The 72,089-nt window shown below is 41.1% G+C and overlaps 1 protein-coding gene across 2 annotated transcripts; it reads left to right on the top strand.

The window, feature by feature from the left end:
• Positions 1-25,761: 25,761 nt before the first annotated feature.
• On the top strand, positions 25,762-58,320 carry ZBTB10 (zinc finger and BTB domain containing 10). 2 transcript variants are annotated; one of them, XR_012994592.1, is made up of 6 exons: positions 25,762-26,706; positions 33,962-34,859; positions 47,967-48,140; positions 50,220-50,395; positions 53,143-55,121; positions 55,754-58,320. XR_012994592.1 is itself a non-coding variant. In XM_076329503.1 (5 exons), the coding sequence occupies exons 1-5, from the start codon at positions 25,762-25,764 to the stop codon at positions 53,446-53,448; spliced, it is 2,499 nt and encodes an 832-aa protein (XP_076185618.1). In that variant the 3' UTR covers positions 53,449-55,306. The 2 variants fall into 2 exon arrangements, 1 of the variants encoding a protein (XP_076185618.1); XM_076329503.1 differs by lacking the exon at positions 55,754-58,320 and having other exon boundaries at positions 53,143-55,306.
• Positions 58,321-72,089: the final 13,769 nt, after the last annotated feature.

Genomic DNA, 72,089 nt, shown 5'->3' with positions numbered 1-72,089 from the left:
TCACTGGGACAATACATACATAATATTTTAAGCGCAATATTCAATAGCAATGTCTTTTTTAAAAACAATTTTGTCTGGTTTTGCTGCTTTTATTTCATGAGTGGTCAAGCAGGGAACATGGTTGTGTGTACAAATACTGAAGCCCAGGACAGTGGTAAGGCACAGATTTCCACTTCTATTGTATGACAAGTGTTTTGATCAGTACACAGATTCTTTTTCTGTGTTACTTACTAGTGACCAAATCCTACAGTATAGGGACAAAAGATCTCTTTGACCTGTTGTTTGCCATGATTCTTTGTAAGTTATTTAATTAAAGCATTGTGTCACTTTATTAATGCAGGATGTCCAGTGTGCACTGATGCCTTTCAGCATTCAGCCTGTGGTTCCTAGACTCTGAGTATGATGATTTGGCTGTTACTGGAGACAGGGCTGTCGATGACACGTTATTATGTTTTATGTCATATTATTATGTCTTTGTTATTAACTCTTTGTTATACCCTCCCATCAGGTATTTCTCTGCATTGATAAGACACCCCTCACCACAAAAACCTTTGATTCTCACAATTTGTTTGCTTTCTCTCTGTGAGCTTGGTGGTTTCCTAAATGTTGGCCCTAAATCCAGCATGCATTTTTTGCTCCACAGGACTGCCCTTCTCCTTGAAGTTACTTGGATGCATCAGTGCTTGATGGGACAGCAGTACTGCCCTTATAAACACATCGTGGGATCAAATCTCAGGAATGACATGATGAATAAGAATATGCTATTTTAACTAAGTTTCTTTTTCTCCTCACACTGAAGCCCATACGTCTTTTAAATACAGAAAAGGAAACTGCCTTCTCCTTTTGGCAAATCCTGTAAGAAAGGTTCTGTGGGAAGGAAAAAAAACAAGAGGTGGAATATAGATGCCACTTCATCATAATTTTAAGCACTTGGCCCTGGGAAGCAATCCAATCCGTATGACGTATTGCTCAGATGCTCTATACAATCACTGGAGAGTAATCAACTTCAAACACTTCCCCCGCTCCTCTGACAACATACCGCAGGGACTATATGCACCGCAGCAGCAATTCAGTCTGCTCCAGTGTGTTGTTTACCTCCTTCACTAACAACATATGGAACCGGGGGAAAAGTTATTCCCCTTCATCCATTTGGCATCGTGGCCACAGAGCCTCCTTGGAGGATGGGTGCCGGAAAGACCACCACTGGGAGCTTATACAGCAGTCCTTCATGGTTTAAGAGTTAGATGCTGTGTTTTGAAGCATCTGTGTAGTCCACAGACTGAACCCCATGTCAGAAGAGAGCTTTAACTGCCACCCAGGGAGGACACTGGGTGAACACACTCTTGGCTGACCTTTGGAAGCCAGACAGCAATTTAAATCTGCAGGACCAGGTAGAAAGCTGGTAAGAAGGATCCTCACGGTAGCTTGCCAGTTGGGTCGCTTTGCTTATGGCAAGGCAGAATTGATATTCAGATGCTGCTTTCTACATCAGACTACCTACTGTGGGATAAAAGCTTGTTTCTCTTCTGCCACTGACATGATGTCCTATTCTCCAAACCCATCAATCTTTTAAAAACTGAAAGCAGCCTCAAATCCCGACCTCCAGCTGTCACTGCTTTGGCTGTGAAGCTTCCTGGCACTGTACTTGGGAGGCTTCTCTCCCTTTTTCTGATCCCAAGGGCTTTGTAAGTTGCATTGACTCAGTAAAACCCAAGCTATTTAAAAATAATGTTGTTTGGATTGCAAATTCAGGCACTTTTAGAAGTTTGGAAATACTAGATCTGTGCAATTACAGCTTTGTTCTCTTTTTCATTCATTCTGTGCTGTCCTGTCAGTGAGTACATGAGCCACTTCTACTTTAATTACGGTTGACATCAATGTCAGCACCACCCTAAGCATGCATGGAGGGGAAAGAATTATAGTGGTACAAGCAGCCAAATCATTTCCTCTTCTAAGCACTTGCCTTTGTAACCTGAATAACAGTAAACCAGCCTTCCTCCTGCCCTTCCTCTGTCCCACTCCTCCTTTCTCTCCTCCTTCCTTCCTCCCTCTCTTCCTTCCTTCCCAGCCATAGTAGCCTTCCCCATTGAAATATCATCAGCATTTGGAGCTCTGAACCTTGTATATTGTATATTGAACTGAGCTTCAAGTCTAACACCAACGAGCAGGAAGGAAAGCTATATTCTCAAAGCCGTGGAGAGGTTGCAGAGCCCCAGCTCAAGACTGAAGGAGTATTAGTGTAAAGTCTGGCCTGATACTCTTTCTCCCTTGTGCAAGTCAGGGAACTTCTACTGTATGTGTCGCTGCTGACATACACAGTATTTAGGTACTAGGGCCATAGGCCATGTCCATTTGATGATAGTCTATCTGCTTCTTTCTGCTTAGGAGCTGAAGAGTGAGAGAAGGATTGGTGTCTCCAGTATCATGTTATTCCTGGAGAAACCCTAAAATAGGAGCATGTGAGCTGTGTGAAGGAGGTAACCCAAAATATCTCTCTCGACCTTCAGTTTTTTCCCCCTTAAAATACAGCCTGAGTGTCTTTGTTCTACATAAAAAAAAATCAATGCTTTATGCTTGGAGAAGAAGTACATATTCAGTTGACAACATGTGATTTTCATCAGTAAAGAGGCTCCTGAACACTTATTTTCCCGAGTAAATAGGTTAGCTAGTTTGGCTTACAACTAAGTACATACAGTTGGACACTTTAAGCACCTTCCTATCTCAAAATCTGTGGGGGATATTACAGCTTAAAACCTAAGATCTGTGGAAAGCCAGACAGTTTGTAAAAAACTAATTATAATATTATAAAAAAATAGTATAAAAAAATGTGGACCCAACATCCACTGTTCATTACATTCATTATCTCACTTCTTCCCCAACAGGTTCCATTTGTAGTGTAATTACTGAAGTCCTTTATCTTAAGGATTTTTGTTTCTTGATTGGCTGCCTTGTGTAGATAAAATCTTAACATAGTTCATGGTACACATGGTTGCCAGCCACGTGCTCTCTGCCAAGCTCAGCTGTGTGACCCAGCCGTCAGGATCAGAAGTCGCTAGGACGGATCTTGTGCTCAGCTGAATTCACTTCTATCCTCTCCCTGGTAATTTATTTATACTGGACATGCAGGAACATAATTTTATATTGAGACATATACCCTTGTATTGAATGTGGTCGAAGCTGCCAGTAGACTGCCAGAAAGATGTTAGTGGGAGGGACACAGACATAGAGGTGATCACACAATTTTGCTTCCCTAGAAGTGGTGGTGAGTTGCATGTTGCATGCTGGCAGGAAAACAGATGGAAAACACCATCAGAGAGGCTTAGCATTTGATGGCTCCTTTGCTTCCAGGGGTGTCACATACAGCAGTGGGGTGCTAATTCCACTGGGAGGGGTCCTGCTGCCAGCTCAAATGCATCACAGCCATCTGACAAAAGGTGTTGAAGTGGTGCAAAATCTTTCTGCCAGCTCAAGTGTGTTCAAAAGAAGTTTGAAGAAGCAGTATTGTCCCTAAAGACTTTTTTTTTTTTCTGATCAGGTGTAATCTGTCCTCTTCCAGATGGCATGAACATTACTGTTCTGGGTAATTCAACAGAAACACAATGGTGAGTTCACATCAGACCTGCGTTAGGGTGGTTAGTGAGTGGTTATCCACAGTTTTAACGAGAGCAGAGCCATGTCCTGATATACAGTATAGTGTTTGCATGTGCAAAGGACTCCCAAGTCGAGAAATAAACTCTTATTTCAAGCTCTTTCAACAATTGTCGGCTTCACCTTTGGTAGGTCACTGAATCTTTTTGTCTCCCTTTTCTTACCTGCAAAATGGGAATTACTTTCCCATGTAATGAGATAGGGATGACAAATGGGAAGCATTGCTATCGTCCAAATAAGTCTTAGCTCCTCAGTATTAATTCACATGTATTAATCTGTTCAGAAGCACCTTGTTAGTCTCAGGAGTTGCAAAAATTTTTGCTTCTGATCTCATGTACGTGGGAGTAGATCAGGATTAACTGTCCTGAAGTTAATAATAAAGCCAGGCTGAGTAAATTCAGAATCAAACCCTCCCAGTAATGAAACACCCCAGACCACTCTCACAGGAGCTGAACTTTCTCTAGCCATTTTCAGCACCTTTACAATCTCCTGTCACAAAACACACCTCTGTTTCACATTTTCACTCCTCCAGGAACCCGTATAGATCTAACATTTCTAAATCTGACCTGTTTCCCAAGTCAAGAGTTTAATTTTCTCACCTGGAGAGCAGTTAGGTCACCAATCTTGGTGTTTTATTCCCATGCACAGACACTTTGAAACAAGAAGCTTTCACAACCTTTACCAAGGGTGAAGACCACACATTGAATAAATCCAGCCACTTAATCTCTACAGTATCTATTTTACTCAGCTATTACTGAATGATGGTGAGTATTTCAAACGGAGAGTCCGTGGCTGTACAAAGGACAGTGAGCACCAGCTCTAACGTCTTCCCTACCCACATAACCATACTGTCTGGAGTCAAGCAGTCCTGTTGCATGCTGTACCTTCCAGGCTCCTTCTAGGTTTCATGTGTCGCCTTTAGCATACGAAACATGCCTGGCAGAAATCTGTTATGATGCTTTCGGCCTCTCAACATTAGGAAGACATACAACTGCAGATTTAGCTGTAGCTATATTACATTGCTTCAAAGAGCTGAAACGTAAGAAGTAAATCACATATACCTGGTTCCCACTGCTTATGGATCTTGAATAGGTTTTTTTTTTATATGTACTATATACCACCTCACAAAATAAAGAAAATTCTCTCTGTAACATTATTATGTCTTTTGTAGACTTCAGCCCAGCCTGAAGTTCAGTAAAAATGTCACTGCTTGGGTGTAAGGTGGGTTTCTTTTTAAGGCATGCATTATTTTCTGGGAAGCAACCAGGTAGTCTGTAGCTCTGGACTCTCTATATCTCGGAAAGGAGCCCTCAGGACATGCAAGAGGAGGGGTCTGCTCCAGGGCACGGATGCATGCAGAGCAACCGTGCCCCTGCAACACGACAGCAAACTTTTAGGGTAACTGGCACCAAATATATCTGAGAAAAGGCTGTAGCCTCTGGTTGCTGGGACCAATCCAAACCTATCAGTGACAAAAATGGCTCCAACAGTGCCCTATACTGCCCCCCTATATAAGTAGCCACAGCACAGGCTGAGGGCAGAAGACAGCAAGCCAGTCACGTAGGAAGAATTTAACTCCAAATGCAGTGGGGATCCTGGCTTCTCCGCAGCTCGGAGACCACCACCACAGCAACACTGATACCATTTCATTCAGCCTTTAGGGCTGCCGGGAATTTAGGTTGCAAAGTACTTTTCCCTCTTTCTCTCTCAGCTACGATCCAGCCTTGGCACCTTCTGCACGGTGGCCGCCAGGACGCTGGTCTGCAGGAGCCCAAGCTCCCCCTCACCTCGAACGGCCCGACCTTGCTCCAGCATCTATGTGCAGGCTCCTACTATAGTCACCTCACCCAGCCCCCCTACCCTATTTTACCTAGAGCGGGGGAAATGAGTGCGGGGGAGTGTGACATTTCCCCACCCGCCTGCAGCTGCGCAGCAGTGGAGCACGGATCGTCCTCGCTAGCACTGCCGCGGCTGCCTGAGAATTGTTGCCTTATAAAGACCATTTTGTCTCCGGCTCACGCCCATGCCCTGTATACATAAAGAGAAACTGAAATGTTCCAGGCTCCGCTTGTCATCTTATGAGCAAAGATATATACAGCCCCGCGTCTTCTTTTCATCAAGTCAGCTGCTTCGGCTGGGCTCCTCTCCCCGCGTGGGGCTTCAGTGGGACAGTGGGCAAGCCGCCGCGCTGGCCAGGGTGGCACCAGCCTGGTGAGCCAGCTGCCATGAGAAACTCCCTGGGATGACTTTGCTCAGCCTTCACAGTTGGCACTGCTGTTTTTTCCTAAGATGACTGTTGGCCTAGGGTCTTCGTAATAAGAAAACGTCTCACATTCCTGGTACTGTCTTTACAACACATGGACCGATCATACAGCCCTGGTAACAACCACTCATACTTTGTTGGCTACCTGGTAATAAAGCTGTACAATTTGCTGGAGGGAGCTGTAGTGGAAGATCACCTCAACAGCTCAGGCAGGACTGCTCACATCTTTCCACTTAAAAATCTGCAGTAGCGCAGAAGACCAGCGTTTCATCCTCAGCAGCGCATCATATCTTTCATGGCAGGAGAAGGGCAGCACAGCTGGAGGTTGGATATGCCGGCCCTCAGACTACAACTCACTAAAACAGCTCAGAGCAGCAAAAAGGCTGCTGCCACTGATAGAAATGAATCGGGTGTAATTTCTGTTCAAAACTGTGTCACAGTTGAGCCTGTAACGGCGGGGGGACTGGTTCTCGGCCCCTCTCCTCCCTCCTTTTGCAGTGACAGGGGCTTGAAGGGAAAATTGAGGGCTTTATGTAGTGCCTTTTCCAGTGAGAAAGATCAGAAAACTCTTCCTTTATTTACAGAAACACTGGGCAAACACCTGTTTTGGACACAAGAATATTTGGCTACTAGTGGTAAAGAAATCCTTCTGTTACCATTCACTCCAGACAAGAAAACCTTGTGAAGTCTGTGACCTAAACCTCTCTCTCATAAGCAGCGATTTAGGCTAAATATATATTATTCCCCTTAGACATATTGCTTTGCATATGCCAACATATATGCTGCATTCAGTTCTAATTATACGAGTAGTAACCTCTTCTATTTACAGAAGGGGAAGCCAGTCACGCAAGCATTTCTTTTTTTTCCCTTTTTGGCTACATGAGCCCTTCTGACACAAATATGCTAAAAGCTTCTAGACAAGTTGATTTATGTTGAAAGCCCAGCTTTAGCTTCAGGCTTATGCTAACTGATTCCTATTGAAGCCACTCTTGTTAGCCCATAAACGCTGTATTTCCTCGGCAAAGATGTTTCACAAAAAATGCTGCTGTAACATCCTCTGTGATCCTTTCTGTCCCTCCCAGGCAGGGCTCTGCTCTGGGACTGATACCTGCAGTACAAAGAAGTGGGGACCCGAGGCCACCACAGCTTACCACGCTTTGCTGTTTTGCTTTTGCTTTACCAGGCTAGCAGGGGCTTTAAGTGCCTTTCCTCGGTCAGGCTGGAAGTTGGCCATCATCTCCCACCCATTCCCCAGTGTGAGAGGTGGGCAGGCAAGGCCAGAAGGGTCCAGCTTCTCTCGGATGGCAGACGGCAAGGAGAAAGGATAGACCCCACAGGCAGATGTAGGGAGAGGAGATCGTGACATGACACACCCTGTAATATACTGCAGTCCTACAAAGACTGAACTTGGGACAAAAACATTTTTATATATAGATATAACAAAAACATTAATATCTAATATATGTATATAAAATATTTCTATAACATATATATATATAAAAACATACAAGAGTCAAACACTTTCGGGGCACTTATAACAGACTAGCTACTTCTTGGTTCAGTGGCCTCAAAAGATCTATGGCAGCTGTAGCCATAGGAAGGAGAGAATCAAGACAAATAAAAAGCTCCTGACTTAAACTTGGTTTTTTTTTTCCCTCCCCACAAAATAGCCATGTGTGTTCTGCAGCCTGGCAAAAGACCAAGAGCAAATTCTGGAGGACAAAGGAGATAAACAAATGGCGGTTTAAATTAGCAAACCACAGATTGATACACAGCATATACACCTAGAGCAAAAGTGAAAGCTAAGGGAGAGGCTTCAAAAGGCAAGAAGACTGTTTTGCCAGAAGCAGGATAAAGACTTGCCCGCAGCCTGGAAACAAGCTCGGATCAGGAGCACCCAGCTCCACACAGCTGCTATATTTGCAAGACTGAAATAATTTTCTGCAAAAACTTCGGACAGGTTGATGTGGCATGTGCAGTTACGGTCCAGACTTTGCAAAGAAAATCTAGGTGTGCTGAATATAGACTAGTAATACTCACCTTTTATAGTGGGGAAAATACAGTTATTTTGGGAAAAAATAAGTTTTTCAGCTAGTGGGAAGGGTTGAAAAACATGGGCTCAGTAATTGGGACTCAATTCAGTTGCCTAAATAAGTCATTTACTGCCCTCAAGATGCCCTAGAGAGTCCTGTCTGATCCCATCTACTGCTCCAGCAGGGCACGGGTCTCCTGTAGGCCCCGTGCTTTATCCATCAGTGTATGTGGATGTCTCACATGCCAGTCAAGATACTCTGGGGTACCAGCTACCCGTGTCCAGCAAAATTACCCTGATCCCTAGGCATCATTAGCAGAGCACTCATGGTAGTCAGACAGGCCCATGAGGACAAAAGAAAACAACACTAAATAGAAGTATAGAAATTAGGGGGGAAAAAAACCCCAAATTTACAAGAAGTAGATGAATAGCAAATGGATAAAATTTTGCTACTACTAAGTATGATTTGAAAAAGTTAGCACAAAGACCAGAAGCCAATGCTGTACTAATGTACTAAAAAAAAATATTTGCACTGATGGATGCAGATTTGTCCCTTGGTCACAACCTGGGCTCAGAGGGCTGTGATGGGAGGCACAAACCCCATCTGGAGGCCGGCCACTGGGGGTGTACCCCAGGGGTCCTGGGCAACCTGCTCTAGCTGCCCCCGCTTTGAGCAGGGGCTTGGACCACACAATCTGCAGAGGTGCCATCCGTTCTGTGATTGCATGTGGAAAAGAGTTAGATGCTGTCTCTGAGTTATGATTTCTTCTATCCAGAAATATATGACACAGCTGATGAGCATATAATCAATGTCATAGTCAAGGTATTTGCCAGAAATAGCATACTGATAACGGCAGCGGTAGACAATGGACCACAGCTTGATTCTTACAAGTTTAAAAATCAAAGCCTTTGCAAAACATTCAAACATTTTACTTCAAGTGCAGGATATTCACAATATAAATGTATTGCGGATAGTGGTGCTACAACAGCTAATCACCTAAGGACATTATAGCATGCATATTTTAGGGAAGCCAGGTGTTTTGTGAAAAATAACTACAAAGATATAGAAGAGCTCATGTGAATGATAGAAAAGAAAGGAATACTCAAATGCCAGCAGCCTATAAAATAGCCTAAGAAAAATCTGGAGTGAGTTATACCAGAGGAATGTCTGTGAAGGGAGGAAAAGAGAGGGAACATAACCACACAGAGAAAACTTTGCCAGTACAGGACATTCAGAAGGACTAGGCAGAAATGTAAGATGGGATCTACAAAAAAAGAGAAGGTTATCCAGCTAAGAAAAAGGTGGACATAAGCAGCCCATGACAGATGGTAGCAGCGGAAAGATTGAGAAGGATATGAATAAATAAGAAAGGAAATTTATTTAAGGAAGAACTGTAAAAGAGATGCAATCACATCTTCAGCAAAATGTTTTGAAAGGAAGTCTTGCTCAAGGGGATCTCCAAGAGGAAATGGCATGGAAGAAAGATTGAAAACTGTGAAGCCTCTAACCTGAAAAGGAAGGAAGGAAGATGAGGCAATGATTGTTCAGTCTGACAGATTCTTGGAGAATGGAAAAGCTCGTCATCCCACTATGTGAGGAAGATAAAGACAGGGCAGAAAAGATTCAGATGCACATACAAAATAAAGTTTAAATTTTGTAAAGGGCAAGACTGAAAAAAAGGAAAAGTGTAAAAGCATTTGCTGTCCATGGAGAAGAAAAACTGCCACAGGACACATGGCCAGGTTCATCTTCACATTTGAACTGAGCTGGCCACAAAACCGAGAAGGTGTCTGGGAAGTCTCTCAACTGTTTGAGCAGCTGGGACGCAGTAACCCCTTCCTGACAAAGGTCTTTGTGCCAGGATCCCTTGCAAGAGACAGGCTGTTACCAAGATCGTTACGCTGGCTCTGTCTGCTGAAGACTTTATTAGAAGAATTTCTTAGGCAACTGTAGCTGGTTTATGACTACTTTATTCACACAGTAATTTTGGATATGGGGCCAGAACAACCCAGTAAAATATAAAGGACAAATTCTGTGGCATAGGCCATAAACAGGACAAGAGATCAGACAGTGAAGGATGAATAACAGTTAAAAATGCAGCAAAATGCATCTGCACAACAGAAGACTGAAAACAAAAGAAAGACCATGGTAGAAGAAATTCTGCAAAGACAAGTATCACCGTTAGCAAGGCTGGTATCACTGTCTTCATTAGCCAAAAATAAAAGCCAAAACCAAACATGCAAAGATGGATTTGATTTGAAGAATTAGGCACAGGAGAGAAGTCTGGACTTTCTCCAGCTCCATTCAACAGCTAAAGGTGTGAGTGAGATGAAAAGCAGAAAGCAGTCAATGCTAAGGAGTGTCACAGATGCCAGAATGTGAAACGAGAAGAGTGAAGACAAAGCATTAGAGCAGTAAGACACACAAAGTCCACAACCAGCTCAGGGGAAACACTCCCTACCCCAGATCACCACGTTGTTTGCAGGAAATGCTACGACAATGGGGTCGATGGAGTATTTCATAAGGAAGTTTTTCCAGTCCGCGGTGTCACCTGAAAGGAGCTGAACCAAACGTGGTCTGATTCAATAGCCAAAACTCTTCTTGAAGAGATGTGGCATTTTGTTTGTGACCCTGCAGGCCACACGGCCCCAGTGCAGACCATAAGCCAAATGCCACAGATAAAAAATAATTTACCAACTTCACTGAAGACCTTTTACAAAAGCCCACAGTGAAAAAAAGAAAGGGGTGGGGAAGAGATTTTCTTTCCAGCTGAGCTCCTGCCTTCTTCCTACACAGAATTATTCCCTTCCAGACTTCTCTGAAAAAGATGTGACTGAAGGAACCTCCTCTTTGCAGACTTTACCAGGACAGGCTAACAAGCATCTACCCTAACTGAACTGCACAGCAGCTGGTGTCTGTCATAAGTCACAGTATCTACTGGGACTTCTGGAGAAACCATCCATGCTCACTAGCAGTAAGCTAGTGCATGTTAGGTGTTGTGAGAGAGCTCATCTACCCTTGCTGAAACCGGGGCAGAAGGCTCTTAGTCCACCAGTGTTTGCTGCCACGCTCTGCAGGCTCATCACACCTCCCTCTTCTCCCTCCTGCCCCGCATGGATCCAGAATAGGAAGCTGATCTGTTCCTGCATTTAGCTACCCTGTTAACTCGCAAGGATTTAAATCAGACATACAGGACCCTGAAAAGGACATGTCAGCAATGATACATGATCTCTGAAGGCAGGTTTTGATGATGCAGTCATGTGGCTTTGTTGGTGATGTGACAGACTGAAGACATCTGCTGCTGGTTGTGAGATTTTTGTCTGTGATAATTCCCAACTTTGGTGCAGGGTCATAACCTCAGAGAAGTGCAACTCCACTGTCCTGAGACCTTGAAAGAGTTAACAGCATCTCCAGAACTTACAGGTGAACCATGTAACCCAATCATCCAACACTGGAGGAGGCTAGGAGGAACACCCTCCCAACTCAGCAGCATATTGCTGCTGCTGCCTGGAAGCTTGCTAACCTAAACAGCCGCAGCTCAGTGGCTAACCAGCCCAGTGTTGGCAAGGCAGCTGTGGGTACTATGGTGGAACATCATAGTCACTTTTTAAAGACACAGACTTGAAAACATGATGTAAACTATGTAAGCAGCAGCATGCGTGCTTTATCCTATGATACAGACCGGGACATGAGTAACTTTGTGAGTCCACATGCTAAGTGATGAAGGTGCTTCACATTCACTGCAGAGTAAGAAAACCCACACAGGGATCAAAGTGCAGCTGAGGCATTGCCAGTTTATATCTTAGCTTGTTTGCAGTAACGTGAACATCTGCCTATACTTCATGCCATTGAATGTATGATTGGAACAGGACACTCATATTTGCAATTTTATTTCTCCTGAACATGATATGATGGTAGGCCCATAATAATAACATTACTTATTATCATCGTCATCATCAACAACAACAACATCCAGGGGTGTATGTATTTGGAGGGGAAGGGAAGCAGAGAGCAGCTAAAGGGTCTGTAGTCCTCTTCTCCCCATTAGCACTATCTGGTTTAACATGCACTCCAGGCCATATAATACTAGAACGTTCCTGTGCCTGTGCTTCCAGCTCTGACAGCAGCTGCAGTTAGCCTCGGTTCAAAGGACTGAGTCGGCATCTGTGTTTATTGGGTTGCACATACTGGCCAAAAGCCTTCTGGTAATAAGTGCGAAACCACCTTTGCTGGTAGGTGAGGGAGTGGGAGTAGGAAACTTTGTATGATTTTAATTTCCTATATAACTTGACAATATGGGGTTTTTTTAAGATGAGGGTGAAACCAAAATTATACTAGATTTGCAGAAACATTCAGCAATGATTCTTTTCCAGAAGTCCAAAGCAAAATTTGCACTGTGTAAAATCCTGCTAACTATTGAGTGTCATTTACAGATTAGTTATGCCAAATACAATTTTGATCAGATTTTCAGGAGCAGTCATGGGTTACTGTAGTTCAGAGCAGGTAGTTCTCTCCTGAAAACATTGCACAAGCATTAATTAATTAATTCACTCAAAAAAGTAGGAAAATTCATCAAGTGCATTTGTTAATCGATAAATATAACCAAAGAAGGCTAGCGGCCAAGAATTTCAGAAAAGAAGACATGTTTCTGTAACAGCCATTTGAGCAATATGGTAACTCTCAATAATATTCACTAATTTTTTCAGACACACTTCTAGAAATACTAGAAAGTCATACTTCTCGTCACAAATCTTTCAGTCTACTTGCCATCATACCACAGCTTACTTTTTACTTTAACCTTTTACTTTCAAAGTTAACAGTTGTTCAGAAATAAGGTTTAATATATTCAAGATTCAAATAGTTCATGCTAACAGAATTAATCCTTCATTTTGGCTTTCCCACATGAACATTTGTTTGTGACTTCTATGTCTGTTGTAGATTTAAAATATTGGCTTCGATACAAAACATGCATTATTTATGAAAGACTGGACAAGAGGCAAGTTGCTAGTATATTTACTGAGCTATTATACAAAATGTTATGGAAATGTTACTAAAATGCCCTACTTCATACTCAGATCAGCTTCAGAAGCAGCATTTAATACCTGAGAAAAGTTAAGTGATATAGGTTTATGCAAAACTTGTCAATGAAGATCTTGTTTTACATCAAGCTACATTCAGAATCCCCTTCCCTCAGGAAATTAGGAAGTGTCAGTATCCATTTTCATCCTGATTTATCATCCCAAAGAAAGTTGACATTTCAGCGTTCCCTACATGAAACCAGCACTTAGTCATCACCAAGAACCAGACTTCAGCAATAGGCAAGACATGAACTTGTTAAAGCTGGTCCAGAGGAGGGCCACGAAAATGGTCAGAGGGCTGGAACACCTCTCCTGTGAAGAAAGGCTGAGAGAGTTGGGGTTGTTCAGCCTGGAGAAGAGAGGGCTCTGGGGAGACCTTATTGCAGCCTTTCAGTACTTAAAGGGGGCTTATAAGAAAGGTGGAGAGAGACTTTTTACCAGGGCCTGTAAGTGACAGGACAAGGGGCAATGTTTTTAAACTGAAAGAGGGTAGGTTTAGATTGGACATAAGGAAGCCATTTTTTACGATGAGGGTGGTGAGACACTGGAACAGGTTGCCCAGAGAAGTTGTGGATGCCCCATCATTGGAAGTGTTCAAGGTCAGGCTGGATGGGGCTTTGAGCAACCTCATCTAGTGAAAGATGTCCCTGCCCATGGCAGAGGGGGTTGGACTAGATGATCTCTGAAGGTTCCTTCCAACCCAAACCGTTATACGATTCTATGAATCTATGAATAGAGGCAAATTCTGCTGCAGTTTTATTTATTGTTATACTAGTCAACTAATTTGTTTGTATTTTTCACCAACGGTTACTCTCTCACACTCAAAGACATCAATAGCTGCATTTGACTGTTTAAAGGTACTACTTCAAGGTACACCCTGGGGAAGCACAGAACACAAACTCCAAAGCTTTTGATTAGGATACATCATGGTAGAGAATCATGTTGAAACAAGGCTAAAAATCTTTGCTTCAAGTCATCTTAATGTTAAACTTTCATTTCTCATTGTGGTGAAGCTCCATAACTTGAAAGAGCTTGTTGTTTCAGGTAAAGATGCCCCATTCTTTCCCACAGGCATGGCAAGCTGGTCAAACTACATCTTCCATAACATACCAGCCAGGGCGATCAGAGGGAAAGCACTGTGCTACAGTAAGAGATGTAATTTCCCAGGAACATCAGCCAAACGGAGATAGCGTGACAAAATAAAAAATTGCCTATAAAATCCCAATTTTTTTCAGAAAGTACATTTTCCAATGTAAAACACAAGTTTCTAGCCAGCCCTAATAACTTCTAAAACCTAGACTGCTTTCTTGTCATAACCAGGAAAGCGGTGAATGAAGTATGAAGTCAGTCTCTTCCCATTCCTACATGCATCTGGAAACTAGATCCTGGGTGAATGACTTGCTATAAATGAGGTGGGAGCGTGCAGCCTGTCTTTTCTTGTACTTTCCCTTGTGCAAAGGACACGGGGGTGGAAAAAGTCTTGACTCCAGGTTCATCCCAACTCATGCAATGACTAGGAGAATTAGCCAGGCACCAAGGATGAAATAAACTTCACCCTTCAAATTAAACATTAGTGTACCTCCAGGAAGGCTGGGATTCACTGTCCTGTGTATTAATTGTATTTCTGACTCAGAATACTTCTTTGAACCAGTTTTGGAAGCAAGAAATTTACAGGTTGATCTATATTTAGATTTGTGCCAACAAAGCAATCTGGCTTTACTGAAATATGACCCAAGAAAGCCTCTTGAAGCGAGCTCAAGAAATTAGCGTATTTTACAGCCAGACGCAGCTAGAGTCAATGATTTATAGTAATTTACTCACGGTTCCACAGACAGGACAACACCGCGGAAGGAAGAAAACAATAGAAGAATCCTAAACAAGTAGTATCCAATTAAAAAATGAATATATAATGCCTGTTGACCTGAAACGAACATTCAATTCACATTGGTGCAGATATTCAGTCAAGTAGAAACAGTAACAAATACAGTTTTCCATCACACACTAGTCTATTCATGTTCTCACCCCATTGCAGCAGTACCCAATTGCTTTCCAGTAGTGCATTAAGCAACACGTCATTTGTTCTCCCTTCCTCTGCCCCAGGGGAGCGGTTTGTAGAATTATTTGCTTTGATAATTTGGGTGCTTTTCTTTAATGTATATGTTGCAATGTATTTATGTCATAAAAGCAGGTTAAAGAAATCTTGTTTGCATTTAGATTATGATGTTTGTGATACTCTTCAGCTCCTGAGGGAGTTCATTCCATAGTCTTGGACCAGATTTTGAAACTCTTTAACCTCCTGCACAGAGTACATTGAGGCCAAAGAGTAAATATATTTTTCTTGATTTTTGTCTTGTTTTTTTCGCCTTGAGCTTCAGCCCATCTTCTAGATCAGTGGTTTTGAAAGTGGGGTGTGCGCACCCCAGGGGCTGTGCAAGACAATCCATTGGGGTACAGCAAGAAAATATATTTTGCACCATTAATAAATATTTTTTAAGTGCTTATTTCATTGTTAGCTTATCCTTTTTTCATTTCTATTTTTGTGTATGGTTTATAAAGTACATAATATATTAGTGCAATAGTACATGTATATAACTTATAAATAAATAAACAAACATATATTAGGAGTGCATGCTCAAAAATTTTTTAGTGATAGGGGTGCACTACCAAAAAAGTTTGGAGACCACTGTTCTAGATAGCGGCTCCCTGACGATAGCGCACTCTAACACCACAGACAGATCCCGAGTGTCAATCAGTATTCTATCAGTCAGTGCAAAGTAGAAAATAGCTGCCAAGCATACTTAAAAGAACTGCTGCTGTTGCGGAGAGTTGCTACAACCTTCCCATACTGCACAGATTTCCCTGGTGCCAAGAATCTCCTGCAGAAATAGTGTGTAGCTGCTGTGGAAGGAATATGAGAACAGGGCACAGCAGACCTGCTGGAACAGGAGTCTCCGGGCCAAGCAGAGATGATTAAACATTGCCGGCTTCATGAGCTCCTATTTGGGTATCAGCAAGAAACCCAGAATTGCTCCCAAACTGTGGACTGAACGGGCTGTGGGTTTGTGCATTCACACAAAGGAAACTACAGTGGACATGTAAACTCTTCAAAAAAATTTCCATGAGCACCTCTTCTGCCTTGCTGAGATTTCTGACCCAAGAGCTGATACCATTACGTTGTGTCCTTGAAAACTCAATTGAACTGCTGAAACGAGCGTGTTGATGTAGTTGGGTGACTGGCGCTAAGTGCTCTAGCATTAGCACCTGGTTTTGAAAATGTAGCCTCCCTAGATTAAATCAAAATATTACAAAGGTGCCAGCTGTAATTTTAAAAATCCATGTGCATATATGTGTCTGCAGAGCTTTTTTTGTTTAGTCTAACATAATTAACTCAATTATGATATATGCTTAATTTCTAGGAACGCTTACAGAATACACTGACAGAAAGTCAAGTAGCCACTTTGATTTAATGTCAATATCCTATACCTTCACCCATTGTCTCACACACAAAAACAAATAAATGTTTCCCAGTTTACTTACAACTTCCAGAAAAGCCCAAGTAGTTACACTGAGGTAAGCCTGAAGTTTTCCTCACTAAACCAGGCCGTTACAAAGCATTAGAGTTCACATTTTAGCAATCTTATAAAAACGGGGTTTTTTTCCTAGTGAAAAGAGACATGCCTTTCTGAAACACCCATTTGGCAACAACAATGTTCCCCACAGCAACATACGGCTGTTACGATTCAAGAGGACAACAGCCCGTCCATACCGCAAAGAGGAGGAAGAGGAGGAAAATAAAGGATGTTGAGCAAGAATACTTCAGACAGGCACCAGAGGTGCCAATGCTTCTGGGACACACTCCAGGTCCATGCCATGGGGAAGGGACCAGCCACCAGTGTTTAGGCAACACTTTCCCAGACACTAAGCAGGGTATCCAAGATGGCCATGGCTATTATACCACTATTATTATAATTTGGACAGGGGAATGCAATAGGCATAAGGTCATCAACAGTGGATGTGGGAACCCATGCAGCACTCTGTGGAGAGGAGCATGTTGGCAGGCTGAGGGCTTTGATGGTTTGGGGAAATGTACATTAGGGAACGGGGTGGCACGAGGGCAGTGCAAAGGCAGTCAGTGCTGCTGTGGACTCCTTCCCTTGCTTGCACTAGCCTGCTTTGGAAAAGAAAAAAGCAGAGGGAGCATTAGGTCAGGGAATGGCTGGTGAAGTGGGCAGGGGACTTTAGTAAGGACAAAATGGAGTGTCAGGGCCCTGAGCCCACTCCCATCCTCCCGGGGGTTTGGCTGCCTGGGCTCAGGGCCAACTCAGAGATAGTGCAGCTGGTGACCTTGAGGAAAGCTCTTCCAAAAGCAATGCAGGGAGGCCTCGGCCAGGGCTGCCCCTCCTTCCCTTGGGACCTGCTTTGAAGTTGAGTCCCTTCCCCTTGGTCCCTGCCTGAGTTACACTGCAGCTGCACTGCAGCCATGCCTGTGCATTGCCTGCCAAAGACTGACAGAAGAAAAGATTTGCATGACCACGTCTGGCATTGGCAACAGCAGAAACTGCAACATCCTATAATGAGTACATCAGTAATAACGTTTGAGAGTGCCAACCCTGTTCCTTACTGACCTGGCATTAGCGTCTTTGCTGACAGATTTCACTCAGTTTAAGGAATTTTGGTTTAAATTTGATTTTCTGAGTGATTAAAGATATCCTATAAAAATACTTTTAGGAATCACTTGAATTCCCTCCAGCAAATATAATTATGGCTGCTGTATAGAATTGCAGGATTAGCAAAGTGTGCCATAGTAAATCAGTTTGTGTTGTTTCCTTATCTCCTCCCAAGACAGAGTTTCACACACATTGTCCTACAAGGAGGACATTTTAATAAGCAAAATTTTCAAGTTTTACTCCTGTTCAGCACTGCATGGACTAAGTCCACTCAGTTGAGATTCTGCAGTCCATGATATAACTGTAATAACTGCTCGGTAATTAATATGAGGAAGGTTTAATGGAGATGATAGATACTTTCTATGAACTTTGGTAACTTAAGACAAAGAGAGTACCATCAGCCCACTAGCAGACTTAGAAATAAGAAAAATGCATAAGATCATCTAGAAACACAAGAGATGGAAAGTAGGCTAAAAAGAGAGGGCTAAATTGGATTACCTGAAGTCAGCTGTCAGAGCATTAGGAGGAGGCTGTAACCTGACTGAAGAGGCACTGATCAAAGTCACAGGGAAAGTGTAGTTGTTTAAATACCCAGAAGATGAGCTTTATTCCCTTCCTGATTAGCATGTATCTTTCACAGCTCGCTCACTCTCTGATAAAGCACATCTGTCCTAGCTGCAGACTGAAAAATACAGGACTACTATGGAGGACCATCAAAGAAACAAAAGACATGAAATACCAAGAATGTACTATCTTTTCAGTCAGGTAAAGGTTGAAGTCCAGCAGCTTTCGGAGCTGACCTCCATTCAGAGTAGACGCCTAACCCAAAGACAGACAAAAGGATCAGAAAGATGTGAATAAGAAAGACTAACAAATCTTAGGTAGAAACAGGCTACGTTACTTTAAATGAGGGCTGGAACTAAGAGGAAATGCCTTGCATTTGCTAAGGCTAAACTGGCCATAGCTGTAGCCATAAGAATACAGAAAAAACTCCCTCTACCACCTGAGCACTTGGCCCCAAGGAGTGACCAGATTTCCACCTCCTGCAGCAAGCTGCAGATCAGCTCTTCCAGTCCTACTTCAGGAAAAAAAAAAAAATCTCTTTAGCAAAACTCTATGTCCTTTCTTCATGGAAGCACAGGAAAACACACTTATCTAGAGGTAAACACATGCTCCAGTGCTTCGCTGGAAAAAAAAAAATATTTTTCATTCAGGCTGCAGGTGACTGACTAAAACAAACAGCAGTGCTGTCCATGTGTAGAATAAAAAAAAGAAGGAAAAAAAGAAAAAACAGAAAACAACTGTGTGACACTACAACATTAAGAAGGTTGGAATAAGCAGAACTTCTTCCAAAAGAAGCAATATAGTTAGTAGTCATAATAGCAACAGCAGCAGTGGATAAAGCACAATGTGTTGGTAAGGATGTCTAGAAGCCCCAACCTGAAAATATAAGAAAAGACAAGCTAAAGAGATTAGGAAAATACTAAAAAAGAGAAGAAAACAGAAAGCAGGAGATAGATAAACTCTACAATGAACCTGCCACACAGCAACAGTTCACCGAAGACAGCGGGAGGGATCCATGAAAGGAGGGAAGCCACTACACGTCCCCTGGCTCTTCCTGGCTCTACAACAGGAAGGACACACCTGGAAAGATTGGGTGACAGGGACATCTGTTCACGACCAGGCAGATAAAACTCTTCTCAGAGGCCTGTGTGCAACTGGACCCCTCTAGGTTTAAGAGTAATGGGAGTCACGCACACAGTGACTGTGAGAAAATGTGCAAACTGGGAATGAAGGCTGGACCCCACCCCACGATGTGAACTTCCCCCAGTAGTGTATAATCAGTGTGAGACAGCTCCGAAATGGACCGTCCCTCAGCTGAGGGGCAGCAGTGCCACCCCGCATCCAGGGTTCCCCATGCATCTGGCACCCTTTAAAAGAATAGCTGAGGTTCTCGATAAGAACATTATGGATTTAATTCTGCAGGACTAGAGTCATCTATATTCACCTGTTAGACCTTTTCACATTGTTTTGCCGAATAAGGCGGCTTTAACACCTCTGGATGCTTTCAAATTGTTTTGTATTGCCAGAGTACTTAGTATAAAAGAGAACTAGGCCTGGAATGTGTAACAGAAAAGGCATGGACATGTTTGGAAGAGCTGTAATACCCACAGCGCGTGCAGGACTAAGTCATGCGCTGGCACTCAGCTCGCAGACAGGTGTGCCAGTTGGTGACATTACCATTCTTCCAGTTGTTTCTTACCATTCCTCTGCTGAAAGCTTCCACCCCCGCAGCTCTGTTGGCAGAAGGAATTAAGTGAGCACTCCCTCCTGTGCTTCCAACAAGTCAGATGGATTAGTCAACAAAGAGGCTTTAAACCAACCTGCTCGCTTTGCCTGAAGCAAATGAAAGAGCTCTTAAACAAACCCTTTTACCAGCAGCACTATGGCAGCAGTAACCACAGCATCAAAGGGGTAGTGTGTAGGTGCAAACTGGCAAAATCTTCAAATGGCACAGTTAGATCTGGAACACACTGTCTGTCCATAGCTTTACAAGTACGCACAAGCTATAGCATCTTATGTGCACAACACCTGTCCACGTGTATTTTATTCGGCGGCAAATACAAAGTTAATGTAATTACGCTGAAAATTCTTCCATCGTGGGCTAGGTTAAGGCACATCATCTCATACTTGCCGTGTGCTGAGCGCGTGCAGGGGAACAGTTATCAGACGATGGATGGTAAGTTTTAATTCATGATACCTTCCTAACCTCTCTAAGGTCACAAGGTGTGATTGTGCAAAATTAAGTAATTGACCTGAAAAACGTTGTGATTTACCTTTCCAAATATCACTTACAAGGTATTCCAAGAGGAATAACTGCACGAGCTCAATTTGAATTCAGTTTACTACAGGAACAGCTACTGATTGTAGTCCAAACATTCTGCTGACACTTTACAAATGTGTGAGTTTCTATTATTGGGAATTACACTTTCAAAAGTCTTCTCTAACTGTAATCTGGAAGCAAGGATTGCGACATGAACAGATGCGCCTCTGCCAAGTTAGACGGCAATGAAATCTCAGCACACAAGCCGTCCCAAGACACTCAGTGCTTCCTAGGCAGCTGAACCCATGCCACCAAAATCTACTTTGGTATGTCTACTTCAGCGGCACCTGAGCATGCAGCATAAGCATAACCTCAGACTAGGGGTGGCACTGAGGTTTCCGAGTCCTTCCTCATGAGCTTCGATCATTGTATTCTCTTCCTGGTACTTGTTCTGTGGAGCAGCACAGTTCATACTACAAAGTGACAGCTTATACTATTTGTTTTCTGCTATTATCTATTTTTCCACTTTTGGCGTATCAGGACAAATGTGTGCTCATTCCTGCCCCAGTAAGGCTCCGATTCCGACACATTCATTTTGCTGTGTGATCCCCGCAGCAGATCAGCCTATTCTGCAGAGTAATGCTTTTGCTTGAGAGACAAAAGAGCCTCCTCTCCTATCAGTGAACTTCCAGCTTCCAAATTCCCTCAATATGCAGGAGCATTTGAACCGAAACTTTCATATGCCCAGGAATATAGATTTCCAATAACACAAAAACTATGTTAGTGGAACTTGAACTCTCTTTGAAAAAAGTCTTGAATCTTCTTTATTGTATGAACATCCATCGCAGAGACATGCTCTAGGGATCGGACAACGTCCCATCAGTTTCAGAAACTGTCTTGGAAGAGTCAGCCCCATCGTGAAAGTGTTTCTTAGGTCATGGCAGAAATTTTGGGACACAAATCTTTCCAGATATAACGTGCTGTTAGTATCAGTAGTATTTTGCTGAAAATGCTACGATCACTATACAGTGGAATTGCACGACGTCTCTCATGGCATGATCTATTTCTCACTCATTTCTGTAGGAGTTATATCAGACTTCAAATACTCTCCTCAGCTGCAACAAAAGGAGACACTGGATGTGTGTAACAAGCTGACTACCCCTATGGATAACACACTGTCTCTCATCAACAGGATGCTCTACATCAGGCATCATATAAGTATGAGAATTTAATCCTGAGAGTCTTGCACAAGTGGTTTTATCATCTAAAAGCAAAAGATCCTATTCTTTGTGTAGGAGCTTGCAATTTGTTCATTGAAACCCTAATTCAGCAGAATATACAACACAGGTTTAAATGTTTTGGTAGAATGGGCTTCAAGTAGTATTAAATATGGAATTGATTAGCGATGATAGTCACCCACAAAGGAGTTTTATAAACCATTCTCCTCAGATATACATACAGCTGGAGTGATAAACAGGATTTTATGCGATGTTCACTCCCTCTCACAGCATTATGTCCATTTAATTATTTTAAAATATCAGACTTCTAGATCCTGGAAAACCAAAATAAGTGACAACTGACGCCTTCCTAGGGTGTGTCCCCTGCACAAAGTACTACCAGTGACTGGCAACTGCATAGTTTAGATTTGGGTTATTGTAGATTTGAAGCAAAATGCCACACTGCAGCAGTGTATATAATATGATGCATCGATTATTAATTCCACTCTCTCACATGAGGCACTAGGTTTTCATTTGCAGGAAGCTGAATCAGTTTATGATTCTTTCCCAATGAACCGTGGGAGATTTTTCTGCCTTTCTGTAACACAGGAGAAAGAAGCAGAAAGAACCAAAGGACTATCAGAGAAATAAGGAAGCTGCATGTTGCACCTGGAGAATTAGATTTCAGATGGAACAGAACAGCATTTGCTATCTACAGGACTAGGACAGTTAGCCAATAAAGATTTCTTTCCTATACTGTCCCATCAAAGAATGGAAAAGGAAAGAGATTCTAGCCGTCGTCCAAATACTTTGGCGGTAAACACTACTGACTCTCAAGAGACTATGGGTGAAAAAATTATGTTAAAAAATTACCATGAGATGCACATCAATGACTTTTTTTAACTATGAACCTTAGTAGCATGTGGGTTTGACAGGGGAACTGAAAACCAGCTGATGAAGAAACAGCAAATTAATGTTTCTACAAAACAAATGCATTTTTGCTAGAGCATCTCAGGACGCTTTTTGAAATACTTAGTTCCATCATGAATATAATATAAAACTTCCTTTGCAACAAAGCAGTCTGAAAACAAGAATTTCTGCAATGAAGATTAAGTGGTTTGAAAATTTTTGTGAATTACTCAGTGACAAAAAAGTGTTATGCAAAAGTTAAGATTACCTGGGAAGACCTGTGTCCATGAAGACACTGTGTAAAATGGACTCATCAAATAGACTGATACAACCTCAATTCTGATGTGACAGAGCCATTATAGACCGATTAAATTAGGCACAATGATTTGGTTAAGTTCCCTTTGTTGAGTGCACTGCACAGCGGTGGAATCCCTTGTAGCAAGCTGACAAATCAAAAGTGTGGTGAGATGATCTGGGAGGAGCTATTACCAAAGGTCTTCTCAGGAAACAGTCCAGGAGCCTGAGACGTCCCTGAGCAAGAGACTGTAACGTTGAGGTTGGCCCTGCTTTGAACTGAGTGAACTCCGGAGGTTTCCTTCCAATCTAAATTATTTTATGATTCTATATCAATTTGTTAGCACTCTAGATTACCTGCTGCAATCAAATAACGCTTCTTTGCACTCCAAAATAGGGACCCTATAGCTCATTATGCCACCGTTCCTCCTATGTACCTCATCCCAGCTCATTCCTGGATGTCCACTGGGTAGGTTTTACACATACCGGTCCTGGGTGCAGGTTACGTTTCCCGAGATCACAAGAAGTCTGCTCCGTAAATGTGAATGCCAGCAGGGATTCTTCATGTAAATTTTCTGCATACACTCACTGCAATCTGCACTAGTTTAATTTGGTAAGCAATTTGGTAAGAAATAATCTACAACCCCAAACTTTTCCTTTAAAAACAATGGGTAAGAAATTTTAATGTAGGTAAGTGCTGAGGCGCTAGTCAGCTGATGAATGCTGACAGGCAAGGATCAAGTGCCACAAGAATGCAAAAACATCGATCCATCACAAAGCCCAAAACTTTATGAACTACGGGTCTGTTTTGCATTTTACGGAGGCTGTATCTGGGAACCCTTTGCTTCGACGGACCCAGATCTGAATCGCTATCTCCACCCTGTGCCCCAGCGAGGCACAGCAAATTTAAAAATTCTTTATCTCCCATCACTCCTCTGCCTCCTTGCCTAAATTTAGACCATCTTTGCTCCTCTCCTGGAAATCTGATACCGCCTTTTACAGTTTCTCTGTTTCTCCATGACCAACTCTCCTCCCCTCTCCCCCTCAGAATTTTAGAAATATTTTCTTAATCTTTCCAGAAGCAGAAGTTAATTTTCTGCCAAAGGTCTCCTTTTCCCAAGTAACTCTTTGGAAGGAGGAAAGCGTTCTTGCTTACAGCGTTATTTACAGCATTTACAGTATTCTTGCAAACTCTTCCTAAAAGTTTAAGTCAAAGTCGACTCTCCCAGACCCCTGCATATTTCCATGCAGAGGAGTATTTCCAAGACACAGAGGAGTACCTTTTTTTATTACTGAGTACACATCATTACACGACAGCTACAGCACCGTACTTCTTCATCAGAAGAAGACTCCACAGCTCTCCCTCTCTGACATCTTTTGTTACCTATTGCCCCGGGTCTGGCTGGGATGGAGTTAACCGTCTCCACCGCAGGTCGTAGGGGGCTGTGGTTTAGATTTGTGATTGCACAGCATCCCAGCCTTTTCCGTTTCTCACTCTGTCGTCCCCCCCCCAGTGAATAGATTGGGGGTGCGCAAGAGGTTGGGAGGTGACACAACTGGGCAGGTGACCTGAACCGAGGAAAGAGATACTCCACGCTGTGTACCGTTACGCCCCGCAGCAGAGCGGAGAGGAGGGGGTTTAGGGATGTCAACCATGTTTTTCCCAGGAACTGCCTGGGCATCGGTCTGCCTGTGGGAAGCGGAGAGCGATTGCCTCAGCACCACTTGTTCCGTTTTCCTCCTTTCTTCTCCCACTTCTTCACTTATTAAACCACTCTTTATCTCCACCGATGAGTATTTTTGCTTTTCCTCGTCTGTTCCCCCGTGCCGCGGGGGAGAAGCGAGCGAGTGGCGGAGCGCGGCTGGGCGGCCCGGCGGGGCTACCCCACGGCGCCTGTCCAGCATCCCCCACCGCTCTCCTACGTGCTTGGCCGGACGCTCAGCCCGCACCCCCTGGAAGGTAGGGCGCCGCGCCTCGCCGCGCCCTCCCGCCCCCCCCGACGGCGGCCCCCGCGGCGTTACCGCACCGCGCCTCGAGCCTTCGCCTCGCGGAGGGACCCGCCCAGCCGGCACGTGGGGGCAGCGCACACGCCGCACGCGCCGCCCGGCAGCCCGCGCCTGCGCCGCGAGGCGCCTAACGGTACCGCCGCGCCCGGCCCCGCCGGCGCAACGCCCGCCGCCCGCCGGCCCCGCCGCGCAGACCTCCCGCCGGGCGGCCTCCGGAGGCTCGGCCGCGCCGCCGCCCCCGCCCCGCGGCCGCCGCTCACCCCTCGGGACCCGCGGGGCACCCCCCTGCGCACGCGCAGGGGGGCGGAAGGGGGGGGGGACGACGACGCGGCCCCCCGGGGGAGGGAGGGGGTCGCGCACGCGCCCCCCCCCCCACGCCGTGAGGCGGGCGGGGCGGGGCGGGGCGCGCGCGGCGGGGCGGGCGGGCGGCGCAGGGGCGCGTGACGCGCCCCAGCTGTCGCGCCCGCCCCGCCGGCCCCCCGCCTGCCCGCCCCCCGCTCGCGCTCCCCCTCCCCTGCGGTGGCTCTCCCGGTGCATTGTGGGAGCAGTCCGTTGTTCATTTGCCATTCGACCTGATCCGGGGCCTGTTGGGACGGAAGCGCCGCCGAGCCGGATCCATTGTGGGGAGCCTGCGGCGGTGATCTAGGCCGGAGCCGGGGGGGAGCGGCCGGACCTCGTTTCTCTCGGCCGCCACCCCCGCCCTTCCCGCACGGCAGCCGGCGCCTCCTTCCCCCTTCCCGCGGGCAGAGCCCTCGGCCGGGCGGGGAGCGGCGGGCCAGGGGCGCGAGGCGGCGGCGGCGGGCGGGGGGCGCGCGCGCGCCATGTTCGCCGAGATGAACCGGCGGACGCTGGCGTTCCGGGGCGGCGGCCTGGTCACCGCCACGGCGGCGGCGGCGGCCGGTGGCGGGGCCGGCGGCGCGGCCGAGGCCTGGGACCGGCAGGACCCCGAGCCGCTGAACGGGCGCGGGGCGGACGAGGAAGTGGAGCTGGAGGGGCTGGAGGCCGAGGAGCTGGAGGCCGCCGCCGACGAGAAGGAGCTGCTGCTGCCTCAGGAGGCGGTCTCGCCCCCCGCCGCCGGCCCCATGTTCGCCGAGAGAAACCGCCGGACGCTGGCCTTTCGGGGCGGCGGGGGGCTCCTCGCCGCCCCCTCCGCCGCTAACAATGGCTGCGAGGCCTCGGCCTGGCCGCGGAAGCACTTCAACGGGCGGGGGGCGGACGAGGAGATGGAGCTGGAGGGCGCGGAGGGCCTGGAGCCGGAGGGCCTGCTGGAGGGGAAGGAGCTGGTCCAGGACGGGGGCTCCCTGAGTGACAGCAGCGACGACGAGGAGGACGGCGAAGGGGGCAGCCTGGGCGACGGCAGCGGCGCCGAGGGCGGCAGCTGCAGCAGCAGCAGGCGGTCTGGGGGCGACGGAGGGGACGAGGCGGAGGGCAGCAGCGTGGGCGCGGGGGAGGGGGAGAGCATCAAGCACTTCCCGCTAGCCAGGCCCAAGTCGCTGCTGCAGAAGCTGCACATCTCCTTCCAGGGCTCCTGGCTTAAGGAGTTCCCATGGCTCTACTACTGCCAGGAGACCGGCCTCATGTCTTGTGCCTGGTGCACCGCCGCCGCGGCCGCCGCCGCCCCTCCCGAGCTGATCATGGCCGGCGGGGCCCTGCCCGGGGGGCACGACGAGCTCTGCAAGGGCACCCGCAACTACAAGCGGGCCCTGCTGCTGCGGCACCACCTCTCCGCCGAGCATCGCCTCAACGAGCCCGTCAGCGCCGAGCAGGTAGGGGACGCGGCGGCGGCCGGGCCGGGCGGCGGGGGTGGGAGGCGTCCCCCGGCGGGGTCCCGCGTCCCTCGGGGCGCGGAGCGGCGCGGGGCAGAGGCCGGCCTCCCCTTTCGCATAGCTTCCCCCCCCCCACGTGTGTAAATCTCTTTAAATGGCTTCCTGTGTTTGTTGTTGCCCGGCCGGCTGGGCACGGTGTGCTGCTCTCGCACGCCGTCTCCGGAGCAGGAGACGAGCCCGCTTTCCGATTTGGGGTGACTCTCCCGCTGGATCTGGGCAGGCACAGCACTGTCAGCGCTGCCGTTTTGCAGCTCGGGAGCGTTTGCACGAACTACTGCTTATGGCTGTACCTGGTTAACGTGGCCTCGCTGTTCGGAGGTAGCGAGTGCCGTTTTCATTAGTTTATCCGTTTATCTTGTGAAGATAAACCGGCAATGTGGGAAAAAGTTGCGTACGAATACCAGTGTTGGTGCACTGATTTAAAAACACTCGTTACAACTTCCTCCTGCGGTACCGGGGGAGGGAGGGTAGTGTCCGGCTAACGACTGCGTGTGAAACTGGTGCTTGCCAGTGTGAAATTGGAATTACTCTGCCGTTCTCGACGGTATGGTCCCTGTGCATTAATTGGATAAGTCTGTGTAGTCGAGACCTTCTCGTTTAAATCTTTTTCCCGATTGTGTTGCTTTAGATAGAGTTACTGAGCAAGAAGTCTGCAATTGCTTGGTGTATGTTTGAGATAAACGTGGTTTCCTGAAAGCCATGTTAATATGCCAGCTCTTCTCTAATGGTTTAGGACTAGTGAAACTCTTCATGTTCCCCGCTGAACTTAAAATTACTGTGTTTCTTGGCTGCTCTTAGGAATAAGGCAGGGCTAAAGCTGGAACATATGTGGATGAAAAGCTCTTAAGGAATACTCGCGTTGAATCACCAGCCTCCTGCAGCCTTTCCTCCTAAGGATGTCTGCGCTGCAAAAGTTCTCTCGGATCGCCCAGCTGGCATTAAACTTGCCAGCGGGCACAAGCTAATGTGCTTCAGGTTAGGCTAGTGCTTGCACTGTTAGGCTGAACTTGAGCTGTTAGCTGGAATTAATCCCTGATCACTCCGTTTTCACTATTTAGAGCTCAGTTTTAATTAAAACGCCCACCTTGGTTGTATAGATTTATCTGGAGTCCGAATTGTAGTGCCATAGTTAAATTGAGCTTATTGCTTGAGCGCTTTAAGGAGCTCAGGGTACCTTGGACAAGAGCTGCTATTCTAATGTTTGGGTAGGATATCGGGATGACAGATAAAATGTTAGGTGAACATAGGTTTTCTTAGAGTTGGTTGGAAAAGGAATGCAAGTTTTATGTGAAACTACTGCAGGATTGCAAGGAAAACCTGATGGTGCATAAATATCCATTATCCAAAATACTATTTTTGGATTTATAAATGCAACATTCACCTTCAAGATGCCTAATAATATTTTTTCAGCAAGTGTATTTCTGAGGCAGCTATTGTTACAGACATTTCATGGCAGTAGGTCATCTTATCAGTTTCCTCCAATCAGGGATTTGCTATTCACTCTGCAGTATTTTAGCCCAACTTGCCTTAAATAACTTGTTTCTAATTCTGAAACTTTCATTCTTAATTTCTTTTACCTCTTTCTGTCTTTGAAAATGTTCTTTTTGTTTAATGTTACTGCGGTATATTCCTTACTATCTTGTTGCCTAGTTTCTAACTTTGAGTTGTGAATGATTACCCTTTAAAGGTATGTCCTGTCACTGTGTAGTCTCCTGTCTCACTAGATGTTGCTAATTCATGCCACACTTGGAAGTTTCTCTCACTCCCATTAAGCTATGTGTAAATAAAACATATTCCAAGCAGTTTTTCCTACTAAACTTACTATTTTTTTCCTTCTGTCTTCCTATCCCCAGTCTGTCATAAGACTATAAAATAGCGGGAGGGTAAAAGGGGGAGGGACAGAATATTGGTTTGCGTGTCACAGTAGCCTGAAAGTTAATGTAAGTATTTATTTGAAGATTAACCTTTCATTGTCATGGGAATCTTTATAAAAATGAGCCTCTGCTTTTATACCACTGAGAGTTTAAGAAAAAAATATTTGTACTAACTGTAATAGTAAATGAAACAGTAGGATAGATGAGGTATCAGTGGTTCTTTTGTAGAGTATTAAAGTTTGGACAAAGTAAGCTTCTGTAAGGTAGCTGTACAGAGGTTGGTGTTTTCAAGTGGAAAACAGTGCTGGATGCATCCCTGTGCAATTACATTTCAGTTAACAACTTCTTACAAGGGAAGGAATTGCAGTTTTTCAAAAGTCAGTGTAGCTTTCTTTGTGGTGCACTTTCAGGTTACACTTGCTTTATCGCAAATCTGATTAAGAGTCTCTGTTTTCTTTCCGCTTTTATGTTTAATTTCCATATCCTTTCACACTTTTAATAGCACTTGAATGTCTCTTGATACATATGTTTAAATTAATACCAAAAGAATAGCCCCATTTTTTTCTTAATGCCATGATACCAGATACATGGAACAAAAGTAGGTAATTTGTACCCTGACCATATTTCCAACATACATAATGAGGCAGCAAAGCCATTTAGATTTAATGAAACTTGGGAGAGATCTTTCAGCCTTTGTCTTAGAGACAACACACGTATTCTTGACTTGACAAGCTTCAACTGCAGGGCATGTTTAGCAGCTGCTAATAAACATATGGCATAGTGCCACTGTTCAAGTGCGAAAAGGAAATTGTAGGTGTTAAGACAGTAAAGCAGTGGAAATTTCTATAGGTCTGTTGGATATTACACTAAGGAAGAAATGAGTGATGATTTCAGTTTATTTTTGGGATACATTTAATTTGGAATGCCAAAATACATCACAAGTGGCTGCAGCTGCTGTAATTCAAGGGTATTGAGCTGTCAGTTGGTGCTTCTTTCCAAGACAAAAATCTTGACTCCTTTTTTTCTATTCTATTTTTTAAAAATAATCTGTCTCAATATTAAAGCTTAAGGAAAGATATAATCAGCTTGAAACTACCTTTGTTTTTTTAATAAACAGACTATTGTGTTGCAAAAATCTTAAGAAATAGACACTTACTGGGAAATCACTGCAAAAGATTTTAATTCTGTGATGAATTTAGATCCATGAGATGCAGATTTATTGGCTGCTGGGGGTTCCTCCCCTCAAAGCTGCTTCTTAAAACATTTTCTCTCTGGACATAATTTGAAGCCGAGCTTTGGAAATACTGCCAGAAAAGCTTTCTCCAGCCTAACAGGCATGTTGGTTTAAAGCAGAAGCTCTCCAAAAGGAGGAAGGCCTTTGATGTGTTATTTTTTCCATGTGAACTGTAATTGTTTGCTTTGTATGAGCAGTGATGAATAGAAGTCGTGCTTCAGATGTAAGAGTTACATTATAGTGTTCTAAGTTAACTTCTTGAATTACTCTTAGCAGAGCAAAAAAGTTGAGGAGGAAGTCAGGCCTTCAGAGTAAGGAGTATCACTTACTGTATTTTTATACAGTGTTTTTACCAGACCTCACACTACTCAATTGGATGTTAGGCACTTAATGGAACAGTTTTAAATTGCCGAGTTTTCTGTGAGCGATGCTATGGCATGTAAAACGGCAGTGGAGCATCATGTGTGCAGCTGATAGGACCGACTTTTGAGATAATTTTCCTCTGTAGCTGCACATGCTTAAGAAGTTCCTGATAGCTCGCTTTTGTTAGAGGATCCATTTTTCAGGATAAGAATTAATTTGGGGGCATAGGGAAACTGCAGTAGAGTAAGGTGTGGTAACAGGGAAGGGATTACAAAAATGTGGCATAACTGCTTTTCCTATACATACAGCTGAGATGGAATCTATGGTTAGATTGTTGGTTTTGGGTTTGTTTGTTTGTTTTTCTCCCCCCCCCCCCCCCCCCCCCCTTCTTGTTCCCAGGAGACACAGTGTGCTGATGGCACAGGAGGAGAAAGAAAAGCAGGTTTCTAGTAGCAGGTTTTGATCATCTGTTTCTGCTCCTGTTAGCTTTTAGGCAAGTTTAATTAGTGAATTATACATATGAAATAGTAATTTATCTTTGGGTGTATTCAGATGAGTCTAATTGAAACTGAGCACAATATTAGTTTCCTTGAGCAGTCTCTGTTCTGTCAGACTGCTTCTTAATCTCACCTACAGAGAGAAGCTTTTCAGACTTACAATGCTGTAGATTCCACAAATAAAGCTGAAATATTCCTGATTTTTATTCTAGATTTCTTACCAGTTTTTATTAAAGGATAAGGTGGTTTGGTGTTGAGATAACTTAGGTGATGGGAATATTTGGTCTATATTCTGAAAATATAATTGACATCTAAGCAAATATCATCAGTTTGTGGTTCTCATCAGAAAAATAGTAGACTTATGACGATGTGCTATGAGCACAACATAAGTAACAAGCTTGAAAATACACTCTCTTAATTTTCTGTAATTATTTTTTGCACCTTACCTCCTCTTGAACTGTATTGTACCCTTTCTGTACAAAGGAGAGATGTTTAAAACTCTCCAAGGGATATTACATTTTTTTCATTTTTCTCATGGTAAATGTTAATTCTACTTGTCACACTTGGTTTACTTAGGCTTGGTAACTGTTCAGATGTCAGGGCTTTCATTTCATTTGAGGTGTGGCATTAGGATTAGCTACTTCCATAGTAGCAGTTAAACAGTTGTTTCCAATATTACAGTTAGTTTAGTTTTAAAAATATTTATGGACCCATTTCTGTAAAGCTGTAATATTGATCTCTTTCCCCCAACACACACCCCTGTAGCTTGGACGTTAGTTGCATGATGTCTCTTATTTTTCACTCAGCCTTCTGGTCTTTTCATAATGAAGACTTCAGTCTTGTGTTTCTGTAGCACATTTGTGATCTGCAGCTCCTTTTTACCATGCTGGGTTGTCGTTTTCTTAGGAAGAAAAATGTATTGTAAATCTTGATTTCTCTTTTTATCAGCTTGATGGGATACATACACATGCTCAGTTAAAATGTACTCTATCTCCATTCTTTAATCAGACATTTCTAAAAAGAAAAGAACCGCTGCAGGTTATTTTTAAATTTTATGTGGTGTTTAATGTGTTCTCAGAGAACAAAATTGTCAGCTATCATAGCATCTACCTAACATTTACTGTGTGAGATGCGAGTCACTGATTGACTTTGACTAGAGTGACAACACTTTAGGGTACGATAATTTTCATCTTAATCTGATCCAAAGTCAGTGTAATTGGTGTTTTGAAACTACACAGTGCGCCGTTGCTGGAGTGACAGAAAGCTAGTCCAGATCTGAAATCCGCTTTGTCACACATTTGGGATGTACTTTCTGTTTCAGAGCTCTGATCTGAGGGAGTACTTGGGTATGTCGGAGAGCACGCAGAAGAAATTAAGCTGAGGTTGGACAAAAATCTGTTGCTTGTTTTCACATAAAAGCCTAATTGCTTTTATTTCTACCTCTTCTTTTCACTGAAGTGTTTTTCTGAGAAGGGTAGAGATTTAGAAGCAATTTGAATGTGACAGCAAACTGAAATTTCTCTGCAAGAGAAATTTGGAGATGCTGAAATGGTACAGTTTCTATTTTGGTTATGCTGGGCATTATTTGCTGCTTATAGAAGTAAATACCGTTTTAGAGGATGTAGTTACAGCCTCAGTTGTCATCCCAGTAATCCACACTGGGACTATAACTTGAGGTGAGCACTGATTTAATGCACTAATTCCTGTGTGGTGGAAAGTGACTTTTTAAAATATAGCTGTTTTTTTGCCATAGTCCCAGGTTAAGGGTATTACTTTTCTGCAACATATATTTTAGCCCCAGTATAGATTATGGGCTCATGACTGCATTAACATTCCCTCGTTGATGCTGATTTTGACCTGTAATGTTCAGGTAGTCGAGCTTTAATGATACCTCTAGCCCCCAAACCTGTGAATTATTCTAGGAAATGAGAGGAGAAAATAATGGCATAACTTGCAAAATCTGATCTTTTCTTGTCCTAATGTATTGGAGCCAGCCAGTTTTGAGCTGTCCTTATTTGCTAGGGAAGAAGAAAGAGTCTTAGGGATCCAGTATAAAACAGACTCTGTCATTGTCGCTGCTCTTGATGGCAGTACGTATCAATCAATATAAGTATGGTCTCAAATACGCCAGTCTGTGGTGTTTTCTGCTTTGTTCTAGCTGCTGCTTTTGTAGCAGCTCTGAATCGTCATTGTCTAAACATCAGTAATAAATTTTCTAAATGCTCTAAAATCCAGTTCAGATCTCTTGTTTCTCATCAGTCTCTCACTGTCTGAACTAATCTTTAATAACAACTAATTTCTTGGTGTTGGATTGTCTGATACAACTTTTAGCAAAATTTTCAAGCCATGTTTGAGATCACGTCTTAAAAAGGTTGTAGAGAGGCACGTAAGTACATATTGTCTGTATAGTAAGTATGTAGCACTTAAAGGTGTTGCTACTGTGAAGTTTCAGTGAAGCTTGATTCACTGAATGTAATAATGGAATACATCATGTATTCCATTGTAATAATAATGTAATGGAAGCTTAAGTTTTGTTTGGTCACCTGCAATATTCTGTCCACTTGTCCTGTAATACAGCTATTTAACCCTAAGACTGCCACAATTAGAAAATAAAGAATAAGTGTCTAATTTGTAGAACTGTATAAGAAATATCTGCTATTATAACTACTTCAGTAATATGTTTTCTTTAAAACATATAAGAAAGTTAGATTGGGAGATACAGACCTGATCTTTATGTATTCATCTCTCAGCATGAGAAAATGTCGAATCAGTTATCAAGGTTCTACTTACCCATTTAAGTGGAGGTTTCTAGGGAAGGATGGGGGGTTGGATATGTGAAAACCATCTAGTTAAATCTTTGGAAAGAGAGAATCCTGAATCTTTAATGTATGTGGGTTAAGAAAAACAAGTCCTTCGCACTCAACTAAATCTCTTCCTTACTTTTGGCTGAAATTTCACTTCCTTTGCCCTCAAGGCAATTCTGCTAGTTCTGTTTTTGTTCCAAATTTGGGGGTGGAGGGTGCAGAATGAGATTGTGATTCTTAGTTTTCAGAATATTTTTTTAATTATATATTCCTGCCTGCCTTTGACCAAGAACATAAATTAAAAAATATCATTTGAATAACATTATCTTCTTAAGTTTATTTTCATATCCTTACTATAGTGTTGGAGGACTAAGGAGAGCATTCATTAAGAGCTAATATGGTTGTGGTTTTTCTTAATTGCAGGAGTCAGAGTTACCATCAGAACTGAATAATGAAGGATACTGTGATTTTAACAGCAGGCCAAATGAGAACTCTTACTGCTATCAGCTCCTGCAAGAGCTCAACGAGCAGAGGAAGAAAGGCATTCTTTGTGATGTTAATATTGTGGTGAGCGGGAGGGTCTTCAGAGCTCACAAGAACATCCTGGTTGCAGGCAGCCGCTTCTTTAAGACTCTGTATTGCTTTACAAACAAAGAAAGCCGTAACCAAACCACTGTTACCTATTTAGACGTTGTTGCTGTTCAAGGTTTTTCTGTCATCTTGGACTTCTTGTATTCCGGTAACCTCGTGCTTACGAGCCAAAACGCCATTGAAGTGATGTCAGTGGCCAGCTACCTTCAGATGACGGAGGTTGTCCAGTCCTGCCGCAACTTCATTAAAGATGCCTTAAACATAAGTATAAAATCAGAAGCTCCAGAGACCGTTGTAGTGGATTACAACAGAAGATCTGTTAGTAGGGATGGTTTGTCTCCCAGGGATCAGAAAGTTGCCAGCTTCTGGGCAACACGAAATCTTACCAACTTGGCAAGTAGCATAAAAACTGAGAACGATGGTTACTCTATTGATGAGGGCCAAATGGAAAGCTACCAAATGAATGACTGCAGTTGGGTCCAGGACAGCTCACCTGAAATGGCTGAAAATGAATCTCAAGGTGAGGGAAAAGTTTTCGTATGGAATGACATGGGCTCACAGGGACAATCAGTTCAAGAACCTGGAAAAGCAAGAAGGAAAAACCAAACTGCAAAGAGATTTATTTATAATATACCACCTAATACTGAAGAGAACTCAGAAGATTGCTCAGTGTTGCAACCGTCAGTCCCATATCCGGAAGAAGATTTGTCATTTATTAAAGAAGAAGCAGGTAAATATTGCTTAATGTCAGTCAGTCATGTCATTTGAAACTAAATTATTGAATAAAGTACATGACAGTGTAACTTTTATAAAGGTATGTTGGATAGGATCTTTTAGTGAAGTCAGCACACCAATCAGGTTACTAAATCAGTAATCCGATTCTCCACCTTGGGGCACAACAGTGTATCTTTGGCTAGAGAAAGGAATGACTGTGCTGTGCCATGCAGTATGTAACATGCTGTTTGCATTTGATGCTTGAGTTGGGAATACTTACCAGCTGGTAGAAACTAAAATTCTTATATTTATGTTTAATCTGTAGCCACTATTAGGCACAAAATCAAGGAGTGATAACTGGTGGCTAGTGATGTTAGCTGGTTGCACAGAGAAAGGGCCTTCATAATTTCCTTCCCTACACTAGCAAAAGACTTTTGTGGTGATCTCCCTCACCTGAGTGTCACCCAGAAACAGAAGTCAACTTTCCGCTGCTGTTTATTGTAGGATTATCTGGGAAGCTACAAAATGGAGTAATCCTGGCTAGTATAATAGAAACTCTTAAAGTAGTTTTGTGAAACAGATTGGAAAGACATGCCACAATGACATATAGTAAAGGGAATATCTTTTTGTTGAACTATTCTTTAAACAAATCCTGAGAATGACTGAATTAATAGGATTTTTTTTTCCTTAAGGATCTATGGTTAATGTAAATGTTAAAATAAGATTAAATATCTGTTTGCTAAACAAATACAGTCACACAAAGAATTATAAGCAGACTGTTCACAGTGTAATTGGGGATTTGGGGCAATGTAATTAAGTTCCATTTTTTAATTTTTTTATAATTATTATACTGTAAGAATAGTTGAAGTATATATTTGAAGTACTGCCATTTACCTGTATCACTTTTAGATGAATTAGCAGTTTTGAAAACTTACCCCAATTTAGGAGTCAAATTAAAGGTGGATTTGAGACATAGCTGGAACCAAGTTCTTCAGACGTGTCTGTTTCTAAAGCATTTCAAAATGTATGCCCCCTTCAAACATGAAGGGACTGTGGATATCCTCCGCTTCCCAGGTTCAAGGAGTAGAATTAAGAGGGAAATTAAAAAAAAAAAACAGCACTATCAGCACTCACACCTGTGGGTATAGAATATTTCCAGATATTTTTGTATTCCAGTGACAAAACAGATATTTGAAAGCAACCCGAGTTCTGGGAGGGTCTAGGAACCTATATTTACTTTGGTGGAAGGATGGCCTTGGTTTCTTCCTGTACCCCCGGACTTATTTGAAAAACAAGGCTGAAAGAAATCCTTTCAGTAGTGGCAGGGACAGGCCGTTTCTCCTGAGGCTCTGAAAGGCCTCTACCCGCTACCCGCGGCGGTGTGTGGATGCCTGTCTGTGTGGCCGGCAGCTGCTGAGGTGCAAGGAGGCAATAGGTGAATAGCAGTCCAGCAGAGGGCATGTGGTGACTCTGTGCTGTGCTGTACCGTGCCAGTATATATGCACGAGCACCACAGTGACATGTCACGATATAGAGCGATGCAGACTGGAGCTACGGATGTGTACATCTGGCACGTGAGCAGGGGCAGCCAGTACAAGATGCGTCCATGTAGTTAGCAAGTAGTGTGGCACAACAGGAGCAGCTCTGGAGAAGCAGCTGTGCTGAGGAGCTAACATTCATTCTGTAAATGCTTCAGGGGGTTTGCTTATCTCCAGTCTTCATCTCTGAACTCAGTGGGTAGGTCTACTTTAGCTTTGCAGTTCAGCTTGGGAGTGTGCACTTGTAAAGTGAACTTCCTGATCTTCTCTTACTGTCTAAGCTTTTTTAGACTGTACAGGGTTTCTTCTGGTTGAAATGAAAATAGAAGCTGTGTTTCAGAAACATGCCTATTTTGTGCCATCTGCTAACAGGCCTTGGGTCCACAGCACCAGGTCAGATCTAGCCTTAAGTAAAGCACCTTCAGATGTGTATAGTGGGGATGTTGAGTCCTCAGCACCCACACAACAAATCTGCCTCTGCTGGGCTACACTATTTGCTAATACATACTTAGTTGCGGCAACATGAAAAAAGGCAACAGAAGGTCTGGAGCAGGAGCTGAGGACCTGTATATTAATTGCAGAAACATCAAATTTCTGACACAATTTAGCATGTGATTTCTATTTCTGATTTATATGGGGTAGATATTCAATCTCCTTTACTGTTGGAAATACCACAGGGAATATGTCTACTAAATGATGTCCCCAGCAACAGAAATAAATGCTTGCTTGTGTTCTGCAGACTTTGAATTTGTGCTGTGGAGCTTTCTTGCAGAAATAATGGAGGGTATGGGCAGTGCAGTAATGATTAAACAAGTTTAGTCCTTGTTTGTTTTTTTGGACAGAAACACCAAGGTTTCCAGTAACTCATTGTGCTAAAGAATTAAATTACAAAATACATCCATGTAACATCTTGATGAAAAGAGCTGTATTAGAGGCTAGGGGCACACTGAATTTGTGCTGTGGTGTCTGTCCAAAACTGTTGGAAGTTCTGTGATTGCAGGGGAGAGTTTGTTTTGGTGAACTATAAAATCGTGTCAGCTAATGATCTCCTTGGTACTTTCAGAGCACAACATAAGTGGTCCCAAGTAAATATTTATTTTCTGTCAGTGTTAGAACTATTTTGGAAGCCATATCTAATATTTTTATAATAAGACCTTTACTTTTATGAAGTTCTTATGTGCATGCACATTGTTTGAAACAAGAAGAGATACTGGAAGTAGGGCTTGGTATAGCTTACTTTCACCCATAGTCTGTGCTTCAGCATTTGGTACTCTTTCTCCTGTACTGCTGGCTAACTTTTTCTTTGGTCTGCAGGTAGATTCCACTCTTAAACACTGTTATTTCAATTGTTCCCTCTACGCCCAAGAAAAGGTGCAAGAGGGGAGGAGTGGAGAATTGGGAAAATTACAAGAATGAGTTGTAGAGTAACCTGCAGGTTATACGGTAACTTTTTAGTTGTGGATTAAATTTCTTGTGGAGATGAAAAACTACCAAAAATAATAGGCACCGGGAGTTAAAAATGCATAAGAAAATGTCTTCTAGAATAGACATAAGACAATGCTGTGAGAAGAAAAAGGAAGTAGTAAATTCTTATGATGAAAGCTAAGGAGTATGCTGTCCCTTTGGTTGACTAAAAGGGAAAGAATGAGCTGCTACTATTATGCTTTGTCATGTGCTGATGGGGATAACCAACACCAGCTGTGGTTATGAGATGTCCAGTAACATGCAAAGTGAGTTGCTGTGTCTTTGATTATGGTTTTGGGTTGTCTGGTGTTTTTGTGAGGGGAAAGAAATACCATTAATGCAGTGGAAGGAAAGCCTATTTAAGAACACTCCTCTCGCTACAAAAATTTACCCCAAAAGCCACTACCTTGAATTCTATAGTAAATGGACTTTGCAGTTGGGTACTGCTAGGTAAGTATTAGATAATCAAAAATAAAAGCTTTCTGAACTATCTGCTACCCCTCTTGTCCCAGTAAAGCAAACATGTTAAACTGTTCCTTGCCAAATGTGAGTTTTCCTACAGGTATCCATAAGGATGTGTCAGCTTCTCCTTCTTCTCACCCTGTGTTGCCGTTGAGTTTATATTTAACACCTTCCCTGTAAAAGTAGCACATTGAGCTTCAAAAAAACTCCATGAAGTTGAGATGGATTTTAAATTGCATGTACCATCTTACTTCATTTACCTACTCTTACTGAAGCTTTCAAGCCTTCTCCAGTTTTAGCTATATTAATTTAAATAGCTGTGTTTCTTCACACAATGTTACCACCTATCTTACTATTTTCCCTTCTAGTTGATAATCTGCTAAAAAATGTCTTTACTGTTTACAGCCGTGGTGCATCCTACAATTAACCATTTACCATGGTGAAAATAACAGTGCAATCAGTCAGCATCTCTTAGTTACCACTTCATAAAAGTTCAGTGATTCTAATTCACCATATTCTTAATGTCTGTTCATAGTTTTTTATGAACTTTTGTCACTTCTTGAATTTGCTTTTCATTTGGGCCTGTTTTTTGGAGTACAAGTGTCCTATCCTCAGGCTTCAGAACACAACTGTGAAGTATTGCTTACGCTTTCCAGAGCTGACTGTGTTGATTTCTAAAGAGACTTGTATGTAATATCCCAATAGCTTTATGAAGCTACCAGTGGATTATTTGTTACCTTGATTTTCAGGCATGTTGGGGGTGGGGGTGAGGGAACGGATAACATGGCCAGGATGAAAACAGCCCTTTTGTGGAACAAGAGGCTTCCTGAATGATTTTGTAGGTGTTCTTAAGGAATTTAATTCAGCTTGCTGTAGAAGCAACTACTTTTCAGAAGGGTACAAGCAGCAGCTAAACCTGCTTAGAAAAATGTAGTGCTGGTCACAGTTTTCCTCTTGACGTGACGGAGCAGCATAACACAACTTGATCAGGACTTACAATAAAGAGAGGTAACTTTGTATTTGAAGAAATCAAGATTGATGGACTTATCTGGACATGTTTATATTTCTTGTAGGGATAAATCCCATTTGACTGTCTGAGTTCCAAATAAAAAAAAATTAGTGTAAGAAAATTAAGCTTTTTTCCTACTCTTCCATGGTACTATAAGTCTCGGTCAGGTCTTCCTCAGACCCCCAGCTGATACCCTGATTGAAAGATTTAAATTGCTTAAAGGACCTTTAATCTATTTGCCCCATTCCCTATGTAACCTGATATTGAAGGTCCCATCGGTTTTTAGAAGTCATCTGAAGAGTACAACATCCGGGGGTCAACCTCTTCCCCATTCATTAAATTTGTCTCTCCTGGGGATGATCCCAAAGACAAGTAGATCCTTATATTCTCATGGTATGGTCAACTACTGACCTTGCAACTTTAAGCAATATTCTGCATATTACTGTTGTACTGGTTGTTTTTTTCCCCCCACAAAAAAAAGGCAAGCAATTGGGGAAGAAGGTTATATGGTGTCTATGGATCTCTTCTGCCCGAAAAACTTTTTTTTTTTTTGTCTCAGCGCAACTGAAGCGCAGGCAATACATTCACTTTTAAAAAAATTATCAATCTGAAGTGCTGATTCGATTTTTCTGCTACCACATTTATGAAATGGTGATGATGATGGCAGCAACTCCATAAATAAAGAAAACCAGGGGCTGTGTGTCTTCTTGATACATTTGGGGGGGCACAGCTAACTTCTGTGGCTGGAGTTATGCTATTTCTTCAGCTAGCTTCCCTCCTGCATCTCAAAGATGTAGCTCAGTAAGTCAAATCTAATTAATTTTATCACATGCTGAGCAGTGAAAGTGTTTTTACTCCAGATGTTTCAGATCCTTTTGGACTGTAGCTGATTTTCAGAGTAGTGTGGAGCTTTTTTAAACTATCACAAAGATTAGAATACAACTTCCTTTAAAAAGCTTTTTTTCCAGATAGTAATTACCCTAGAAAGTAAAATCTTGTTTTTATCCACAGCCCCCTTATCTCCTACATGCTTGTCTTCATGTGCCTATCCGTTCCTGTATGATATTTATGAAGCTAAAAGGCTGCTAAAGGACTCTTAAAAATATCCTTTATGCCTTAACTGACATATAGTACAGAAAAACAATGTTAGGTTTCTTATTTAACCTGTAGGTTTTCTGCGTTGGTAGGCCTATTCAATTCAGTTACACCACCATAACTCCATGTGAGAGCACTCTTATGGTAGAGTGACTTTGTAAGAGTTCATGGAAGTATAAATCAACCAATTGCTGTTCAGTTACTCTGGGTGTACAAGTCTTTGTGTTGTGTGGTTTCGGGGTTTTTTGTTTGTGTTTTTTAAATTTGAGGGAAGGGATAGGTCATCCTCAGTGTTGGTAGCTGAGTAGAATAGGTTTTAAGTGGCATGTAGTTTGACTAAAAGATGATTCCTTCATCTTCTCTTTTTCAGATTCTCTGTCCTTGCTGAGTTGTTTTGCTCACTGCCCAACCACTTATGCTCTGTGTACATTCTGGAATTCTTGTGTACAGAACTTGGAGTTGGTTTTTGGGGTGGAGGAGAGAGGCAGGCAGCATTTCTTACTTGTGTCAGTTTCTGGCAGGTATCAGTAAATACATCCAACCAGAAATGTGTTTGTAGTGTAGAAAGTTTATACTAAATGTAGAATACTATAGCATAGCAAGCTTATACTATGCATTTACCCTAAAGCTCATTGTAGTACTTGCAGTACACATGCATTGGTAGGAGTACAGCTTTAGCAGACAATTTCATTTCAACCACTAGCCTTCATTGGTGCAGCTTTGTTAGTTATAAGCTTCATCCTGTCATACTGGGAACAATGGAGAGGGGAGTTAGCAAGATCAGAGTTGCCATATGTACTGTAAAAATGTAGCCACAATTGCAGAACTTCATTCACTTCTCGTATTCCCAGGGTTCGGGGGGGGTTGAGGGGACTTTTCTAAAAACATGATTTTTAAAGCTGGAAGAAAAACCCCTTTGTTAAGCAGCAGTTGTCTTTCATGGTCAGGTCATGTGTATGAAAAGTATGAGCTGTGTAAAAGTTCCAATCTCTTACACATTTGCTTGCTTGTGACTTGAGTTGATCCCCTTTCTTTAGGGTGTAATGTTGCATGTTACTTTGTAAGGAGAGCATGACACCAGTCTGGCAAGCTTAGTTTGTCGTGTACTCCCAGATCTTATTACACAGAGTTCCCAGGGAAGTATCTGGTTTTGGTTTTTTGTGTTTGGGGTTGTTGTGTTGTTGTTGTTGTTGTTGGAAGGGTTGGGTTTTTTCTTCTTTTGTTTTGGTATTTTTACAGATTTGTGCCTCTGTCTTGTACCTTACTTTTCTTCAAAGCCCAGTGTAAAGACAAAATCCCTTGGTATTCCTAGACAAAGTTAGGCTTTGGCAAAGTAAGTCTGGAATGAATGATACTGAGATGACAGTTCAACACAAGGGTTTTGGTCAATTATGCTGCTGCTTCTAAGACTGCCTGCGATTAGGGAAACTAACATGAAGTAGAGATCTCCTTAGCATTTCCTTTCAGCTGTTTTGGCATAAAAAGTTGTTCAGACCAAAACAGTCTCTACACAGCAATGGTATCTCTGCTTATGTCTTTACTTAAGAATAAATACAAATGAAGACCCATATCAGTTCTTGGTGTATTTGTCTCGACTACAGTGACATCAGTGGTCTTTGATCATGATGTACGGTGATATTTATATTTCATGTCCTTCAAGTTGACATTTAATTCTTCCTTTAAGAAAATATGTTTACAAGCTACAACGTGTAGCTGATAAAATGGTAGCAACAGCAGTTCTCTAATGCTGATGCAGAAAGAAACTAATGGCTTTACTGTGTAGAGAACCCTTGTATTAGGGCTAAGATGGAAATAAACTTAATTTTCTTTTTTTTTTTAATTGGATGCTTTTTTACCCCCTCATTAGGGAGAAACTGGCAGCTTTGAGCACAAGTCAAACTTATTTCCTTGGATTTGTTCTACAGTCAATTTTTCAAAGAGTTAGCAAGAAAATAGGAGCAGAACATAATGCCAAGACATTTAATTTGGTTACCAGAGTATCCAGAATAGTTGGTAGTTTTTAACGTATTGAAGGATCTTAATCCTAAATGCCAGTCAGTCTCTAGGAGTTTCATGCAGCCTTTCAGGTGTGTATTTCCTTGAAAGTCCTACTTATATTAACACTTTAAATACAAGACTTGATGAAAAGGGGATGTGAAATGTTTATATGAGAAAGTCTGAGTTATCTCTCAAATACTTTGCTTGAGAAAGCTCTTGAATTGACTTGTTTGCAGTGTTCATGATCTGGCCCTTGAGCTCACAACATAGTCCAGAAGTTTATGGATGAATTTATTTTCTTGATAGTGAAGTCAAGAAGAGTTATTTTCCTGAAAATAGCTTACTGAGTCTCATAATATTTAACATCTTCATCAGTAATCAGGATACTAGGACAGAAGATGCTCTCAGCAAGTCTGCGGATGACATCAAATTGGTGGGAATGGTTGATAAGCTGGACGGCAAGGCTGGGCTGTTGTTCAGGTGGACCTCAACAATCCGTAGGAATTGGCCAACAGGAACCCTCAAGATGCTGTGCAAAGACAAATGTCAAGTCCTGCATCTGGAAGAAACAACCCTGTGCATCAGTACAAGCTGAGTGGATGTGTAGTAACTCTGTGGAAAAGAACCAGGGTGTCCCTGTGGACAGCAAGCTGAACGTCAGTCAGTAGTGCATCCTAGGAGCAATGAAGGCTAGCCTCATAGTGGTGGTATTTGCAAGAACATAGCCAGCAGGCTGAAGGAAGTGATAATAATACCCCTGTACTGGCAAGACCACATTTGAAATCCTGTGCCCAGTTTAGGGCAGCCCAGTACAAGAAAGACGCTGGCAAGCTGGAGGGAGCCCAGTGGAGGGGCACTAAGGTGGTTAGGGGGACGGAGAACATGTTCAAGGAGAGGCTGAAGAACTGAATTTATTTAGGTGGAGAAGGCTGAGGGATCTACCTGATGTCTTCTATCACCTTAAGGGGATTATAGAGAAAATGAACGCAGATGCTTTTCAGAGGTGCACAGTGAAAGGGCAAGAGTTGATTGTCACAAGTTGCAGCTAAGGAAATTCCAGTTGCATATGAAGAAAACTGTTGACCGTGAGAGTGGTTGTTTTGGAACATATTGCTTGGAGGGTTTATGGAATCTCCTATCTTTGTAGATATTTAAAACTTGGCAAGGTCCAAAGCAACATATAGTCCAGCTTTGAAGTTATCCCTGCTGTGAGCAAGAGGTTGAACTAGGTGACCTTCAGAGGTCCCTTCAAACCTAAGTTTTTGTTTGAGCCTGTGATAGTCTCTGAGAGCAATAACTCCCCCACAAATAAATGATCTAGATGAGGAAAGCTCTTACTATCTTGTGTTTCACTGACATAGCCTTTGTGGGGAGAGATCGGCAAAACAGCTTTTTAATGTGAACGGCACCCCTTTCTCAGGGAGGAGTTTTTCAGGGAATATATGATAAGCAAGTTGAAAAGGCAAGTGGACGATATATTTGGCATCAATTGATGGTCATCTGGCAGGGTTAGTTGGTGATAGATCTGCCTCCATAGTCAAGGCGGTAAACCATTTTTTTCATGAATGAGAAATAGTAAAAACTAAGAGCAATTGGGAGCAGTACGTAAAGTATGAGTAAGATTGCATTGGCAAAATGTCTTAAGTTTGTCTGAGCCTTCTGTTGCAAGAAGCAGTTGAGAAGTAATATGCTTTGACCCCTTTTCAGAAGCAAGGTTAAAGATGTGAGTAATACTCTGGGAACAAATGGAATACAATATATTTTCTTTTCCCCACCTTCCCAGTGTGTCAGTCTTGGCAGTGCTGTTTTTTCTGTCATGTTACCTAACATAAGCAACAAATCCAGCTCTCTAATAGCAATCCAGATTGTATCAGTAGATTACCACTGTGCTCTTTACAATCCTTGAAAGCTATGGCCTAATCACTTATCCTGTCTACTTTCTGTCTTTTTTAATTGATCTGAATGAGCAGTCAATGTCAGAAAACCTGGTGGGAAAAATAGGAGTGTTCCTTTTTCTCCTCTTCTGGCACTGTTTTTAGTGGTAATACGTGTAAAGAAAGCAGAAGTTAAGTTCATTAGACAACTGTATCTAACGCAAAGTTTTCTATCTTCTCCCTCAGCACACCCTATGTCCATATCCCTTTCTATAATGACCTGTTCAATGGCTTCTATCGTTGATCTTCTCATTAATCTCCTTGATCATCCCCTACTCAGTAATGTCTCCTTTTCTTCCCAAAAAATCAGCATATTTCTGGTTACAGAAAAAGAGTAAAACTTGTCAAACTAAGGATGTTTCTGCTCAGATGCGTTCTCTCTTGCTGGTGATACTCCCCTAGATCTTGCCTTCTTAACTGAAAATCAGTGTGTCTGACTTCTGGTTATCCTTTTTCCTGAGAACAAACGCAGTAGAACATAAAATCCTTCAATAAAGTTTTTTGTTAGTTGTGTAAAAGCCTACACAATCACTTCATTGTATTTTGGACTGTCTTTATCTCTTCTCAAATTGATGTCTTGAGAATTTTAGTGCTGATAGTTAATCAGCTTATTTGTATCGTGTTTTATTTTTATTATTTTGGGTTTGGTGTTTTTTAAAGATCAGGTTACTCATAGAAACCTCTTCTCCATGCAGGGTAGAAGAATGGGTAGATGTTGGAGGCTAATGGACATTTGAATTACTAACTTACACCTCTTTTAGGAATCAACTAAACTGTAAAAAGGTATCCTTAGATCAGAGGAAAGTTGTGGTCAGACGACCTGGTCTGGGGTTACAGAACACTATTGCTTCTAGTTAACATTTTTTTTTTTTAAAGTTCTTTCTCACTGCTGTCTGTATTTCCCGCTTTGCACCCCACCCCCAATCTACCAGTACAACTGTATAGGTAGTTGCTTTCAGTCTCCTATCAAAATCATGTGGGTTCAAGTTGACAGGAACAGCTTAGATGATGACTATATCTGTGGTTTTGCAAGCAGGTTTCAGGGGGCAGTAGCCTGGGTGGGAGGAGGAATGGGAGATGTTATGAGCCACAGGGGTCTGTAACATCTTATATTTGGCTCAGCTACAGTCAGAAGCTTATCTGACTGTAGGCTATATATCCTCCTGGGGAAACTAGTAGAGGCTAGGTATTGCACTTCAGTTCCCAGTCTGTATGTAATTCATGTCTTTCCTGTATGGATGAGCCATTAGACATTAAAAATGCCTTTTTTGTTGTTTTGTTTTGAATACATTATATGTGTGCTTAATCTAGAAAGCAGGCTTTCTAGGTCAATGAATTATTCTAAGAATAAGCATTAGGTTTAATTATGATCTACTTAGTCCTGTACTGTGCAGAGACTGAAGTGTCTGTAGCAACCTCTTATCTCTTGTGGTATCTGTGCCAGTGTTCTTTCATGTTATAGCAGGTCTTCAAATTAGAGGTAGAAAGATTTAATAGCTATTACCTACACTAGACTACAGCTCTTAAGTCTATTTGGCTTTATGCCGAGTCTTATGCTAAGATCTAGACCTATGCAGGGATTTGAGCTCCTGACTTCCCTCAAACTTCAATACCAGCTGTAAGCATAAATGTTCCTAATGAAATTCAATTTGTGTTCTCTTAGATCCAGAAGAACTGTCAAAGTGACAGTGTTATAAATGTGCTTATCTTGGTACAACTCTTACTTATGGTCAGTCTTTGATGTATGCTTATTTTGAGGGAAGCTATTCAATATTGCCTATACACAGCATACATGTTACATCTGCGAGCAGTAAAGGCTTGGTCTGTTGATCTTACACATATTCCTCTCATAAGGGGGAGAAAAAGGTGATTAAAATATCTTGATCACTGATCTTACACTGGTCAACTAGAGACAGGACAATTCTGTCAGAGTGGAAAATCCTATAAAAAAAAAGCCTAATATTTTGAACAGATTATAAAAGTTGTTTTATTTTTTCTCTGCTAGATCCTGAAGCCTGCTTTAATTTGGAGGCTTTTAGCCTTGAGATCAAGTCATCTTTGCTCATGCCCAGAACTGTACAACACTGCTTCCTCACTAATCCTTTCTTGTGTATTACAGAAGGAAGTTTTACTGCTCACTTCAAAGGAATGTGTAGTTGGCATGTCTATAGGGTATCCGTGTTCTATTCCTTGAGCTGTTGTGAGAGGCCATTGCTGGAGTCCGTAGCTCCAAATTAGTGTAAGGAGTTCTTGCCTCTTTTTGGACATAACAGCTATTAAGAGTCAGTAATTAAAAAAAATAAAAAAAATATTTTCCTCGCTACTTTGTTTCTTAAAGGAGAGGGAGACTTTTTCCCTTCTCTTCCCCCTTCTTTATACCAAAATAGCTGGGTGGATGAGCTAAAATACTGGGATTTCTCTTCCTTTGTCCTTTCAAGCTCTGCTTACATAAAAATGTATCTATATTTGCTATGAATCCCTTCTCAAGACTTTTCACAACAGTGAAATTGGGAATCCAGTGTGAGGACCTGAGCACCATCCAGACAAATAAAAGGAAATCTGCCAGTTTCCACTGCAGTTTGTTTATTTAACAGCTGTGTGCCTGTGAGGAAAGTAATGAATTTGAGTTCATGTTTTCCAACAAACTCCTGTCTTGGGGATTGGGGAGAAGACTGATTTGTGCTCTTGCCAGAAGAGTCTTTGCCCCACAAATATGATTTTGTCAAATGCCTAGTGCAGCTTTCTTGTATACTATTTATAGTTATCTGTGCTGTGTAATAGTGATTCCATATTCACTCGTGCAATTCTAACTTGTTACTAAAGTATAGAATTAAACAAGCAAGGATCTTTTTAAGGCACTGTTCACTTCTGAATGATTTTGTTCTTTTAAAGAGGGGGGGAAAAGCTACAAAGACAACACAAACTGCATGAGGAGCTTATCTAAAGACCAAATGTAAATATGCAAATCAGTCTTTTAAGCTGGTATATTCCAAGTAATTATGGTCTCTTGAATTGATCACAATTTTTTAAGCTGGTATATTCCAAGTAATTATGGTCTCTTGAATTGATGTGGTTACAGAGTAATGGAGATGATTATTCAAAAAAGGATTTAGACATAGCTGTAGGATACTTTGTATAAATAAAGGTATTTAAAGCACTTTTTATACCACTGAGATATTTTAAGGCAATAAAGAAAGTCACACCTCCAGTAGAAAATGTTTACTTTTGTACCGACTAGACTGCCTGTGGTAGACCAGATGAAGTCACTGCCCAAAGCAGTTGTAAGGAGAATCCAGCTGAAAACTTTTTAGCCCTGTCATGATGATAGGGAATAAGTATCTTTACCATAAAAGTTCCTGTAGTATGAAAAAGGCTTTGAATTTTTCTCAGGATGGGGAGAAGAGATGGTGCCGTGGAGAGTAGTTCAAAGGTCTAATTTCATTGAAATTAGGAATGCAGTTATTTTCTTCATTTCAGTACTGAAGATTATGTGAAAAAAAGATTATAATTACTATTTTAAGGTTTGAAACTTTTTTGGCACAGTTTAAAAAGGATATATATTTTGCTAAACAACATGACTGATTAGAACCCGGGAAGCTAAAGTGAGACTGTGTCTGTAATAGGTACTTCAAGTGACTTCAAGTATGGACTGCTGCCGGGTACTTCAAGTGACTTCAAGTATGGACTGCTGCCGGGTACTTCAAGTGACTTCAAGTATGGACTGCTGCCGGGTACTTCAAGTGACTTCAAGTATGGACTGCTGCCAGAATCTTGGCCAAAAGAAGCTTGGGAAAATGGCAAGTATATTTGATGGAGAGGAGGTTGTTTTTTGCCTCTGATAGGGGTTCATTATCTTCTGTGTCACTGCTGGTAATATTTGATTAATTTGTTTAGAGATTTATAAGATTAAGTGTTTACATAATCTTCTTCCATATCATTTGCCTTTCTGGATAATGTAAATAGGACTATTTCCTCAGAGGGAGAAAAAGGAATTCAAATGTATGGAAAAGTAAAAACAGAACATGATTTATATTGGCTCTTGTATTGTTCCTGAATATGAAGATACCTGAGGTCTTTAATGGTAGCTTTTTCCCCCCTGTAGTAAGCTAACTACAGATAATGGATGATGAAGATACAAATTTAAATATAATTTTAAAAGTAGACCTCGGAGCATACTGCTCACTATTAAAAATAAAAGCTTCATTGCAATAAAGGTTTTGAATTCAATGCAGCCATAGCTAAAGCCTTCTTCAGTCAAACCTGTATTATATAACCTACCGTTTCACAGCTTATGTGCCTTTCTTAATAGTTCAAGCAAGCAATTATCTGTAATTATTTTTCTGTCTGAAAACATACAAAAAAACCCACCACATCTAAAATAATTATTGCTAGATCCTTAAAATACATAGTCTTCAATAAAAAGAGGATCTTAAGGACTGGGTAATAGTAATGCCTACCTCTTCTCTGTAACTTTGAGCTATTACTGGGATGTGGTTTATGATTTACTTTAAATATTTTGGGTTTTACAGTGGAAGAAATTGGGTCATCAGAAGGTGAAATTCACTAGCAGGCAAGGGATTAGAACTCGGGGCTTAGGAGGTCTGCCTGTTCTTAAACCATTAAATTCCCATGTATCTTACAGCCCTGATGTATGTCTGTCTGTCATACCCCTGTTGATGTGTATAAGACTGCAATTTAAAACCTTTTTGAACTTATTTTTCTTTGTGTAAGCCATTATGTGACATTATGTTGACGTGCAGCTTGCATGAGTGCTCCGATATGCCAAGGCAAACTTTTGAATATTAGCAAAATTTAACTTTCATGTTATGATGGATTTTGAAGCTGGGAGGAGGCATCTTAGATATAGGCATGCAGGCCCATGCACATAACACACAGTTATTTTTGCTTTCTTCCTGCCAGCATGAACATTAGAAACTCTTAATCATGTAGCCTTAGCCAGTGCTTTTTGGATGCTTCTAGATGGTTATGATCATGTTCATAAATTATCTCACCTGTAGTAAGCTGAGTCAGTACCCTATTCTCAAAATAACCCTTGTATTCCTGTGTGGACGCCTTCATAGCTGTCACAGCATCCTGTGCTTTTCTGTTTCACACAGTAATGGGCACCTGTAGTAAACCTGTTTTGCACGTATCCTTTGAGCAAGCTATGTTATCCTTGGTCCAAGGATATGTAAACAGCTCTCTTCCATCATAAGGAAGAAGTGGGATATTGCTACTTCCAGAAGTTTTTTCTGCTCTTTATTTTTTTTTTCCTACTGTTAGACCAAAATAGACTTTGGGTATAGAATAGCCAAGATCTGAACCAAAACTTCCCTTTTTAGCTATTTCAGAATTATGCTACCTCGTACTGTCCTACTCCTTTTGTCAATATTCATTCTTGCTTAGTTGTACTTTTTTTATTTATTTGTAGAGTCAGATCTTGGCAGGCAGTTCCTGCACATAATTCTAAATAGAATATTGGGAGAGAAGATTGTAACTGCCTAAATTCCACAGAGCTAGAGGGTTTCTAATCCAGAATAAAGTGTTTTCTGGTATAGGTGACCGCTAGAAAATGGAATACTGCTAACTTAGTCTGATTCATGAAATAAGACTTCTTTTCAAAGAATTGATCTGTATTTCCGTAGTAAAAATTCCTTGGTTACAAGTAGGTATTTTTCTAACAAGATCATACATGCAGAACCTACCAGTACTTGTGGTTTCTGCAGGCAGGCATTGTCCTGATTTGGCTGATGAAAAGTCATGTGGGTGCTTTATTGTTTTGGCACCTGTTTATTTTTGTGCACCAGGCAGAACATACTGAAATAGGGGGTTTTGTGTTTTATCATCTTTTCTCCTGATGGCTTATTTTCTTGTAGGCGATTCCTCTGCTTTAATCATGAACAAGTTGAAGTGTCCACACTGTAATTATGTAGCCAAATACAGAAGAACACTAAAGAGACACTTGCTCATTCACACAGGCGTGAGATCTTTCAGTTGTGACATCTGTGGGAAGCTGTTTACTCGAAGAGAGCATGTAAAGAGACATTCCTTGGTAGGTAACCTCAAGAGTGTGTGTGTGTATGTATGTACATGTACGAGTGGGTTTTCATGGTTTTTTCAGATCTTTTGGTAGTTGGGAGAAACACTGTTCTCTGATGTGCCATAATGTAAATTGTTTTATCTTAATCTAAAATGGGTGAAGATAAACATCTCTTTTTGATAACTATACCTCTTATATTCTTAATGGAAAATGCAGTATCAATTAAGGCAGTCGCTGGAATTCTGATAGAGATAATTTCAAGATGATTTTGAAAGTGACGTGATAAAGAGATGCAGTATATGTAAGTATTCTGTAGATAATGAAACGGAATATTGGCTTAGTGTTACTGTGATAGAATAGCACATCTCCTTGTTCTGTAATGTTGCATCACCATTTTCTGTGAGGACACCCTGTTAATCAGCAATTGCACAATATCTTGGGGTAGTTCTGAAATACTTATTTCACAACTAGACAAAGCTATCGTATAGCATCTGCTTTAAGATTTAGGAAAGAATGAAAAATATGTGAGATGCAGAAAGTAAGTGTCCTTCTGACTTGTATTCTACCAATACCGTAATCGGCAGTTGAGCTTACCCTGTCCTGTGCATGTTGCATAACTCAGGATTTGACTTGAGTACTGTTTATCTGAGGATCCAGAGAAAGTATTATCTGTCTTGGGTATTTTGCAGGTACTTCGTATCTAGTCTGTAAGGAAATTAAGACTTCATTATAATATTTACTGTATAAAATCCAAGATGTGTTTTAGGGGAGTAATAAAAGTGAGATCATATTGGTGGTGAGAAGGTAATAACATTTCTCCAAGCTGTGATTTTAAACTCATTTTGCAACATGTTTTGCAGATACTCAGAATAGGTTAGTACATGGAACGGGGTAAACTGCACTTTACTTCTCCATTTTGGTAGCTTTCCTCAGTCCTTTGAGAATCAATGGACCACCTTGCTCCCTCATGAAGGTGTTCCATAAGTCTCCATAGCCTCCTTGCAGTTGGCTTTTTATTCCTCAGTGAGTAGAAAAAGTGGTTGTGAGCTTCCAAGTTTTAATGCAGATGCAGAAAAGAGCTTTTGGTGTAAGTCTTACTAACTTTCCTTTCTAGCTTGTGCTATCATGAAATGGACTTTCTGTTAGCCAGTAATATTATTAAAAGTAAATAATAACCTGAGTCATATCAGGGTATAATTCTAGAAGATATTTATAAGACCACTGTAGTAATTTTAAGTGTTCTTTAAATGCTCTACAGGTAGGAAAGGTATATGTTAATAGCTCCTATGTAAATTTTAGAGCCAGCATCTTACGTTCCACTGTTACTGCTGCCTTTCTTCCTCCTCCCATACCACCTGGTGAAGGCTTAGATGCCTGAAGGGACAGGAGTACCTATGATGTTACAGAGTCCGAAGGACATTTTGTTCTGTAGTGTGTGTAGGTGACTGCAGTGATGGAGAGGGTGATGGTACAGGGCAGCTCTGTGGCTCGGCAGAGGAGGTTAGGTCATTATCACCTTATTGGTGGTGATACCATGTAACATGTTCCAGCAGCTACTCTTCTTCCTTTGTGGCTCACCAGAGAAGATAGCAACAGTGGGTGGTAGTTGGTCTACCAGGAAGAGTAGAGTGGGACTTCAGGTTTCTGTCTTGCAGTGTCTGACCACGTCTTGTAGCTGAAGACTTTTTCCCTGCAGGAAAGGAAATGAAGTCAGACAGGGTGAAAATAGCTATAGAGTGAGCTCAGCCCAGCCCTGTGCTTTAACTGAAGTGTGCTCTGCCTGATGGAGTCAGAACACTCCTTTCCCCCACCCCCCCTTCAACAAACACCTCAAACATTCTGCTTTGTGTGAAACATTACTATAACAAGTCTAGAGGCTGAGGAAAAAACGTGGTATCAGCTGTACAGATTATACAGTGGGACTAAAGTAACTATTTGTATCTTGGTGTTTTCCCTCATCTGGGTGGTAATTTCTGTTTTATCTAAAATGGCAACTTTTTCAATGTGACCTCAAATGAGATATTTAAGCACATAGTTGTAGTCTGTTGCGGGGACACCAGACAGAAGAAAGAAGTCTTCAACTTTAATTTTCTCCAAGATTATAACTATTACACATGGTTGCTGAATTCAGTTACTTGTACAAGTAATATACCCCCAAATTAAAAATCAAAATTTATGTTGTCAAGTTAGTCAACAGCAGCCTTCTAATTTTACACACAAGCTCACTACATACAGGACAAAAAATTCACCAAAGGGACCTGGAAAGATGTGGTTGGGTTTGGTTGTGTTGGGAGGGAGATGTCATGGAAGAAGGATCTTGCTCTTTGAATTCATGCAGAACTTAACTCCTGCTTGTTCTTAATGTTTCTAGACTTAAAATTATAAAGGCAATTTTCTAAATGAGATATGAACCTGTGTGCAACATAAGTGCTTATACGGTTCTCATTGCCTTTGAGAGTCTTGTTCTGTACAGTGAGTAGTCATAAAATGAACACTCACCTGCTTACGGAACAGGCAGCTAGTCAGCTACCTGCTGAACAGTAAGCAGGTAGTTTGGTTGTGGGCAATAGCTCATGTAGTCCAAATGGATTTCTAGTAGTACTTCTCTTTCTCTGAACAGTGTTGGGATATCTTTCGGAAGACTTCAAAAAATGAATTTTTGTATTAATAATTATTATTATTACTATAGTTTTCTAGTTACTGTATGCAAATGCAACCTGATATGCATGTTTTCAGCTGTTACTATTTCTCTTCCATAGGTGCATAAAAAGGATAAAAAGTATAAATGTATGGTGTGTAAGAAGATTTTCATGCTAGCAGCCAGCGTTGGAATAAGACATGGATCACGACGTTATGGAGTTTGTGTAGACTGTGCAGATAAATCTCAACCTGGAGGGCAAGAGGGAGCAGACCAGGTGCAGGACACAGATTTCCCTAGGGATGAAGAATACGAGGAAAATGAAGTGGGAGAAGGTGATGAGGAGCTTGGTGATGATGTAGAAGAACAGAATGACCAGTCTCGATGGGATGAATCTGGGGAAGTTTGTATGCCTTTAGATGACTGACAGAGCATATGACTTCAGGGTGCCGCAAATGGACACTATATGGATTGACTATTTGAATTTTTGGACTGAAGGCTTGCAAAATATGGTACAGGCTGGATGGTAGTTATGTTGCTGTGAAAAATGTAGGGTCAAAGCCTTATAGCAAAAAAGGATTATTAATTTTTTTATGATATTTGCACAGGACTGTACAGCATACAACCATTTGGTTGAATTATACAGAGTCCTCACATCTACAGTCAGTTATCAAAAGAAAAATGTATTTTTTATTATTTATAGGATATAGCTACTTGGGTCCTATTCAGACATAGTAGTAACTGTACTTATGTTACACATTCATGTATCTGTTAACATGAATGAAGAAAATTGCAACTTGGTATGGAAATACAAAGACAGCTTTCCCAAATCCACTCGTACTTTGTTGGTGAACCAGTGAAGCTAATTTGGGCTAGTGGCTCTTGTTTCCACAAGCATGTCTTTGCCATACAAACCTTACCTCTCCCGTACTCTGATAGGTGAAAGCCAATCATTTAAATATGCATCACAGATAACGCCAACACTGTATTGAAATTTGGTTTTAAAACTTTTGGCTCTATGCTGGCAGGTGGTATAGGTGATAAGCACTGGAGAAGTTAATAATGGCATTAATTTAGTGTCTGTTTCTTCACAGTTTTGAATTTTCAAGAAGGTTGTTACTGATTCATCAGTTCCAAAATGATCTTGCAGAAGAAATGACCAATAATGAAAATAATAGACTGATCAGAGCATGGGTAACTCTTCTGCCACTTAGTCAAAAGAGATAGCCATGCTAAAAGGTATCTGATGTAATAATGTTTCCTCCCTGCTCTAAGGCCCCCCTCCTCTCAAACTTTTTGACTTCCCTGGTGTATACCTCAGTCCCACAGAATAAAAATACAAGGAATGGAGAAAGTGTCATATTAAAAAACTTCTTGCTTGATAATTTCTTACTTGTCCGGTTTTTGGCTAGTTTATGTGGTGTGAATTGGACACTAGGCTATTGTGCCCATCGTTTGTCATTAAAATGAACACAAACTATTTTTTATTCTTTTGTACTTAATGGGTTGTTGCTAGTGTTTAATATAAACCAATTACATTTAACTTGTTGACTTAATTTGCTGGATTTTTTTTTTTTTTAAAGAAAAACAAAGTCCAAAGCAAAATAATGCTCTTTGAGTTGTCTACTTTTCAGGATGATATGCTCCCTACACTCTGTTTCAAATTTTTAGGAGGCGTTGAAACTTGAATTTTTGTAGCCATGTGGATTTTTTTTCCTAGGCTTGTAATATTGTACCAATGATTTCAGGCCTCTTTCGTAGGGAGGGGAGGGCATTACACCTTCATCTTAAACTCCTCTGTTTTGTCTAGCCTAAGGCAAATGAATTCAGGCAATCATTGGAACAATATATCTGATGTACTATTACGTCACAACAAGTAAATATGCAGAGCATTTATCATGACACGTAGCTAGGCCAGTGTGACAGTACTGTATAAAAAGCAATTGAGGGTCACCATATTTTTCAGCTTTGTTTAATTTTAAAATGAGTATATTTTTTCCTATTTTATATCAGGTAACTAAATTATGCTAGTTGTGTGGATAACTTTGAACTATGCTTTGACGGACAGAATCTTAATGGTGCTCCATCTGATCAAAGTTGGTATGTATTTAAAGAGACAAGCTTTACTGTTGTCCTTTACATCAGTAGAACAGTAACATAATGTTAAGACATTGTTTTTGCTGATTGAAGATAAGATAAGTTTGAACTACAGTTATATGGGAATTAAAATGCTTTTTTTTATCATCCACTTGTTTCATTGGTAGCTTCCACATCATTGTAAACCTGACAGATGATTAGTTTTTTGGGGGAGGGTGGGTAGGGTGGGGTGCCTTTTTTTTTTTTTTTTTTTTTTTTTTTTTTACACTGAAGAATACATCTTATTCTCATTGTTCTAGACTGAAATGAGTAATGTGTAATTCTGGTGGGGTCCAAAGTAGAAACTAGTTGGGCAAAGATGATATGAATGAAAAAGTATTTTAAACGTTAAAGTAATGTTCTGCTTTGTGAATATGTAAGTATAGCATAAAGATTTTTCCATCCCATTTATCCCCTTTAAAACCATAGTTTACAATTGGTAGATCTGTCTATATATATAAATATATATATATATATCTGAAATTCACCTAAATCTGCTTTATTAGAATACTGCTCACTTAATGCTTAGAAACTGGACCTGGCTCTACATTCTTAATGTATTTTCCTTCTTTTTTTGTTTTGTTTTTTTCCTCAAGGTATGAACTTATTCTCTTGGAACTGAATCTTCTTTTACTACTTAAATCATTTATGTATATCTGGTAAATTATGACCAAATTTGTTGTTAGACTGCATACAGTAAATTGAAATATACACTTGGTACACTACAGAATTGTTGTGCTTTTGTTCTGGTTATATTTGGAAAAGCAGGCTTTAATAGAAATTAGTGTTATTTATAAATATTCAGTTATTATTAACTGGCCTTAACATTCTGTTGCATTGTGACAATCATCATTTCCTTGGTAATACTTAACTGCTTGCTTTTTCTGTTTGCACTAGAAATCGTCTTTCCCTTAAGAAATGCTGGAGCTATGCTGTAGTAACATGGCAGTGAATTTTAGTTTGTCTGGTTTTGGGGTTTTTGGTTTGTTTGGGTTTTTTTTCCTTTTTAAAAGAAGAAAGACTAATGCCCTTAAACTGTCTTCCTTACCAAATTAAAAGATAACCCAGTCTCTCATTTTGTCTTCTGATGAAATACTTCTCAAACCAAATGTCTGAGACTTGCTTATTTGGGGCAATGCCACACAAGAATAGTTTTATGAAAAGAATCATGTATGTTATAAAAACAGACAAACAGAGTTCTGATGTTGGGATTCCCCCCCTTTCTGTGGGTTTTTGCTTGCTTTCTGGTCTCTTCAAGCAGTGGCGGTTATCTTTCAGCTATAAACATACAGAGCACTTTGTGGTATGGAACTGTGATGCAGGACAAAATTGAATCAATGAGTAAATTCACTTTGATTAGAAGTCCCTGTCAAAAGTAGGTGTGATGTAAGGAAGACAGACAACGTAAAATGCGTTTGTCTTACGCCAATGTTACTACAATGCAATAGCAAGCATTTTTCAATTGTAATGTCAGATGCATCTTGCAGGGAAAATGGCTTTTTTTTCTTTAATTGTGTAGAAAATTTTCATAGTTCAGTTTGCAAACAGATCTTCTAGTAAAATCATTTTCTGAAGTGAAACCAGTTTTGAAAGCCAGAAATAATACTTGCTTGTCAACACAATGATGCACCCTAAGAAGTAAGAGTTCAAATTACTGGTCCCCATAGTATACACTGTTACTTTTTTGAGACGCATATACTTCTGCAAATGCACGGCTTTTCAGGTATTGCTAGATGCCCCGCTTCCCTCTGAAAAGAATAAGCGTTATCAGGTGAAGAAAAGTCTGGGGCCAAGACACTGGCATGTGGTAGGCTTCTAGTTGTGGGTCACAGCAGTAATGCTGTTAGCAGAAGATGCTTTCTTTGCCTAGCTTTAAGTTGGTAAGGCTTTTAATAGGATTTTCTTTAATGAGGCCAATCTCCGTGGTTTGCTTCCTTTAAGTTTTGTTTCACTTGACTTTTCCTGGTTTTGCCACTCAGTAACACAAGTCTCCCACCTATTCTAAAATATTTCTGTAGTCTGCTGACTCCACACAGATGGAGAATTCACTTAGCCAATAAGGTACAGTTCTTGCAGTTCCTTTGTACTTTGTTGTATTCAGATGGCTTTGGAAACTAATAAGAGAAATGAAAGCAAGATAATTGACACCACCACCAGCTCGAAAAATTTGTTGTGCCAAAAGAAAGTGAAAAAGGAGAAAAATACTGAACGCAATGTGATAAGAAAAAGGCTTTTGGATTTGAGTTGTTACAGTTCTTCTGGTTTGCTACTTGAATGTTTCGGACAATTCACTGTATTTCTCTCTAGCATGATTTGGTGACAACCTTCTGATGAAGAAGCTATGCAAGAAGCCCAGTTTTGAGTTTATTCGTTGTCTCCAGAATGTGGTTCAGGCTGTGCAGAGGTAGTACCACTGAGTAGTTTTCTGTAGATATTTTACCATATACCCTTCTGTTAGCATCCCTCCTCACTATGTAATCTGTTACCCATTTTTTATTTGATAAATGTTTTGCCTCTTAGAACTGAGATTTGCCTTTTATATGTTTTAGTAGCACATTACTGTGTTTCACTAAACAATATGGTAAAAGTTAAATATTGACACAATGGATAAAAAGAAGTAAGCTAGTTTTCATATAGTATCCTTTAACAAACCTGTAATAAAATAAGTCTTTTGTAATAAAGAAAATACAGGTTTGAAATCCAGGGGCAGGAGCATTGCTGAGCTGAACCCTTTGAGACGTCAAAGATCCCACATACAATTCACTATGGGTTTTTAAAATACTTTTATGTGAAAAAAGATAAAAATATACTAGAAGGATCCTATGACTTAAACTGGAAAATAAAATTGGCTTAACAAGTACATTGTATTTAACATTATTGCAATTTGAAGCGAATGTTTAAAATAAGCTATACATAATGTTTTGCTTACCTGAATTGATTTGGATTAGCAACTTCAGAATACAGACATAAGTAATTTCTCACTAACATATTGGTATGTAAACATAATTTCAAGACTTCTAATACTATGTGCACCAGTCTTTAAGTTACCATGCTGCAAATAAATTTAAAAAATTAACTATTTCATTCTATCTATTTTTATCTGTGCCCTGCTTCCTCACCTTCCACAAGTAGATGCAGAGAGATTTCTTAGGATGGATAAGTGTTAACATACAATCATTTGCTGCAAATGACTTAATTTCTGCTTCTGACATAGAATAGAATTTATAGAAAATAGAATTTATTTTAAGGTTGTATTTTAAGCCTCACTCATAATAAGGCAGATCACTTTAAGATAACTAGTTTCCAAAAACCAGCATCCCAGATAAGATGTGTATACCTAAAACTGGATTTTAGACAAACTTCAGCGCAACATTGAGCAGATCACTTAAGGGATACTTTAGACAGTCTAGTGCATACCAGAAGGATTGGATCCCCTCAGAAATGCAGTTGTACTGTATGTGCCCAAAACCTTTGCCTTGGTGTTTTGGTGCCTCTCTCCAGCCCCACTAGCCTGAGATGTTTGGAAAAAGTGCTTTCACCCGGGTTTCTCAAAAGCTTCTTGACTGAATAATGCTGGATGTGTGTTTGAACTGATCCTTCGGCTTCTGTTATCTTCCTAAATGAGCGTTATTTTTGGTAGGTTATGCATGAGTGCATTCCTTCAGTTAAAAAATGATCAGCCCTTTGTCAGTTCTTTCAAGGATTTGAAAACCTCAAAATTTTCTCTTTGCCCTGTAGAGAAAATTCTAGGTTCTGTATCCTGGATAAGCAAGCCTGCTTGTACATCTTGACTTGGATACTAGGGGTTTCTGAAGACTAAGGCCTCTGATTAGCTTTTCCTATTAGCTGGCTCTGCACAGCTTTCCTTCTGGTAGGTAGGTAGGTAAAGCGCATAAGAAAATTGTCTTATGGGGGCCAATAGCTCTGGCTTTGGGAGAGCCTGGAAAATAACTTGTAGGCCATTGAACAAATTTCTGCATTACTTTTAAAATTATCTGAATGGTGTTTCTCAGAGAATTGTTTCAAGACTTGAACATATTTTCAGCTTGTTCATTAAGTGCTCTATAGTAATGTGATGGTTTTTTTGTTAAATTTATGTAAACTATTATGTTTTGTCTAAGTACGTTAGGAAAAGAGCTTCAGATTCCACAGAATAGCATTAGTTTTGTAGCTAGAAAAGAGCAGCAGGAAAAGAAGTATGTTTGTTAAAATTCACCACATTCAATCTAGTTAGGTAAGAATTAACATTGGGACAGCAAGCAGTTGTAGAAGATGAACTGCAAAGTTTGTAGGAGGGTCATGAAAAAAGGCAGTGCTGAATGAAATGGTCTCTAGCAGCTTTCTTAATGGACCTGAAGTCTAGCTGCATTCATCAAGGACAGGAAAAGATGCTTATCTTTGCAGCATGGTTGAGCTGATGTTGCTGTAAAACTCTTAACTCTTGAAATGCTGACCTTTAACAGATAGACCTAACATCAAACTTGTAAGCAGTCAACCTCTTTCTAGCCCTTTAACTTGAAAATGCCTACAGGATTAACTGTTAAGAGATACCAAATTTATGCTGAGAAACAGCCCAAATTATTTTTCAAATCAAATGAAGAGGGGTTTTTTGAGCATATAAGTGACTATACCACCTCAATGCATTTATTTCCCAAATTCATACAGTAGAGACACAGTGCTAGTTCAGTTCATTCAAAGACTTTTGTTGATACTGAATGCCAAAACTGTCAACTTGATAGGAAATGGTAACTGCATCCCACTCCTATTAACTCTTAAAATGCCTCTAGCTTGGAAGGGTTGCTTTTATCAGTCAGTGTGTGCTGCATTCTTCTGAGATAGTGTCTCCCTAGGTTACATCTTGTTCAAACAAGCCTTAAGTTCCTCCTCCTGGGTATAGATTGCAAAATGTTATCAGTGAAGAAGTGTCACGAAATAAATCCTATTTGGGAATGTTTTTCTTGTTGTGTTTTTCATTGCTGAAATGTAGGAAATACACTTCTGAAGCACTGCTTTAGTTGAAAGATCCTTTTACTTTAAGTAACTGTTTTTCTTAAGGAATGCTGATTCGGTGAGTGACCTGCATGTGCTCTTTGAATGTTGTCATACCATCTTTCTGCAAGTTATTCTCTGCATCCACTTGAAAAATCAGACTACTGAGGCCATAGGATATAATACTAATATGTGTATGTATTTTTGTCGTCTTTCTCAGAAATCAAGGTAATTTGAAAAGAGGGGGGAGTGGGAAGGTTCATATTTAATCTCTGAGTAATTGGAATTCAGGGAGATCCTTGTTTTTAAACCTTACTGAGACTTAATATGCCAAGATGTTTATAAACTGCATGGGATATATAACATTACTCTGGCTAGCTATGCAAAAATTACCATTGCTATGTTTAATTATATTTTTTCAAAACTATTGGAATTGTAATCTCAAAGTCATCTTTACTGTCATACCTCTAACATAATTTACAACTTTAGAGGATCTATTCACTTTCTAGAAACAGCAAGATCTGAATATACAATGTTCACAAAGAAGTTGTCAACAACTCTTTCTGTTGGAAGGTATTATTCTGCCCTGGATCCCTCCTCGAATGATGGTTTTTGCTGTCTGGAAGATGTGGAACTGTACTCTTGTAAGGGGAAAAAAACCCTGTTAATCTGCAAAAAAGGTGCATATATATATTCATACTGGAAGCAGACTTTTCCCTTGGGATTTCTTGCACCTTCCTTTGAAGCATTTTAGTTTTGAAACCTGAATAGTAGTATAAAGAGACCACTAGTCAGTCTGAACTGGTATGGTCATTTTGGTGCTTATACACCATTTGAGATCATATTTTTATTAACTTACCGTAGTGCTGCACAGGTCTTAACTGCAGTTGTTACTGTGTGCGCTGCCTTAATGACGGTAGCTATCAAAGTGGTGTAGTCTGATTACAGCATTTGACAGGGCTTTTTAAAAGCCCTTTTGTTGTCCATTTGTGCCGTGGCCTGCTGGGTAGTCTTGGGGCGGTTATTTTGCCCCATGCATGTCTCTCCCCAGTTACATCGTTGTCTCTTTTTCCTTTTTGTCGAGATACTTCATGAAGCTCTCCCAAAGTACTGAGAAAAATGCTGTTCAAGAGCCTAAGTACTGGAGTACCTGTGTAAATCTGTGGTGTTTAATGAGAATTACTGGAAGTTCCTCCTCTTTGATGTAGGTTTAGAAAAGAATCTAAAACTGAATGTGGTTTTAAGTTACCACATCAAATGATTTAACTTTAGAGTATATTCATTGTGATGGATGATGACTCATTTCTTTATCATCACAGGCTAAAATCTCAAACAACTGTTCTCTAAGAAACACTTCTACCTGTTTATCTCGCACCAGATACTCTTTTTTTTCTCTTCACAGGCTGGAATGCTTCAGTTGAGCACGTAATTATCTTTTCTCTACTTCTGTTAGCTGGCTCTGAAGTGATTGTCCCTTCTAGATCCACGGACTGACTTTCTTGCTGGAGACATAAAAACTCTGGAAAGGAGTTCTGTAGGAAGAACCCCAATAGAGTTAGGGACAACTGGGTCTGCTCAACGTGAGCCGATAGTTGCAAAACACACTTGATTTTTTTTTTTTCTCGATGCGATCATAAGAATTAAGAATTAAACAGTGGAAAAAGAATCATGAAATTATTTAACATAAGTATCTCCTACTGGGCTGGGTGGGTTTTTTTTGTGATGCTGCCTTGCTTTTACTGATGTTAATGAAGATGATTGGCTTTCCCAGCACCTACTGAAGGTAGAACATGTTACAGTAAATAGTTAAAGTGAATGCATCATGGACATTGGCCAAACAACTCTGACTGTAAATTGCCTGCAAGTTCGGTGTATCCTGAAGATTGCTAGCATGCTAGGATACTTAATAAATTATTTGTAAGCAAATGAACAATAGCTTTTCATTTTGGAGTTGATGCCACTCTCTTAAAACATTTTAGCTTAAAATGTAGTTCAGGGTTTTTTATGTAACCAGTACGTGGAACTATATTGCACTAACTGTAAATTACTGCAAGTCATTTGTATTTCTATAACTTGATGTCGGGCCCTCAAAGTAATATGTTTAATATCCACAAGTAACCACCTGATCGCTGGACCTGACATAGAGCCTGCCAGTCAGTTCTCTAATGAAGAATGGCAGGAAACAATGGAAAATATCATAGGAGAGGGAACCCTCAGCTTCGGCACAGCAGGGAGGAGGACCCCTGCTTTTAAGAATTCCTTTCACAGTAAAACTGCATGGAATTAGATTTATGTACTTTGGAAGGCGGAAGGACTGAGTCAGCCCTGTTGGAATTTGAACTTTTGTGCTAGGGCGCTTAGATATTTAAAGTCTGAGCTTACACCGCATCCCTTTTAACAGTATATAAGAGCTTTGTTAGTACGTTGTAGCATTAAGTCTGCAACCTGTTGCCATGTGAAGGTCAGATTTTGGTTTTAAACTGACTTAAATTCCTAATTTAACGTCTAATTTTTTTTTAAAGCTGCTTCCACGTGAGCATTTGAGAATCCACTGTTTGACACCCTGTTGAGTAGTCAGTATTTAATGCAATTGATACATAAAAGATAAAATATGTAGTACCTTTTCACATGCAACAAGGGCTTTGTCTTTCATCTTGCAGTTGTTACTTCAGATAAGCAAGCCTGAGCTCAGGTTGCCTTCCTTTGTTCCTGTACAGAGGCTAGCTCAGAATTTCACTTTGAAATGCAGCTGCTCTCCACCTCTCAGCTGTTTTTCCTGTACCAAATCAAACATCAAACTCCTCATACTATATTTAGCTTACTTGGTAAGCACAGTTTGAAACTCGGTATATTTTTTACACTCTACATAACTTCTTTCAAAAAAAGTTAGCTGCTCTGTTTTTTTCAGGTGCTAAAATAAAGGTTGTTCCTGAACATTTGACCTCTCTATGTTCAGGATGGCCAAAGCAATATCTTATTAATGCGTTTAATATTAATGTAATATCAACTTTGCCTCGAAGCAATTTCTGGTGCTTCCATGCCGAAGTGTGTGCCTTCAGGCACAACTGTAATTATGAATAAAACATGGTACAGAATGCAGCTGTGTTTAAATAAGTGCAGGAGATCTTTTGGGCAGGTGAAGTAGAAGAAATCAAGGTATCGCTAAAGCTCGAGCTGCTAAGGCACAAAGCGTTGCCAGCCAGCCTTGTGACATGAAAAGCTTTTCTGAAAGCTTGGTCGTGTCCTCCTTGTTTGCTCTCTGCCAAGACGCAATGCTCGTCCTCTGCAGTGTGGGCTTTTCTCCTTAGCATCATCTCTGAGGGACAAAATGCAAGTACGTCAGGTGTCCCACTTTCTCTCCAGGGAGAGGGTTATTCTTTTGAGCTTGCTGTTATTTAATTTGCACCCTTCCTTAAATAGTTTGGGGAACAGTGTGACAGTTGTTGAGGCTTCAGATCTGTCATGAGAGGTGGTGTATGTTCAGCTTTTCCAGTTTGACACCAAGCTCTCTTACCTTTTAATAGAGATCACGTTATGTAGGCAATAGGGATGACAGGCTCAATATTGACAGATTTTATGTCAAGTTTGTACTACTCTTGCTTCTTGTCAGTTTTAGCAGTCGGTGACTGATGCGATTCATTGGTATCCTGTATCTTCTGCTGTTACCGGCTAAAAAGCAAGGGGTGGGGATTCAATTTCTGATTTAAATCCTTTTTATGATGTTTGTTGGCTAAGCTGCCAGTGCTAATAAGCTACTTTACTCTTAAGCTTTATCAGTTTGCTTACTACTGCTGTTAAATCTAAGTAAAGTACAAATCAGCCTTGTCAGATCATCATGATGTAAAAGAAATAATGAGGGAATCGGCATGGATGCTATGCGAAGGACAAGTCTGCTTTTACTCAGGTCTAGCTTATTTAGAAATTACTAAGACATCTATTTTCAGAATAATAAAAATTATTTTCTGAAAATGTATCCATGCCCAGTTTCTCACATACTTGTGATCAATTTTTCTTGTTTTCCAGCTAAAACAATTCAAACCACTTTTCTCTAGTGTCTGTCTGTCCTCCACCCTTCCCCGGCTCAATGAACTTGCTTTAAAAAAGGACTCTGTCGAGTTGCCTTCTGGCTTGCAGTACTTGAGACTGTAAAAGACCAATTTCTTTGGTTAGGTGTCCACAATTTTTTGTCATTTTGTTGCATAGAAATCTTTCATCAGCAGAAAGTTCTTTTTCTTCAAGCTGTTTTCTGAGGTTTTTCATCTTCCTTGTTATATATATAAAAACCTAATTATAAACCTGAATGATGTATTGTTCTGAGACACTGCATGAATCACACTCGTTAAACTATACAACTTTCACATTTGGATCCAACTTTTTCACCTTGTGGCAACAGGGAAGTGCAAGTCATTACTTCACTCAGGTTTGGGTTTTTTTTTTAAAAAAAACAAAACAACAAAAAAAAAAAACCTAGGGTTGGGCATTTTTGCTGGTATTCTTGAATATCTTGGGCCTTATCTGCATGTTAATAATGCCCAAACCCAAAGGGATGATGAAGCAAAGGCAATTTAGTTTTCCAGTTGTCTTCTGTCACTGAAAAAGAAGTGACCCCCTGAGACTGGTGCTGGGAGAAACAATGAAGATCCTCCATCCAGCTCCTATTAGAAGTTCCCACCGCACATAACACTCATCTTCGTATTGCCATGTGCTGTTTCTGGGCTGACGAGACCAGAAGACTTGAACTATCCTCGTATCTCCCGTGGAGTCAAGGTGCAGACATTTCAACCTGTTAAGTCTATGTTTGGATAAAGAAAAGGCATTGCTTCCCAGTACAATCAGTCAAAACCAAACTAAATGCAGTGAGTTAGTTTGGATCAGAAGGTCAATCTTGAAGCAGAACTCTCCATCATCTCCACTTGCCCAGCTGTAGTTTATATTGCAGAGCTCTCGGAACACTTCATTGAATTCCTTTTGGATGAAACTAAACTCGACGACATACTTCAGGAGTGCTCCTGATTATGCTTCAACCATGAACGCCTCGCTGTCCATGGGACCAAATTAGAGCTAATTCAAAGGAAAACTTCTTGAAATGTGTATAGTCTGGACAACTGTTTGCAGATCTGCTTTCATGGGGTCGCAGAACTTAAAGACATGGTCAAAATGGCCCCAAATTGATGTTACCCTAGAGCTGTGCTGCTTTTGCTTGCATCAGCTGTACCAAAGACCAAAATGAGGACACACAGAATTTCTTAAATTCCAGAGTAATTACTGAAAAAAGTGATGTGCAAACCATGATAATTACTGGCAGTTCTTCCTACCCAAGGTCTTTAGCAGTGTGATGTTGCACAGCCTGGGAGCTGGAGGAGTATTCCTCTTCCTGCTGATGAAGCAGTACCTCCGATCTTGCACGTTCTCATTTATTTTCCCGTGTTGCTTCAGTATCCTGCTGTTGCTTAATTTTTTTGATGAAGCTGAAACCAACAAAAATTCTTTACATGTTAAAATCTTTAAATTCCTTTTTAGAACTGTTCTTCTGGTGCATCTTTACTGGAAGTAGTGACAATAACTAAGGCAGGTGGAAAAGTGACAATGCTGATAGCAGGATTAGTTTTCTGTAAGTTGTGGATGTGATTATTGTGACCTTTTTCTAACATGGTGGAGGGGAAAACTGACAACCACTGCTCTAGATCAGGACAAGGAGCATTCCTGTTCATGGGGTGTTGTGATGCTTCTGCTCTCATAGGCACTCCTGATGTTCCTCTGAAAAACATTAGGTATAACATTGCATCTGCTTTACGAATGCTCTGTTTGCTGAGCATCTTGCTGAAGAAGGCTGTCTAGGCAACGGCTATCACCACCATGAAAATACTTAGCCATTCTCCATTGCTGTATGTTAAATACTTCCTGAAATTGAGCTGACTGAACACAGAACCAAATTGTAATACTTCCTTATGCCCTGCTATCGTAATTTTGGTAGAGCACGCACCTTTGGTTTTTCCTTCTGCCAGCGGTGCAGGCAGTGTCTGGGTGAGTTGTGCACACACAAGGAGCTGTCTGGCCTGACTTGAGTGCCTGCTTTGCTGTTTATCACAGACCAGTTTGGGGAAGGTGGACAGACACAACTGCAAAACAAATCAAAGGCACAGAGCTAAACCTGACTAAACTCAGCGGCTTTTTGGGCCCCTACACTTGATTGAACCTGCCTAGAATCCAATTTTTATTTATTTATCTTTTTAAATCTCTTGAAGACAAGCCAAGTAACCATAGGCTTTTATATCTCTTCCCTTGGAAAAATTACCATTTCTCAAGCCAAGGCATTTTCCTTCCTATTTTGGGAGTTGCAGGGTTGTGTCCTAGAAAGGATAACAAGCTACTTTTAAGGTATTTTGATAAATCATCACCTAACATAAGGGAGTGCATTTACCTACTGCAGAACTTGTTCAGAAACCTTCTACTGTCCATCCTTCTATCACATTAAGTGCTCACAATAACACTGTGATTGTAATCTTTCTTCAGTCTGATTAAATCTTCATCACATTTGTAAAAGTTACATTTTGACAGGCATTCATTAATGGTTACAAAGCATATTGAGAGTGGAAAATAAAGATGAGTGGTAACATGAGAAACTAAGCTATACTTGATTCTTCTTGCGCCCAATTGCTTAAAATGCAATTGTGTGTGCTCTTAACATGGGTTAGCTTGGAAACCAGCCTTTTAATTATTCTAGCGTTCACAAAAATCACTGATCAAACTTTGATCATGCAAAGTGGGAAACTTCATCGACCAGGTTTTATAAACGTATTTTAAACATGTGGCAACAAATTAGGCACCTTCCAGAGATCGCATTGGTTGTATTGTGATAATGCAAAGCGGGTAGCAGTCACCTGCCTTACAGAGGGGGGAAAACCTGCGGCCGTAGGAAGCGAGCTGGTATCTTTTGCCAGACCAACGGAGTGAGTTTGGGTGGGAGAAGAAAGAGTGAGTAGGAAAGGGACAACTTTGGGGTGCAGGATTTAAAACAAAGTCTTGAGTTTGTTCCTACCCCCACATATCAGTGGGTGTAATTTAAAGACAACCTCCCCCCACAGCTGTCTTTTTTCTTTTTAATAGCCATTTGTGATATGTCCCGAAGTGCTGCAGTCAGGGTACTGATGAGGTGTCTTGTTTTTGTTCCCCAGCTGATGCGGCCCATCTGTTAGGTTTGACTGAAAGTGGCAAACAGATGTTTGGATCAGAAGGTCACTTTTGAAGCAGAACTCTCTGTCAATTGATTCAATTGCGGAAGCGTGACTGCCACAGTTGGTGAAGGTCCCACTGCTGATAGGTTTTCAAGTGCAGGGAAGAGTGGTCTGAGGTTTTTTTAGGAACCTGCAACCTGTGTCGTAGTCCCTGCACTCCAGCCTGCTCCAGCAAGGCATGCCCAGTTAAGCCTCAGTGGCTTAGTTTAGTTATGCACCTCTGGGTGTGACAGCGGTGGGTTTTTATGCCTGCATGGAAAAGCATTAGCTATCGTCCTCTTTTTGAACCTTCATCTGTGATTCCCACGTAAACCGATGGAAGGTGTCTGTCACTGTAAAGCAGCGATAGCCAGGAGCAGCGCGTACAAAGAGACGTTGTGAAAACAAGCACCTTGATCTTGGGCTGTTTCACTTCATAATGGACTTGTAACACTTAAATCCAAGTGTTTTTTAATATTCCCGTGAGATTTTGCAACAGCCCAGTCCAAATTATATTAATTAGCTGTGCCTTGGCCACTCATCCCTTCATTATATGCCACTTTTAGTTTGGTCACGTACAATCTTATACAGCTTTACTACTCTTATCAGTTACTCTTGACAATTGGCGAATCCAAAGCAAACAATCCAAAGCAAATATTTAATTCTGGATCACTCATTTCAACTCCTTAAAATGCTAGTTCTTTGATTTAAAGAAGCTTAATCAAATGTTTCCTGAAGCTTGACTTCAGTTTATAGGCCCTGATGCTTCAATGCACTTGAGTATATGTTTTATCTTAAGTGTCTTCAAAAATCCAGGTCTTAATTTATGTAAATATCTGGGGGCCTGATCCAATGATACTAATCCCTGAGTATGCGAAGATATTGGCCAGTTCAAAAGAAATTTAGTGCATAGGCTCGAATGCTGAACTGCTATTGAAATATTTACTACCTCAAGCCATCCAGAGTTTTGGGGATTGCTTGACGGTCTTAAGAGTTTGCAAAGGCTTTAATACGATACCAAAAAAAAAAAAAAATTCTAGTTGAAAAGATAGTTATAGGAATCAGTCAAAGGATGCAGTGAAAACCTTTGCTCTCTAAATGCTTTCTAAGTAGGCTGGCTGGTAGACCTCAGATTGAGCATCCTATTTCCAACTCATAAAAATCCATGAATATTAATTTAGGAATTATGGTAAAGAGATTATATTACTCTGTTTTTCAAAAGATGGACGCTGTGTTCTTTTTTTCTTTGATAGTCACTGGTTTTGTGTAGTTCTTGCTGGTATTCTCTTTCTTTGTGAAATGTCTCGAATGGAAATATCAACCACCTTCAGCCGTGTAACATTTTCCATTAATAACAGCTTTCCTGTCATTTGCATTTGTGTAAAATAATCAGTCATCCAGATAGCTGTTGCATAGATTTTAATCTGTGTTCTTTAGATTGGCACAAAGAATTCTCAAATTTAATTTTTATTAAATTGCTACACTGAATAGCACTTTGGAAAATGAGAGGGAGGGGAAGAAAAACACACAGTGTTTGCAGTTAAATTAGAATGTGTCAAAGAATGTTAGAGAGCTGCCTTTTTAAGCCGCTTTTAGGAGTTAATTTTAATTGAACAATTGGTTCTTTTTTCAGAGATAAATATCTTCCTGAAATCCCACTCTTTTCCCTTTCAAGCATCTCCTCAGAACCCATTTGTTTTAGATCCTTGTCAAGAAGTGAAGTAGGCACATTAGAATTGATTTGCGGGAATCTGCATGGACCCAGTTATATGCATCGAAATGAAGCAGCAGCAAGACCCAGTTCTTTGTCCTTCGCCTTTTTTTATAAATGACCTTGGTGAAATTACAAAAAAGTCCATTTATCTCTAGTCTGCTTTTCCACCAGCATTGATTTTAAAGCTACCTATGTAGCTGAACCACACTATCATGGTCGCCTGTTCAGTGTTGTCTCGTACTCTCCGGTCCCTGAGCCGCTACTGCTTTCAGGGAAGCATGGCGTATACCGTGGTGCTCTTACGCTCGTATCTATGCAACTGCCTTTGGTCGCTGTTGGAGAGCGTGACACCAGGGAAGATCCGTATCTTCAGTCTGAGCCAGTATGGCAGGCCTTACTCTTACAGTGCCCAGCATGATTTTGAACTTTTGTCTTGTGCTAGACTTTTCAGATAGTTTCACCTCTCTGTACTTAATTATCTTACTTAATATCCACATTCATATTAATAAAAAATGATCCTCTGATAATTAAATGCCTTTGTGACGGCCCCAGGTAAGTGCTGTCTGCAGAATGATGTTTAAAACCTTGACAGACTTCGCAGATGTTTTCACATAGTTTGGTTTTTCTCTCCCTAAAACCTTATCATGGCTGTCATTCTTTCCAAGTTTTAGCTGGACATTATTTATTTCTGACTGCTGCTACTAAGATGGAAATGAAGAATAAAAATCCTGTGTGTTTCTCCAAGTTGTGCCATCAGAAGAGGCATCAAAGCTTCCTTCTGGAAGGGGGCCAGGCTTCTTAACAAACAATAAACTTAAGTAAAATGAACAAAGAGCAAGCGTGCAGGCAAAATTTTTAATTAAAGGAAGAAGAACCTAATTGCATGCTCTAGGAATATTTTCAATGAAATAGCTAAGTTTCATTAGAATTGAGGAATGTAGCTGCTAGTCTTAATTTACGATGATGTATATGAAACATTTGCCATCTCTACCCTTAACACAGGTATGCTTTTCCACCCAAAGAAAGGCATATGCAAGACTTATGTCAGCACCGGCTTGCACCTCACCTTGATTGTCTAGGTTCACCTCATCTGTTTCACTTTAGAACAAGAGGAGCTTAATCCAGGAGGTGCTTATGCTTTTTTAGTAATTCTAGAAGAAACCTCTTTCACATGAAGGGAGCTAGGGCTCAATTCAGCTGCCCAGTTTCAGATGGTTTAGGGTATCACACTTGGTCTTCAGCTGCTGGTCAGAAGGCGTGTGGGTGACTCGCAGATCCTGCGTGGTATCTGCCAGTCCTACATGGATGCTTTGAAGAACTGAAGTACTGAATTGATTCTGTAGGATGGAGTTTTGTCTGATGCCAAGAAACCGACGCAGGTGTCTACAGCCGAGGTATGCGTCCATTGGAGTCAGTAGAGAGCCAGTCACTACACTCACTGCATTGGAAGCTCAGCTCAGACGTAGACTAAAAAGCCATTTAGCGGACAAGCTATTGAGAGTCCCTTTTAGGGTAAACAGAATCACTCTATAGGCTCCATTGAGCCTTTTTAGACAGGTAGATGCCTGAATTTAGGTGTCTTGATCCGGAGCTAAAGCTCACCTGGTATTTGGTCAGATTACACTTTCACTTGATGTGTCTATTGCTTTCTGAAAGTTCATGAGGCAAAAGAGCAGAGGAGCTGAAAGCTAAAAGAGCACCCTACTGAAGATGTCAGGTGTGCAACCTTGAGAAAGGCCTGGAAAAGGTTTGTGCCAGCTAAATGCTGGCACATACAGTGACGCTCCCTCCTGTTCTTTCCTGAGGGAACCAGGATTTGTTAAGTATGCAGAGACGCATGGAAAAGCCAATTGACAGTTGTCTTCAGCAATCCAGAGGACTCTAGGTTTTTGTTAGCTACTTCGGCCAAAGGCTTATATATCCTTTATTCTTCATTTCACAAAACAATGTGGTACAGCAACTTTCCCTTGTGTATGAGTCAGCCGTGGCAAAGAGCGCCACAGAAAGTCAGGCAATGCTCCGTCTGCCAAGGAAATCTTCAGATTGGCATCTAATTCTTTAGATCAGAAATTCTTTAGAAGTGGCTGCTGCTTATGATTAGATTCTTAACACAGTAACGTGTGGAAAATATCAGAATATCTATTGTGGGAGAAGCTGTGTTATTCACCTTTGATAGATTCATAGAGTATAATAATTAAAGGGAGTCATGAGTTAAGCAAAAGCTCAGCAAAACAAACTGGTGCTGACATACACAGATAATGTCAATTGATAGCTGGTTGGCATTATGAATTATTTTATAATTAGGTAATTAAAGCAAGTCTGTACAAACTTTAACTTTCAGGAAACTATAAAAATACATGTAGCCATAAAATTATATTTAACCATTAATTTCTTGTCAAGTCTGTCATACCTGCTCATAAAATGCTTAATAAAGAAGCTTACACATGCAGAGTCTCATGCATTTCTTCTAGAAAGTGCGCTATGTAACACCGCAGTCCTAGAATACTGAATTACAGCTGTAAAAATATATATAATTTTTTGCTCTTCATTCCTTTTCAAGTTGAAGTTGTTATTACAGCCTCTGTCTTTTAAAGGCAGGAAGGCACTCAAGGCCCACCAGAAGGTAGTCCCGCTGACTTAGCCAAGATCGTGCAAAAATGTCAGGGTTTTTATGCAGGATCTCTAGACTGAGAACTAAAACTGTTTGTTACTGGGATTCGGATTTCTTCCTGAGTTTCACTTCTGTCCCATTGCCAGAAAACAAATCCTAGGACTTCACAGGGAAAACAGATGTTAGTAGGTATTGAGCCCTGAACTATCACATGGTCTTTCTATTGGATCTTGTAGATCCAAGTAGGTATCGTACACAATACACAGATAACTCATGACAGACACGGAGGAGCTGATGATGAATGAAGGCACACCAGCAGAGTCACAGTAAGAAAAAAAAAATCAGAAATACAAGCCTACAGAACAGACTTAATTCTAGGATATTTAGTTTAACATTCCGTTGCT

The sequence above is a fragment of the Aptenodytes patagonicus genome, chromosome 2, assembly GCF_965638725.1.
Source record: "Aptenodytes patagonicus chromosome 2, bAptPat1.pri.cur, whole genome shotgun sequence".
NCBI classification, from domain to species: domain Eukaryota; kingdom Metazoa; phylum Chordata; class Aves; order Sphenisciformes; family Spheniscidae; genus Aptenodytes; species Aptenodytes patagonicus.
This window is presented reverse-complemented; position numbering and strand designations above follow the sequence as displayed.

Bases quoted from the DNA above. Each gene is read 5' to 3' on its own strand.
- ZBTB10 (XM_076329503.1), top strand. From the start codon at position 25,762: ATGTTCGCCGAGATGAACCGGCGGACGCTGGCGTTCCGGGGCGGCGGC. The intron at 34,860-47,966 runs GTAAATATTGCT...TGTCTGTAATAG, and splicing joins ATTTATTAAAGAAGAAGCAG to GTACTTCAAGTGACTTCAAG. The intron at 50,396-53,142 runs GTAGGTAACCTC...TCTCTTCCATAG, and splicing joins ATGTAAAGAGACATTCCTTG to GTGCATAAAAAGGATAAAAA.